The 60948-nt window shown below is 33.6% G+C and overlaps 6 protein-coding genes and 1 pseudogene across 11 annotated transcripts; 5 read left to right on the top strand and 2 right to left on the bottom strand.

Moving 5' to 3' along the window:
- Window positions 1–4443: 4443 nt before the first annotated feature.
- Window positions 4444–5042, bottom strand: LOC145569999 (putative histone H2B.1). Its single transcript, XM_081628977.1, has one exon. It carries the CDS (start codon window positions 5025–5027, stop codon window positions 4581–4583), a length of 447 nt encoding a protein of 148 aa, XP_081485103.1. The 5' UTR covers window positions 5028–5042; the 3' UTR covers window positions 4444–4580.
- Window positions 5043–16624: 11582 nt separating this feature from the next.
- Window positions 16625–18585, top strand: LOC145571563 (small ribosomal subunit protein uS8z/uS8w-like). Its single transcript, XM_081630595.1, has 4 exons — window positions 16625–16779; window positions 17604–17754; window positions 17895–18055; window positions 18294–18585. The coding sequence occupies exons 2-4, from the start codon at window positions 17622–17624 to the stop codon at window positions 18390–18392; spliced, it is 393 nt and encodes a 130-aa protein (XP_081486721.1). The 5' UTR covers window positions 16625–16779; window positions 17604–17621; the 3' UTR covers window positions 18393–18585.
- A 4046-nt stretch (window positions 18586–22631) lies between these two features.
- LOC145571562 (U11/U12 small nuclear ribonucleoprotein 31 kDa protein-like) lies at window positions 22632–26675 on the top strand. 6 transcript variants are annotated; one of them, XR_014096593.1, is made up of 5 exons: window positions 22632–22742; window positions 22958–23078; window positions 24893–25688; window positions 25777–25953; window positions 26055–26668. XR_014096593.1 is itself a non-coding variant. In XM_081630594.1 (3 exons), exon 2 carries the CDS (start codon window positions 24941–24943, stop codon window positions 25670–25672), a length of 732 nt encoding a protein of 243 aa, XP_081486720.1. In that variant the 5' UTR covers window positions 22761–23078; window positions 24893–24940; the 3' UTR covers window positions 25673–25688; window positions 26055–26673. The 6 variants fall into 6 exon arrangements, 1 of the variants encoding a protein (XP_081486720.1); XR_014096594.1 differs by lacking the exon at window positions 22632–22742 and adding an exon at window positions 23764–23892 and having other exon boundaries at window positions 22766–23078; window positions 26055–26669; XR_014096595.1 differs by lacking the exon at window positions 22632–22742 and having other exon boundaries at window positions 22761–23078; window positions 25798–25953; window positions 26055–26675.
- Window positions 26676–32369: 5694 nt separating this feature from the next.
- LOC145571561 (ras-related protein RAB1BV) lies at window positions 32370–35517 on the top strand. The gene is made up of 9 exons (XM_081630593.1): window positions 32370–32555; window positions 32752–32876; window positions 33847–33919; window positions 34021–34121; window positions 34402–34467; window positions 34697–34794; window positions 34923–34985; window positions 35075–35167; window positions 35254–35517. The coding sequence occupies exons 2-9, from the start codon at window positions 32804–32806 to the stop codon at window positions 35332–35334; spliced, it is 648 nt and encodes a 215-aa protein (XP_081486719.1). The 5' UTR covers window positions 32370–32555; window positions 32752–32803; the 3' UTR covers window positions 35335–35517.
- A 2831-nt stretch (window positions 35518–38348) lies between these two features.
- LOC145571560 (pentatricopeptide repeat-containing protein At5g66520 pseudogene) lies at window positions 38349–40958 on the top strand (annotated as a pseudogene).
- Window positions 40959–45020: 4062 nt separating this feature from the next.
- LOC145571559 (uncharacterized) lies at window positions 45021–45924 on the bottom strand. Its single transcript, XM_081630592.1, has one exon. The coding sequence runs from the start codon at window positions 45867–45869 to the stop codon at window positions 45123–45125; it is 747 nt and encodes a 248-aa protein (XP_081486718.1). The 5' UTR covers window positions 45870–45924; the 3' UTR covers window positions 45021–45122.
- Window positions 45925–55645: 9721 nt separating this feature from the next.
- On the top strand, window positions 55646–60236 carry LOC145571557 (methyl-CpG-binding domain-containing protein 7-like). Its single transcript, XM_081630590.1, has 7 exons — window positions 55646–56070; window positions 57740–57871; window positions 57962–58009; window positions 58126–58275; window positions 59258–59377; window positions 59458–59712; window positions 59824–60236. Exons 1-7 carry the CDS (start codon window positions 55876–55878, stop codon window positions 59860–59862), a joined length of 939 nt encoding a protein of 312 aa, XP_081486716.1. The 5' UTR covers window positions 55646–55875; the 3' UTR covers window positions 59863–60236.
- The last annotated feature ends 712 nt before the right edge of the window (window positions 60237–60948 follow it).

Raw genomic sequence — 60948 nt, 5'->3', positions numbered from 1 at the left:
AATAGTTTCTCCATTTATAAGAAAACAAAACAACAGGGTCACAAGTAGTTTCAATCTCAGAGTCAACATCTGAAATATATAGGTAAGTACCTCTCACAAAAAGATATATATAATTATCAACTATACAGAGAAATTGACTCCATCAGCACAACTAACAGCTCTATTCATATTGCAGGGCAAACAAAATGTTGATAACTGATTTGAAACAAACAAAAAGCGGCAGCCATTTAATAGTTCGAGTATCGAGAATATGGAATGTGATCTATAACACAAGTGCAGAACCAACATCGTTGGATATGATCTTCATAGACAGACAGGTTCGAGATTTGATACAAACAATAGTAATGCATGAATTTTAAATTTACAAAACCTAAAAATTTATTTCCATTAAAAAAAATAGGGGACCTCAATCCAGGCAACAATAAGAAAGGCATTGATAAAGGAGTTTAAAGACGATATCATAGAAGGAAAACTGTACACAATCAACAATTATGAAGTTGGTAAACATGACAAGCATTATTGTGTTGTTCGTAGTGATCTCATTATTAGATTCACACCCTACACAACAATAGTTGAAGAACGGGAGAGCGTTGCCGATATTCTAATGCAAAAGTTTAACTTGCTAGCCTTACATCGATTGGAAGAAAGAAACAACAAAAAGGACTACTGCATAGGTAACTTTTTCCTTTTTTTCCCGCGAGGAATACTGCATAGGTAACTTAAGTAAACAAAACCATTTTTTAAGGAAAAAAAAAAGATTATTATTGTTTCCTAAATTCGTATAAACAGATGTCATTGCTTTTATAACGGGCGTGGAAGATAAAGGCACTGTCAAGGTCAAGGGAGAAGACACACCTATAAGGAGACTACACATTGAAGACCTACAGTAAGAAACCATACTAATAAATAACATTAGCTTTTGATTTCGTATTAAGTGAAAAGAAAGCAATGGCATTAACAAATTACCATCAGGTTTAATAAGATCGTTGTGACACTATGGGGATTGGCCACATACCTCATCACTACAGATATTACCAACGACGAAATGAGTTCAACAGTGGCAGTGATCACCTCATTAAAAGTCACACAATACAGAGGTAACTACTAACCAAAACCCACTACACCTACACAATATGCATTAAAATTCGATATAAACTAATAAAAGGCCCAAATCTTATTTTATAGGTAAGTATCAATTGGGATCGTCAAGTGCTACAAAGATATACTTGAACCCGGAAATTCCAGAAGCAAAAGACTTCTATCACAGGTAACAACAATTCACACTACACACTAATATAGAAATAACTTTCAAAATGATAAATCAATAATTAAAAAATATATGCAGGTCAAAAGAAGAAACTACACCTGTACGATACTTGGAGGCAAGGAAACAACAACCAATTGAGGAACAAATGTTCACAAATAGGGAACAAATACAGAGCATCTTGGAAATGGATCCAACTAGGGAGGTACTGTACTAAACAAAAAACATAAAAAAACAACATACATTATACAAGTTCAAACAAAACACAAGAAACACCATTACTGTAAATTTTCAAATCAAACTAATCAATTAATACCTACACACCCAAAAAAGGGAATATTCACTTGCAGGGGAATAATAATGGATCTTCGCACTGATGGACAATGGAAATATTTATCATGTGACACATGCAAGCGAAAGATAAATGACGATCGGTTTTGTAGGGTTTGTCAGCTACGAGTGAAATACCCAAAACCAAGGTAAAAAGAAATTATTTTTTTTAAATAAATTACACTTACAAAAATTTACAAATACATCGCACACATAGGTACTTATTGAAGGTGGAATTAGATGATGGGAGTAAAAGCTGCCAAATGACATTATTTGATAAAGAAGCTGAGAAGATTGTCGGAATTGAAGTAGAAGAAATGGTTGACCTCTACAATAAGGTAAACACAAAACCCACAAAAAAAAAAAAAAAAAAAAAAATGGGCAAGACAAAAGAAATGGCAAATCCATTAATATATTCTACTGCATTCATTTAATACTATCACACAAATAATATGCACATTTTGATACCTAGGGCTAACACATTTACATCACAATCTACAATAACAAATTGCAGGCTAACGGGGAGGACAAAGTTATGAGTCGCCTAAAAGAATGCATCGGAAAACAATTTGTATTCCGTGTGAAAGTGAACACAAGAAGTGACACGGTGGAGTTGAATTGTCACAAGACATTTGACATAAACTATAACTTGGAAACAAAATATTTGCTGCAAAAGATTCATGGCATGATGAAAACATCAAAAAAGAACACCAACCAAGGTACACAAGAAGATCCGCATATGTTGCACAACACAAGTTCTCCAAATGCAAGTGATAACACATCAACTAAATCAGACGAGAATGAACGAAAAAGAAGAAGAACCACAGAGTAAGCATATGTTGATACCCCTACCCCCAAACCCTCTATTTCCCAACAACAAATAACCCAAAGCACTAATATCATCATATGAATTTGTACAGCGAAACTGAACAAACGAAGCTTCTCAACTTTGGAAAGAACCTTATGCAAGGAGAAGACGCAGAAGAAAAACAACTCCCCTTAAATAACCAAGATGCATCACAAAATGAAAAAAATGAGGCAGTGATAGAGTCTATAAATGATTTACTTGAGAAATAATATATAATAGTAAATGTTAAAACTAGCAACCAAGTACGGTATTGTTGATTGTTCTATCTATTACTTATGCATTTACGGGATTCTATTATTGCTATTTAATTCTCAATATATATGATATTTAAAAATGAAAAACTTGCAAATAATACGTACAAAATTCAAGCAATAGAACATAGTGCGTGAAATAAAATACATTAGTCACACACAACAATTGATTTACTAACTTTGTGGAATATGGAGAAATATTCAAACAAAATTAAACGCTTGAAATAACACAACATCTACAAACAACAAAGAAACAAAAAAACGGGGCATCGCCCGGGTCACTAACTAGTTTCATTGTAATCTTCCATAGTTCCGTGGCAAGATGGAGTCTTGAAGAATAGTGGACATCTTCAAGATTCTCCCTAACTTCTCTTCAAACCCTAAACGAAATGTTGTTATAATGAATGCTTTCACCATTTTGAACAATTCTTATTTTATGTTTGTCAATTTATTACAATGATTTAATTTTCCTATCATCAACAAATAAAAAAAATAAAAACATGATATTATTTAAATTCTTATATAATTCGACATTGTGCCTTGAACACAAGCTTTGCCACAATCTAGTCGAAATTATAGGTTAATTAGGCGGTTGAAGTTACAGCTTAGTAAACAACTCGTCTTCAAAATGTCATAATTTCCTCGTCGTTTGTCGATATTTGGCGAATGACCTATCACTAGAAGCCCTACAAGTATAATTTTCAACCCAATTAAAATAACTCCATTATCATTTATAGATTTAAAGTCATGATAAAAATAGTTATCAATAGTCATCATTAATTCATTTCTTTTGATATGGTTATGCTTTATTCTAAGTTGAATTTATACCAAAGAGCTGTTGTGATTGTTAATTTAGCTATTGCGTACCTTCTATATCCTAGCTCACTACACACAACTTAGTCCATCCCTTGGACTCCATCAAAACACGCAAATAAAGAGTAGTAAAGCACAATTTGAGCAAATAATACATATAAGCACCTAACACCTAACTTAAAATATGTATAGATTAGGACTTATCACTTTGCATTTGGCATTCACAAAAAGAATATTTTACGATAAATTTAATGAATTGTTTGTGGATCATTATTATAGAGCAATTATAATCGTTAATGAATGACAAATCAAAATATAAATCAATTTCCAACAATTAAATCTCAATAGTGAAGAACAAGTCAATAATGTAAACTTAAATGTCTATTGATGTATCATGTATCGAAAAAGATAGCATAATATTTCTGTGATCATTCTTTCACTGTGGTAACAAGGGGTCAATTTACTTTGTCCAAAACATAATTCAGGACTGTAGTATGCAGATGGCATAATGAGTTAACAGTGTTCATGTTTGTATAATAATTTCTCCTCTTAAGGATCTTAGTTGCAACAATCCTTAATTGAGAGGTTCAATAAGTCTATATTTAAAGGATTATTGTCCAGACACCAGTCTAATTATAAATGAGAACAGTTAAAATTAAGCACCATTTACATCTTCATCAATTAAGTCAAATACTAAATTTCAATATCAACAGTAAAGCAATTAAACACTTAATCACATATCTTCAAAATGCTGAGATTCTCTGAGTAATTTGCTACTACCTTAACCCAAATAGTAAATTTTACTCAGAATCCAACCAAAATATTGAACATCAAACAGAGCAAAACGTAATAACACAATCGGCAATTGGAATGTAAAATTGAGAAATTATTCAACAATATTGAAAAACAAAACACTTAGATCCATTAACATTTCATACATCTGCAATTTTACAAAAGCAAACCCTAACTAAACAACCAAACTGCAGAAACTAGAAACCCTAATTAAACCAACCTAAATATACAAACAACTCTGTAAATTCATCCCTAAATCAATTTAAGAGCTAGTAAACTTAGTGACAGCCTTAGTCCCCTCAGAAACGGCATGCTTAGCGAGTTCTCCAGGAAGAACAAGCCTCACAGCAGTCTGAATCTCCCGAGAAGTAATCATCGGCTTCTTGTTGTAACGAGCGAGCTTCGCAGATTCCTGCGCAAGCTTCTCGAAGATATCATTGATGAAATTGTTCATGATACTCATCGCTTTGCTGGAGATTCCGATATGGGGATGAACTTGCTTTAGAACCTTGAAGATATAGATCTTGTAGGTTTCGACGTTCTTTTTGTGACGCTTCTTCTTCTTGTCTCCGGCGGCGGCGCCGGCCTCTTTGGGGAGCTTTTTGCCAGCTTTTGGCTTCTTCTCCGCCGGAGTTTTCTCGGCGGCGGCGGCTTTCTTCTCCTCTGCGGGCTTTTTCTCGGCGGGTTTCTTCTCTCCTTTGGGAGGCATTTTGGGGATTTTTTTAGAGAGAGAAAGTGTTGATTTGGGATAAGAGAGAGAAAGTGTGGTGATAAATGACAGCGAGATGTGAATGATAAGATATTAAGGAAATGGAGAAGTTTATTTATAGGGAAAAGAGGATGTTTCTGATTGGATGTTGGGAGTTTACACGGATCGCTGACGTGGATGATTCATGACGTTTTGGTGATTATTCTTTTTCCGCCTTTTTCTTTTGGGAGATTTTTGTAATTTCGCGCCGCTTGATTCAGTTGGCTTTGGCCCATTTCCAAACAATTTAACAATCCAAATCAGGCTAAAGAATTTCAATTTCAATCCAATTGGATGTTGTTTCGGGTATCAAACAATGACCGTACCTCAAGTCCTAAGACCTAAGCAATGAATGTATTTCTTGATTATAAATTAAAAAAACTTAGGGTTGATACCGTAATTGATGTTTTACCAGCATACAAAAGTAGTAAAATTAAGCACAGGGTTTCCAAGAATATCCGCTTTGAAATACCTTAGAAAATTATTATTGTACTATGTAATGCACTAGCCTATATAAAAAGTACAGTATCTACAACTCTATAAGTAGTCTACTAGCCGGTCTACTAACCACCTACATACTGGCATACTGAGTACTGTAACTTTTTTCAAAATAGTAAGCAAATACGTGAATTGAACATGCTATGAATAACTAGAAAACTTTAAAAGATATGATGTAATATTTCTCGATATTATAAGTAAATAAATGAATTAAATGTACTTTGAATTACAAATCTATTATGTACTATTTATAATAGTCATAAATGTCTTGCCAAATGGGTTGACAGTATTAAGACCTTTGAACTACGTAACTCTAAATCCTTGGTGCTCTTGATGCAGGACAATCTATTTTCCCCAAAGATAAAATTGTGAGAGATGTAGAACTTCCCATTTGATCACTTCCCCGAAGTTGTAATTGAAGGATTTATGTCTTCGTCATGTGCAATTACTAGATATATAAATAGATCAAATTATGAAGATAATTAAGTTCGTACATTTGGGTCGTCGTTATATCATTGCTAGAGGTACTAACGATCTTTGGCGCAATAAAATAGGCCAAAACCCACTTGGACGGATCCTATAAGGTCACACAAAGGGCCTAGATCGAGCACGAGAGGACGAGGCCCAAGATGGGCCTCATCCCCTAGTATGGCCGGCCATATAGAGTGATATGGAAGGTTTTGGGCTTCGTGACTTAGTCTAATTATAATAGGGTTATAAATAGACTAAGTGCCTAGGGTTTTCAACAACACAATTCAATGATTAGTTTGATCAAACCCTAATTAGCAAACACGAGACCAAACCCCTCTCAAACTCCCTCTCTCTCTCTCTCTCTCTCTCTCTCTCTCTCTCTCTCACGGCTCTCTCCTCCCCTCGCCGCCAGTTGTGGTGGTTCGTGGTGGTGGAGGTTCGTGGTGGTCTATTAGTCCATTAAAGGTAATGATCGCGGTTTTCCTCTTTCACTCGACCAATCTAGTATTGGTGGACGGCTCGTTCGAATCCCGTGGACTAAGTAGAGGAGCAACACTTAGGGCTCTATTCTCTCCCTGATTTTCCAGTCAAATTGTTTCGTGGAGATCACGCTTCAAATGTATGATTATATGTCTTGTGTGTTATGCATGCGATCTTGGGATTAGGTGCTTTATGTATATGATTTATGTTTTTCCGCTTTATAGTACCTATAAACTCCTATAGTAATCTTTGTAATTTCTTGTTCATGGATAAAGGTTGTAGTTATTAATACTTGATACGTTGACAGTCTCCGATTACATATATGTGAATGTTGATCAATTTAGCAGGCAAGTGTACCTTTTCTACTCCCGTTACTCCTTTCATTGCTGAAATTTTGGTTTACAATGGACTAATTTGTAGTTAACAATTTATCATTGTTATATAATATGAAGTACGGAGTATTACTTAGGGTGTAACACCAAAAAAAAAAAAAAAAAAAATGGGTATTACTTAGGGCCATGTGCTAATGGTAACTATTTTGCTCATTTTTAATTAATAAGAAGTTGAGTGGGTGATGTGGCGTGATGAGTAGTTTATGTGGCACATAAACGTTCGTATATACGGAGGTAAGAACAATTTTTAATTAATAGATTAATGTAGATTATTTATTAACTAATACATCCTTGTTCAAATTTCTTAACATATACAGAGTATTATTTGCACAAAATAAGACAATTACAAAGATATATGTGGCATTGATGTAGTAAGTAGACGTGGATAGGGGGTGAATGAAATGGAAGCAAGTATAAAGGAGCCTTGATTGAGTCGATCCCGATAAAACGTGAATTGTCCTTAGTTTGTAATGTTGGCCGTAAAGTATAATAACTTGCCATCGGGTTTCGCAATTGAATAAAATTGCACTTGTCATAATTGCTAATGTACCAAGATCCTGTTAAATTGCAATTTGCTAGCAATAGTTTCCTAATTTGCTAAACTTTTATTATGTTGATTCCTCATTTATTTTTAACGGTCCTGATTCTAACATTATGGACCAAACACTATGTAAGTGGGTGATACTCATTCCAAAAATGACACAAGGTATTAAGAATCAAGTTTCAATCCCGTACCACTCTTGTTTTTATTCTTGATTTCAAACCCATATGAGGTTGTGAATCAAACGCCCCCTTAGCACAATACCATACTTCATCCAGTTGTTTAAAATTGTTACATTGAATTTTTACTATCTCTTAGGGCCTATTCAAATTTACTGAAAACAATCAAACTGAACTGAACTAAACATATTAGGGTTGAACTGAAATGAATTGTTTATGAGATAATGAAATTAGGAATTAAATTGAATTGATTGGAGTTGAATTGAAATTAAGCTAAATAGAATAGGTCCTTAGCATGTTTTCTAATGAAAATATTTTCATTTATTTGTTGCATGAAAATTATTAGAGAGCGTATTGCGTGCGGATGCTTGCACGCAAATTTTCGTGCGGATGATTTGGCTAATATATATTACTTGTTAGCTGATATGTTTCATGTGTTGGCTGATATGTTTCATTTGTTTGCTGGTATGGTTTTTGCGTTGGCTAATTGTACGGAATAATTTCAAGCATCCCACACTTGAGCCCCACTGTGATCATACACTTAAGTATGGTGGCGTCCAAAGGGAAGGAAGTTAGAGCAAAAGAGTCGCCAACAAGTTTTAGGAACTTGTAAACCGTTCAAAGGGTGAAGGTTACACCCCTTCATGATCCATGAGATCGCTAACTTCATAGTGGTTTGGAACCATGACTGGATATTCGGGGATGAAGGTACAAATCAAACCTAAAAGAGATTGAACCTGCCCTAAAAATAGGTGTAGGGAATATTTCAAGCATTACCCCAAACTTGAACCCCACTGTGATCATACACTTAAGCATGGTGGCGTCCAAAGGGAAGGAAGCTAGAGCAAAAGAGTCGCCAACAAGTTTTAGGAACTTGTAAACCGTTCACAGGGTGAAGGTTACACCTCTTAACGATCCATAAGATCGTCAACTCCAATAGGTCTGGAACCATGACTGGTGTTCGGGGATGAAGGTACGAATCCAATCTAAAAGAGAAAGAACTCGCCCTAAATAAGCCTCTACTTTATTCTTCTCATATTTATGTGCGCTTTCTGACTAACATATAATCAACAGATCAACCCTAAACCTGTTTATCTATGTTGGTTGAATATTAATGCACAAATAAATCTATTATTGGCGATCACTTGAATTATAATCAAATTAACCCTAAACAAGATTATTAATTATCTTATTGAGCGTGATTACAAGTACAAATTCCCTTTAAACATGCATAAAAGGGGTGATCAAGCAATAACAATAAATATATATAAAGCAACATGATAATCATAAATCATAATAACAATCATAATTAAAATAATCATAATCATGTTTAAGCATAATAGCAAGATCCTAGGCATGATACTAACAAGATTAATAACAAATCCTAGCATGTCACTAAGCATTAAAGATCAAAGCTTTAACCCTAACATGATACTAACATGATATTGATATGATATTAGAAAGCATAGGAAGCACCCTAAACATGATACTAGAAAGCAATAATAACATCCTAACATGATGTTAGGAATTAATAAATAATAAACATGCTTTCTACAAGAATAGAGCAATAAGACTACATACTTTGATGTCTCGTGCCTCTTTCTAATAACAAAATACACGCGTTAGTAACTTCAAGGAAAATATAAAATCAAATAATTAAATTAAATAATAGAAATAGAGATTTGGGACCAAACCCTCAGAAATATCAAACCTTCACCTCTAGGGCGAAGGTAACTTCGAATTTGGCTAGGTGTGTCTAGTGCTAATGTATGAGGAATTGTGTTTGAGGGAAGGTTTAGAAAGAGGGAGAGAGAGAATAAGCTTTAGAGATAGAAAAAGAAGGATTAGAGAATTTTGGTTATTAAAAAACGGAGGTCTAGGGACCCTATTTATAAGAAAATAGTCCGAAATTGATAGAAACGAATCAGAGTTCGAAAAGGAATAAAACACGCTTCTGTCGCCAACGACAGGGCTCGTCGCCAAGCGACGAAACTGTCGTTTGGCGATGCAGAAGGTTTTCCACGCGTTTTCAACGCGGAATCTATTTTTTGATAAAATCAAGTCGTAAAATCCGTACGAAGAGTAAAATCGTAATTTCATGATAAACATACCTTCCATATTTAATTATACACAACCACCTTAATATCAAAACCTTCCTTAATTCTTTTACTCACTTCTCCAAGTACTTGCCATAATTCTTCCCACATTCTCTTGCTATAATTCTTGCATGAGCTAGCCTATAAATACCCCTCCACACCTCTCACATTTTTCACACCAATTCTTTTCTTTTCTTCTTCTCTTTTTACACAAATCATCCCGTTTATCTTTGAAGCCAATTTTCGGGCACTTTTGGTCAGTTTTTGGGGTATTGACGTTTCACAGAAAATTGTTCCTCTCAAAAAATCCTTGAGGTTAGGCTTAAGAATCACCCAATTCGGAGTTATATCGAAGGAGTTACAGCCTCTGCAAGTTCTGCCTATTCTTTTCAACGCAAATCCAATTCTTCTCTTTTCCTTGGTTTCTTATCTTTTCTTCTTCTCTTCTCTTATTCAATTATTATTATTATTATGGGGATTTATAAAATTATTATGAGTAGTTTTAATTATATAAAATCAGATTTTTAATGATGTTTATGAAAATTAATTTAAAAGGTTCATGTACATATAGTTGGGGGTTTTTAATTTAATTATTGTGATTATTTATTAACCTTATATTGATTAAGGTTATATTTATTTGTAGGGTGTGTTCGATCAAGATTCTTGAGGTTCTTTTTGTGTGATTTTGCTAAGGATCAAGGTACGTTAGGTGGGTAGATACCTTGAAAGTGATTGGTTTGAATAAGCATGTTTGAATGATTTTATGATGATTGAATTAAATTGAATTGAATTATGATTTATGAAATAAAAGCATGTTTAAATAAATTGGTTTTGATAAATAAATTGGAGTATTGATTTTATATCATGTTTTAAATAATTAAAATTATTATTCATGTTTAAAAGGTTTGATTTTGAAAGCATGTGGAATTAAATAAAGAGGAGTTTGAATTCTTATTATTAAAAGTTGGAATTATTGGATTTAAAGAGGATTTATTAAATAATTATTATTAATGCTTTACAAGCATGTTGGTAATCCCACTATGCGGATTTGGTTTATTGATAAGGCATTGGACTTTGTATGACCGGGTCTTTCCTCAAGAATAACCTTGTAATATAAGGAGACTAGCTTGGGGAGTGTGCACACTTGGGTGAGGAATTGGTTTTAAAGAGGCATTGGTTTATTGAATTGACTATTGATATTGATTATTGAAATTGGTTTTGGAATTTTGAGTTGGAATTATTAGTTAAATCATTGGAAGGGATGGAATTGATTTCAAAAGCATGTTTGTTAATAAATTGAGTTTAATTATCTTGCACTTATCGTACTTAGCATATTTTGCTAATTCGTATTTCTTATTTTGTTTTGGTTCGCCCTGTTTACCTTAATGGTAAGCAGTGTTGACTAATTTCAGGTGGAATCAATAATTGAGCATATGGAGTTCCGGGAATGGTTTCACCTAGATTAGGAAATGTTGGTCTTGTGTTTATTTTTGTGTACTCATGACAATGGTTACTATTTATAGTCTATTATTAATAAGAAAAGAGTATTGAAGTTTTCCGCTGCAAAGTATTGGTTTTGTTTAGTAAGTTTGAGTAGCCTTGCATAATCACGCGGCGGTAATACGCCTAAGTCCATCTCTACGGTATAATTATATGTATTATACTAGTATTTCCGTAGAGGGAGATTTGGGGGTGTTACACTCGTATCTCTTTCTATCAAAACCATACACACGTTAGTAACTTCAAGGAAAAATTAAATCAAACAATTGATTTAAATAATTGAAATAGGGATTTGGGACCAAACCCTCAGAAATTATCAATCTTTCGCGTCTAGGGAGAAGACAACTTCGACCTTGGCTAGGTGTGTCTAGAACTCGTGAATGCGATATTTTTATTTGAAAAGGGAAGGCTAGAAAGAGGGAGAAAGAATAAGCTTCTAGCTTAAGAGATAAGAGAAAGAGAATTAGATGATTGTTGGTGATTGTTTGTTGGTGATTTAAAAACGGAGAATATCGACCCTATTTATAGAGAAAATAGTCCGAAAATGATAGAAAAAAGTCAGAATTCGAATTGGAATGAAATTTGTTTTGTCACAGAGCGACAGGGCCCAGCGCGGCGCGACGAGACAGTTTTTTACGGATTTTGTTTTTATCATAACTTTTGATACAAAATTCGAAATAAGTCATATAATATGTCTTTGAAAAGCTCTCGAAGTCTACTTTCCAACCCAATAGGAATCAGATTAAAATCTATTGTAGAATAAAAGATATGGCCGAAATAGTGGAAGGGTGTTAGTTTTGGATAGAGTTTCGTATTTCTTTCATATCTTTTTCGTTATAGCTCAGAATTAATATTATAACATATTACTGGTAAGATAATTTCGAGATATATCCAACCATATAAGATTTGGATAAAAATTATGAGGCACTAAAATAATATCTGATCATCTTTGAACGTCTTTTATTTCGAATAGAATTAGGACTTAAAAAAGGAAAGTTTTATTCAATTTCAAACTCTTTGATCTTATCTTTTCAAAAAGGATAATTAAGATTTTTAAAAACTTATCGAAGCGTCTAATAAATCCTAATTAGTCTTGGAATGGGATTAAACCTTTGGACCCTCCACATAATCATTGGGTCGTAGGTAAAATCCGGTTTGGGCCCAGTTTAATATTTTGGCCATAACTTCCTCATTATTCGTTGGAATTGGGCTTATAATATATCGTTGGAAAGGTCTTTTCAACCCCATCCAACTACACTATTATTGGACCCATGTTGTGGACCAAACTAAACTGGACTGGACATTTTTCATAAATAGAGTACATTTTCGAAAACAGAAAGAAAGATATTTTTTATTTAAAACAACCGCATCACAAGACTTTTCACACTTTCACTTCGTTCGATAATCAATGACGTGAAAGGTATTCATCACTGGGTTTGGTTTTTGGAGAGACACAATCAGGTGTTTACACTAATATATTCCTTTTGTTGGTTGATATGTTTTTTTCCCCCTTTTGTTGGCTAATGTCAGTCATCATTTGGCTTATATGTTTCTATAGTTGACTTATATATTTATTTTGTTGGAGGATATGTATATTTTAATTGTTAGCTTATATGTTTCATTTTGTTAGCTGATAAGTTTATTTTGTTGGCTTACCTGTTGTTTTTGTTTGCTGATTTCATCGTCTTGTTAACTGATATGCTTTATTTGTTGGCTGATATATTCATTATGTTGGCTGATAAGTACAATTTGTTGGCTAATACTGTAACACCCCCAAATCTTCCTCTACGGAAATACTAAGGGATACTAGCAATTAGGGTAAACCTAATTCAATAAAGATGTGATCTTTTCGACTAAAACAAGAAGAAACGCAACGTAAATTTTGATCTTTTCGAAGAAAGCAACGTTTTGAAATCAATTCGATTAACTCGAACTAACTCACAATTTTCATATTTTCATAAACTCAATCAATCTCCCTATTCTCATTAATAAAACAAATATTTATAGGCATACAATCCCATGCCTTATAGGATAAACAAATCTAAAAGATAAAATTAAATCCTAACACTCTAACAATATCTTCTAAAAAGATAAATATTATCCTAAGTAAATCATAAGACTACGAAAAAGATAAAATAACAAACTACTATCATCTAGACTAGAATTTTGATGCTTGATCCGCATCAAGTATAATACATATAATTATACCGTAGAGATAGACTTAGGAGTGTTATCGCCGCGTGATTACGCAAGGCTACTCAAAATACTTAACTCGATAACAAAACTTGCAGCAGAAAACTCAACTTTCTTTTATTAATGCTTATAAAAATAGTAACATTGTTATGAGTACTCAAAATAAAGATAAAATCAACATTCTTAAACTAGGTGAAGTAAATCCCGGGACTTCCATATGCTCATTCATAACTCCACCTGAAAACAGTCAACACTGCTTACCATTACAGTAAACAGGGCGAACCAAAACAAATAGGCAATATGGATTAGAAAAATATGCTAGGTACGATAAGTGCAAGATAATGTAAACTCAATTTATTTGCAAACATGCTTTTAAAACCAATTTCAATAATTAATCCAATAAATTTCAAACTCATGATTCAAAACCGATTCTCAAATATTCTCAAAACGATTCCAATAACTCAATAATAATGATTAATAAAATCAATTATTTTCAAAAACTCAATCTCCTCTCTAAGTGTGCACACTCCCCAAGCTAGTCTCCTACTATTTCAGGGCTATTCTTGGAGAAAGAATAGGTCATACAAAGTCCATAATCTTCAACGAATCCGCGTAGTGGGATTAATATAATAAACATGCTTGTAAAGCTTTTTGAATAATAATAAATCCTCATAAAATTCCTATTTGAATAAAATCAACCTTTATAATAGGTTAAGTCAAAACTCCTTTTTATTTAATTCAATATGCTTTCAAAGTGAACCTTTTAATAGATATAAATACTCGAGAATTAAATCTCATATAAATAACTTTTCAAAATCAATAACTCTTCCTTTGAAAAACCTTTTATTTAATTCATCAAACTTTTCAAATCAATCCCTTTAATTCAAGTCATTCAAAACATGATATGAAAATCAATCCTTCAAAAATACATTTATTAAAACAATATTAAAATCAATACCTCCAAACATAATTTATTTCATAAATCATAATTCAAGTCAATTTAATTCAAGCATCAATAAAATCATGTAAAACATGTTATTCAAATCAATCACTTTCAAAGGTATCTATCCACCCAAACGCACCTTGATTTTGAATATCAATCAACACTTCACACTTTCAAAGTTTAATCACAAATACACCTTGCAAATAACATAACCATAACGTTATCACAACATAAACTCAAATCTAATGTGCATGAACTATAAAACTCTTTTAAAATAATACTTTAATATAAAATTATAGCTTTTAAATAGGTATTTGTATTTTAGAAAACTAACCGTGAAGAAAATAAAGGAATAGGATTAAAGAGAATTGAATTTTCATCGGAAAGAATAGGCAGAACTTGCAGAGGCCATAACTCCTTCAGTATAACTCCGAATTGGGTGATTTTTGAGCCTAGCCTCAAGGATTTTTCGAGAGGAACAATATTTTGTGAAACATCAATACCCCAAAAACTGACCAGAAGTGCACGAAATTGGCTTCCAATGTGTACGGGCTGATTATGTATGAAAAGAGTAGAAAAAAAGTATGAAAAGGTTTAGGGAAAAGAAGAATAAGAGAGAAGAGAATTGTGTTTTGGTGTGAAGAATATGAGAGGTATGAAGGGAGTACTTATAGGCTCATGAATGAGAGAATTATGGTAGGAGAATGTAGAAAGAATTAGGGTAAAAAGAATTAAGGAAATTACTTGGAGAAGAGAGTTAAAGAATTATGGAAAGTTTAATATTAAGGTGACTAGGAATAATTAATTTAAGGAAGGTGTGTTGTCATGAAATATAATATGGCAAAAGAGATTACTTGGAAAATAATCAAGGAAGATATAAGGTAGGAAAATAAGATGATCAAATATTTAGGAGATGGAAAAATAAAATTAAGGAAAATAATAAATTTAAGGAGATAATTAAAATACAAATATTACCAAAATAATTTTGCTCAAAATATAATATGGTGGCCGAAAATTTGAGCTTTCCTAAGCTCATATTTTCGGACCTCCCTTTAGATATTTAGGAAAATATTTTGCAAGTTTTAAGGAATAAAAATGATTGTGTAAATAATATATTTTGTAGAAAATAATTAATTACAAAATACCAAATAAAACTAACTTAATTAACCAAGAAAAATTATATTTTCTAGAAAATCCGAAATTACTAGCTAATTAAATAGGATTTTCGTCCCTTTTAAATAAATAGGAAAATATAAAATTTTGCTTAATTAAAATATCTGAAATATATATAAATAATCCGGTTTTAAAAATAAAATAAATGGATAATAAATCTTATCCAAAATCCAATAATAATTGATTTTTAAAATACTTTTGGCGCCAAAATTCAAATATCATTTTGGCTCCAAATTCAAATAGTAAAATAAATTACTAAAATACCCTTTTAAGATAATACTAATTAATTAACTAATTAGAAAATACATTTCAAAAATACGGGGTATTACAAATACATTCTTTTTGTTGGATGATATTTATTATTTGTTGGCTGATATGTTTTTTTTTTATTAATGTCTAATATGTTCCCGATGTTGACTGATACCAAACATCAATTGACTGATATGTTCATTTAAATGACTGATATGAATAATTTATAAGCCAACAACCCAAAATATATAAGCCTAATATTTCATTCTCTCCTCTTTCCCCTCTTTCTCTTTCACGTGAAATTGGGAGGAACAAACACCACAAATCCCCTCACTCCTCCTTCAATTAGTTCTTCACTTCCCGTAATTTCCTCCTCCACCACACCCACCAACCCACCGCACCCACCACCACCGAACCCACAATCCACAAGTCGCCAACTACCCTTCACCGATAACCCACCACCGTACCCGCAATCAGCGAACCCACCACTGTACCCACAATCAGCGAATCGCACCACCAGAAGACGCTTGCCGTTGCCGGAGAATTTTAGAATATTACCGTATATTTGTAAAATAAATAATGAAAATTCATGGTCAAAATCTTAAAAGTTAATTCCAAAAATTACAATTAGGGAATAGTTCAAAAACAAGATAGTAAAACCCCCTTCCCCCCCCCCCCCCCCCCCCAAACAAAAAAAAGTACCCCAAAAAAAAAAAAAAACCTAAAATGTTAAATTGAAGGCCATAGACCAACACCAATACCAAGTTGAGTCCACCAAATTATAAAAGTTCAACCCATTAATCGAAGCTGAAGAGAATTCGGCCCATTACATCGGTCCAACACTTTTTACTCACTCACACACTGACTTCGCCTCATTCGTGAAGAGTGAAAGCTTCTTAACAAAAACAAAGCACAAGACTTTGAGCTACCAAAACCCTAATTCATCTTGTGTTTGCCTCCCTGAGTTCTCCCGCAGTAACCTCGCTTTTTTCGTCCAGGTTTAATCTCTCTCTTCCTCGTACTTCTTCTGCTACTAATTTAATCTGGTTTTAATTTAATCAAACTATTATTGTTTAGATCCTCTTGATTTTTTTGTTAATTCAGTTTTCTGGGGTTGTTTTATTTTTTCTTCATCAAATCATAGATAATATGCTTCTGTTCATCCATTATTATAATCTAAGTTTTTGGAATTTCAATTTGTTTTCTTTACCAGCTTGTATTTTTGACTGTTGTGTTGATTTTTCTGAGGATGATGTATATATATTTTGGTGATACTATGATTGTATGATTTCAGTAGAAAGGCTGGTAATGGTTTTGATCTGGAAAATTCGTTGAATTTAAATTGTATTTGTCTCCTTAAAACTGCTGATTTTTTTGATTATCTTTTTCTGGGTTATAAATGATGGTGATTTATCGAATATTGTTTGACTTTACATCTTTAATTTCCTCTGAATAGCAAATGAATGAGAGTAGCTGCACATGTTATTAATTATTTATAAATGCTTGAGTATATACTGTTTTGACATGGGTTTTCCCCTGTATCGGATTATGTTGAGTTTCACTATTGAATGTACATTTGAACTGGTTAAATGTTTATGATTAATGGAGATGTAATTCTCGTGAAGATTATTGTATAACGTTAATTTTATTGACTTTTGGAGACTTAGCTGAGTGTAAAAAGTACCTGTATGTGTGAGCATTGACAGTGATGAGCATTTGTTTTTATTTCATTTTTTAAAATTAATCCTGAGTATTTCATAATTGCATTGTAATGGGTTCTAATTTTTTGTACATAACTTAATTGTTTCACATCATGTATCAGTAATTTAAGCTTGCAAGGATGGTGAGGACAAGTGTTTTGAACGATGCTCTCAAAACTATGTACAATGCTGAGAAGAGAGGCAAGAGGCAGGTGCTCATTAGGCCTTCCTCAAAAGTGATTATCAAGTTTCTCATTGTCATGCAAAAGCACGGTATGATCTCTTCATAAACTTGTTATTAGTAGTTTGGTCTTATCTAGGGGATATACATTAATTAGGTTGTCAGTCCTTACATTTTTGCTGTATGTAATATGTAACGTTGATTGGCTGTTGTTGCGTGTTGCTTTCTACAGGTTACATTGGAGAATTTGAGTATGTCGATGACCACAGATCCGGAAAGATTGTAATTGAACTGAATGGAAGATTAAACAAATGTGGTGTTATCAGCCCTCGTTTTGATGTCGGAGTCAAAGAGATTGAGTCCTGGACAGCAAGGTTGCTTCCCTCTAGACAGGTTAGATGTAGAAACTTTATCATTAGTTGCTTAAATTGTTTCAGCTAATATTATTTGAGTTGTTTAACAATATTTTTTTTCTTTTGTTCTTGTGTGGTATCTTGACATTTGATTATTAATGGTTTGTGCTAGTTTTTGTCCTTAGAATAAGGCTCCGAATTTGTTGTTGTGGCTTTTATTTGAGTTATTTTATTGTCATTTTGAGGCGCTTTATCATTATCTGTTCATTTTTCTTCAGTTTGGATATATTGTCCTAACAACTTCGGCTGGCATCATGGACCACGAGGAGGCTAGAAGAAAGAATGTTGGAGGCAAGGTGCTTGGCTTCTTTTACTGATGAGAAGAGGTTTCATGGATTGACTTCAAATTTTGGATCAGTACTACAACTTTGAATATTTTTGCCTACTCCTATTGTCTTTATGTTTTGAATGTAGTGCCCCGTTTTAATATATTTAGTTTTTTCTGTGTACTCTGGTGTGCTTTTTCCTATCAAATTTAATGAGAATTGAGAACTAAAATTTTACTTGCGAGTTGATGAACTTCATGCGTCTCTCAATGAAGTGTTACACATTTTGTTACTATCTCTCAGTGCTGTTATGCTGAATGAGGAACCAATTTCAAATTCTGGCATCATCTGTTTTAGTAAAGTAGACAGCAGGCTCAAGTTACTGCTGGATCTATTTTAGTTCTGGAATTGGCAGTATGTGACATCAGTAACGTCCCTGTTCTGTATGTGATCGTATGTGTAACCTTTGTCTACTTGTGTAGTTTGTAACCCCTGTTCTCTGGAGTAGCTTGTGATAATATATATTTGGCTATTGTGGTATTAATAGTCTTAAATACAATGTAGTTATGTAGGTGATAGGGAGTGTAGCCCATATGAGCTGGCTACATAGCATACTGGCGGTGGGATGTCAACTATTTTCTCTAAGGAAATAGAGTTAAGCTAGATTATACCCAGTGTCTGACTCAATGCTGGTCATTCACACTGGATTAGGTTCTTGCAATTGAGGAGTCTTGGAGTGTATAAGTTCATGGCCCTCAACTCTCACTGTCACTTGGACTGGCCTTTCCGTAGTCTGTGGTAGATGCTTTCAGAATAAGAAAGGTCTTTGCCCTCTTCATTGACCTCTAGTTTGTATTTAAATAGCTTGATGCTATAATTGAGAAAGGTCTTTCCGGATCTAGCAGAAGTGAAGTATGATGTATGAACAGTAAACATCTCTGTATCCGAATCTCAATCATTGAAGTATTACAAGTTTAGATGTTGCAGATATTGAGATATTTATTCACTCTTCAGTGTAGATAAAGAGAGACGCAACTTTCATCTTTTGATGCCAAATTGTCACCTGTTTGTATTCTTTGTAACTGTAAGCAACAACACATCACAGCTTGATCCACTTTCAACCCTGGTAATAGACTAATAGCAGTGTGTGATGTTACTGTATTGTTCATGACATGATTTTGTGTGATTCTTGGCCTTTTGGACTAGCCTATAACATAATCTAGGCAGTTGTACCTTTTTCTGTCTCTCTATTTTTGTTAATGCCCGTATTAGGCAATAGAGTGTGGAGTCTGGAGGCCGTATGTTTGCCAAACTAGATTTAATAGTATCAGGCTGTTTTTAGTACAAAAAATTTGAGTTAAGGTAGATTATGTGACATGTACTAGGCTTGAAAGTTGATACCAGTCATTGCTGAAAAAAATTGCTCTGAAGTATAGACCTGTTATGAAATGTTGAAGAGTTAGATCTGTAGCAGCAGAAATGGAATTGTGGGATTAATGGAAATTAGATGAAAAATACTCGGAGGCTAAGAGCTGGATTGCATGACTTGCTTTAAAGTTGTTTGCTGGCTGCTGGTGGAGTAAATAGTTTAGTTACCCAGTTGAATAATGAATAGGGTTATGTAACATTGTACCCCTATTAATTGTTTTACCCTATTCAGAAATTACAGTAAGGTTATGGTGTGCAGATACTCGAGTCAAGACAAATCTGTGTGATAGCGTTTCTTAGCACTAGTTCATAAACACTTCGGAATTACTCCGTATCACTTATGAATTTACATGTTTAGGTGTTAAGACATGGACTATAGTCATTCTTGTAAGAACTTGACAGTGGGACTTTGCTAAACTCATGTCTCCTGGTGCCATTTTCCTCTAGTCATATTGATTGCCAAGAGAAGTTCCCAATGGGGCACCATTCATGCAGGCAGTGGTCAAGTTACACAAGGTTACAACACGACTAAAGTTGTACAATGGTGTGCCAATGTTGATGAGAGGGAATAACAATGGCGTAGTATCAGATAGGGCACCAGGCACTCTTTGAGTAGTTGTAGATTGATTGAGGACCTTGATTAATTTTAGAGTGAAGTATATTTAGGTTGCTAAATGGCTTTCAAGATTATAGTTGGCAGTGCAGCTAAAATTGATTAGTCATAGCAAATGTTGCTTGTTTAGCTTGTGGGGAAAACTCACAAGAGTAAAATACGACTTGTATGTGCCTACTTGACTCCTCCTTTGTTCATTTTGCTCTTGGTTATATTGATTCAGCAAATCGATGATTGGTTAGTACGAGCCTCATTTACAAGTTATAGAAGTAGATAGAGACGGGAAATAATGGAAATCTTTTCAAGTTACTCCTGGTCTAATTCATCATCGAGAAATAGCTATAGATTCAGACTTAATTTTCAACCATTTTCGGCTGCCCAAAACATCCTTCACCAGAAAATCCCCAATTAAAACGTGCAATATAGTGTCATCATACAACATTAGTGGTCAATGTTAAGGTTAATTGCTTAAAATACTTTAAAATGAAAAAAGGCCTTTTACTGTAAAGAAGAGAGGAGTTCATGAGTACATCATAAGCAAAATTTGTACTGTTGTACAAACTGTAAAGGTAAAGAGCACTTACTTTCTCTTCACCTGCAAATCTGAACGCCGCATCACAACAATCTGACTCCGACGGTAGTGTGATTAGTTATAAACTTGTTCTATGGCTTGAGCTCATGTGCCATTGTTTAGAATTAATCTTTTTTCCTTCGAAAAATCGTCGACAAAACATAGAATGTTTCACTAGCTGATACAATTTGGTCTTACGATCAAAGTTTGTTTATACGCTTAAAAAAATAAGTAAATTCATACTGTCGGTTTTGATTGAAGTATCATATGTTTAAGAAACACAGAAAAGTTGATGATGAACAAATGCAAGTAAGGAAAGCTATAAAAATCATAAGCTCGTAGTAATATGAAATATTATTCTTTCGTTACAGAATAAGAGGAATCTAAACTTCTTCTTTACTCCTTTAATTTAACACAGGATGATTAGGAGTATTACCTAATATCATAACCACCTCTCTCATTCTAACAACCAAAAAAAAAAAAAAAAAAAAAATATAGAACTTTGCCAAAGGATAGACAGTTGCCCCATCTTTGATAACCCCAACCATAGTCTCAATGATCTTGATGATCATCAACCGAAAGCTCGAAGCTTTCGGTATTCATCCTCACCATTGCTCCAACTCCTGCGCCGGCCTTCTACTTCCATCGAATTCGATCATATTCATGGCTTTGGAGTTTGGAGGGATACATAATGAGAATGATAAAATGGATGGGTTTAAGAGGGTTAAGAAATTGTAGAATGGTAATCAATGCTTGAATTTAAAGGAGATGAATGAATGAAATAAAGGATTGTAATGTTTGGTAAAAGGATCAAAGCAAGAGGTATCTACTTGAGCATATTCTTCAAACTTTAAGTTACTATGCTTTCTTTTTTGATGATATAATTTCATTTCATAATTTATGCCACGTCAGTTATTTGATATTATGTGGAAATTGGAATCTACCTAACGTTTTTCTCCACTCAAGAAGGGAAAAGGAAGGAGGGGGTAATGGGGTATGGAGTATACAACTATGCATGCATGTATAAAGTGTCTTTTTTCAATTTGTGGCATGTTCAATAGGATTGTGCCTATCAGTTGCCCTTACTACTTTGTCTAACATCCTTGAGACAAAATTATGATTTGATTAGTACAACTAGTAGTCTTCGTTTTAAGTCATCTGGATTAATAATGCATGCTAAGAGCGTTAATATATACCTACTTATAAGTAAACTTATAGTAATTTCCTTTGCGACAATTGTGAATATTTCAAATGAGTTTTTTTTAACACCTACTAAACTCATTGATCTTGGTAATTATTTTTAAATGTTGTTTTATTCAAAATACGTTCATTTTAGACGTGTGATTCGATTTCTATTCATAAAATTTTCAGCTCTACTTTTATGACCTAGCCCTTGTGTCTTTACTAGAGAACTAGCGTGGTAGTACATTTTTTATTAGGAATTTTATACGGAGTATTTATATAGAGCGACAATACATTCATACACGATAAATTCAAGTAGCTTTAGCCTTATGATTTTTTATAAACTAATCATAATAAGATTAATACATCATTAATAAGAATTTGTGAAACACGTTTCCAAAAAAAAAAAAAAAAAAAAAAAAAAAAAAATCTAAAACAAATCACTGGCATGCTAAATCTGATGTTGTAATTTTCCTAATTCCGTTATTGTGAACTTCGTTTTTTTTCTTTCTCCTTTATTTCGCTCCGTAGCAAATCGCGTATTCGATAACCCAGGATAGTCCAAGTTTTGGTCATCTTCCGAAAATTTTAATCTCATTTTCAATTGGTAATTCATCTAACTTTTTTTTTTTTTTGGGTAAATTTCTCTCTCTAGAATAACTTCTCTCTTTTAATTAACCACAATTATTTCATAGCCGATTCATGCTTTATCATCTCACATTTTCTCTCTGCTCTAATTAATTCGACTTTTTCTTGCTTTTGAAGATTTTAATTTTTTATGATTCGGTTTTGATTTTGTTGTTTGTTGGATTTCAATTGCAGGATAATATTTGTTTGAAGCTTTTTCTAGGGTTTCTGGAGGTGCTTAATTAGGCTGCTCGACCTGCGAGAGCTCGCGCTGATTATGATTATCTCGTCAAACTCCTTTTAATCGGAAACAGTGGTAATGTATTTATAGTTTGATTGAAAATGCGGTTCTTTTCAGATTATTGACTGCTTCTCAGTTGTAATCGAATTGATTGACTCGTGATATTTGTCGCATTGAATCTGGTATGTGAAGAATATGAGTGAAAAAGAGTGTCAAATTATGTTGCCATAATCTTGTAAATTTTTGCATGATTTTTGATGATTGTGGAATGAATGATAATTTGAGGATAGTTGTTGAAATAGGAGAAATTTCAATTAGTAGATGAATAAATTGATAAAATCATATGGCCTTAGTTGTATTTGAAGATGACTTATTACCTATTTCGTGTATTTTGTTTGAGAAACTCATAGTCATCTACGTAGTATATGTTTATCGTGTTCACTGTATAGTTCGAAAAGGATACTTGTTTTGTTACCTATGGAAATTGTTTGCTATGTGTAAATAGCTGTTTTAAGAAATGATGATAAATTTATAAAATTTTGCTCATTGCTTAGTGCTATATCTATGATTAACTCTGTGTAGCATGTTAAAAGCAACTCTAGTAAAAATGACATGATACCTTGAATAAATTGATAAAATCATGTGGCCTTAGTTGCATTTGAAGATGACTTATTACCTGTTTCGTGTATTTTGTTTGAGAAACTCATAGTCATCTATGTTTATTGTGTTTTGTAATTGTGCTCATTGCTCACTGCTTCAGTTGGTTTTTGGATCCTGCATTTCATCTATGAAGCAACCTCCAATATGTATATTGTGGTGCTATGTTGTTTCATTGGCTCTATTTGATTGGGAGATATAGAAGAGAAAGAGAAAATTGACTGTCTTCCAAGTAGGTGTCACTCTGTTAGCAGCTATTCTAAATCTTTGCTGTGATTTGTTATATCTATGATTAACTCTGTGTAGCATGTTAAAATCGAGAACTCTGGGTTCTTGGCACCTTGAGCCGTAAGGTTTACATTTTTTAAAAGCAACACTAGTAAAAATGGCATGATACCTTGGTCTCTGCAGCCTTCATTGTGCAATGATATGCCTTAAGTATCTATTAGTGGGTGATAGTAATCATTTTAAGAGTTACGAAGTATATGATAGTCGTATTGGCGTGACTTGAAATCATTATTCTTCTCTGCTCGACATCATTTACTGTGAAATGCTTAAAACTCTTTGCTTTGTTATTCTGTGTTATAACTGTTGAAATGTTGTCAAATTTGTGAGGGCATTCAAATAGTTGGTGTCATAAAGGGAGCATTCCAATGGAAGTGAAGCTCCAATATATGAAATTGTATTAGTTGGTGTCTTATTTGCAGTTTATTTACTACCTCCGTTTCATATTTTTTGCAACTTTGGAATATTTATATCTCACAAATAATACCCCAAAGTTGTAAAATATATGAAACGGAAGGTAGTACTATGCTACTACATCTAGTTAAGCAACTGGTGATGCTCTCTTTCCAGATTGGTTCATATGGTGGCCAGAAAAGACTAATTTATTGCGGTTATTCCTAACTCATGATTCACTTTTGTGTCGTGTTGTGTGTTGTGAAATCTTGCTCTGTGTATTAGGCGCTGGTGTAATCTTATTATGAGTTCTACGCAGATGGTTAAGTCTTGTGAATCATAATTCTGGCTTCCATTGCTAGAATTGTCTTTTATCATACAGCTTTGAAATCTTTATGCTGTGTTTATATGCTGTATCACAATAAGCTTATGAAATTCTTACAGTATGGCCTAAATAATTATAAATATAGTTGAAACTGAGTCGGGGATGGAGATTGGAGATTACCAAATGATATTAATTATGCTAAACTAAACTATTTCATCAAAATTTGTAGGTATTTGCTGAATTTGTTAAGAACCGGCAATTTCCAAGAACAAAGGGAATGGCTGACAGTGATGAAGATGATACCTTCTACTATCGGTACTCCACCCCAACAGCTGCTCATTCTACTGCTTCTGCCTCGACCACCACCAAGCACAGCAGCGGCAGCGGTGGCTTGGCTCCCTCTAAGTCAACTGTTTATGTTAGCAACATTGATTACAACCTCACTAACTCTGACCTCTTCACCATCTTCTCCACCTTTGGAAAAGTCGCTCGTGTCACCATCCTTAAGGACCAAGCCACGCGCCGTAGCCGTGGCGTTGCCTTTGTCCTCTTCGTCTCCCGTGATGACGCTGTTTCTGCTGCCCGCCAGATGAACGAAAAAATCCTCAACGGCCGAACCCTAAGAGCTTCGATTGCCTCAGACAACGGTCGTGCAGCTGAATTTATTCGTCGTCGTGTTTACAAGGACAAGTCTAGATGTTATGAGTGTGGGGAGGAAGGCCATCTGAGCTATGAGTGTCCCAAAAATCAGCTAGGTCCCAGAGAGCGTCCTGTTCCTAAGAAGGGGAGGAGAGAGAAGGAGCAGAGGAGGAAGGAGGATGATGAAGAGGAGGAGAGAGAAGGGGATGAGGAAGAGGTTGCGTTTGAGGAGGATAATTGGGCTTCTGTGGTTGATAGTAATGCTGATCAAAGGTTGTTAATGGGGCATGATGAACAACAGAGATTGGCGAAAGGGAAGAAGGTGAAGAAAGCTAGCTATTTCAGCGACGAAAGTGGGGAAGAGGATTGAACATATTGTATATAGGGTAATTGTCAAAATGATCAACCACCTTTTTTACTTTAAATTTCCCTTCAATTATATGAAATCCAAATTATTTTCTTGTCCTGATATAGTTGTCACATATCTACTTCAAGTCACACTATTAGCATTACAATTGATTGGGAGGTGCTGAGAAGAAGGCAAAAGGCAGTTGCTCATTAGGCCTTCCTCAAAAGTGATTATCAAGTTTATCGTTGTCATGCAAGAAAGCATGGGAATAGTATGATCTCTTCATACAGTTGTCATTACTGGTTCGGTTTTCTTTGGGGGAATTATATCTAATAGGTTGTCAGTCCTTAACTTTTTTTGCTGTATGTATCATTAATTGGCTGTTGTGTGTTGCTTTCTACAGGTTACATTGGAGAATTTGAGTATGCCGATGACCACAGATCCGGAAAGATAGTGATTGAACTGAATGGCAGATTAAACAACTGTGGTGTTATCAGCACTCGTTTTGATGTTGGTTAGTCCACACCGGTTTAGACTCTTGAGAAACTGAGTCTTGAGGTTATGACCCCCCAGCTTTCACCGGCACTTGGACTGGCCTTTCTGTAGTATGCTAGTATATGCTTTAAGAAAAAGAAATGGCCTTACCCTCCTCCTTGTCCTCTTGTTTTAGATTTGAATTGTTTGATGCTAAAATGATACCCCCATTTGTGGTATGTGGGGCAATCAAATGTGGCTCATTTTGTGATCTGCAACTTTTAGCAGAAATGAAGGCTGATTTTGGTATTGGGAATTAGATGAAAAATACTAGGAGCTATGACCTAAAGCTCACCAAATCTGGATTGTAGGACTTACTTAATAGTTGTTTACTGGCAGCTGTTTGGACCCTAATTTGGTTATGTAACGTTGTTACCCCATTATTTGTTTCACCCTATTCTGAAATTACAGTAAGGATGTTTAATCATGTAATACTTCTAGCAGGATATGTTGTGCAGATACTCAAGACAGTTTAATTTGTGCTACTGTTTCTTAGCCCTCCATAAACACATTGTAATTACGCCCCATAAACACCTTAGAATTACTCCACATCACGTAAGAATTTACATGTTTAGGTGTCCGACTATATAGATAAAAGCCTAATCCTGGAGACAAAATTATTTACATGGAATATACTCATTCTTGCAAGAACTTGACAGTGGGACTTGCTAGACTCCTGTCTCCTGGTGCCAATTTCTCGCGTTGATTGACGAGAGAAGTCCCCAGGGGCGCACCATTCATGCACATGCCAAGGGCAATTGATAGGCACAATCCTATTGAACAAGCCCCAAGTTGAAAAAAGACACTTTATACATGCATGCATAGATGTATACACCATACAACCATTACCATACCCCCTCCTTCCTTTCTCCACTTGGAGAAAAACTTTAGGTAGATTCCAATTTCCACATAATGGGCGTGTTTGGCACTAGCGTTTGAGTAGCTTTTAATGGTTTGATTTGGTCAAACCACTACTTAACAAAAAATGTGAGTGTTTGGCAAAATAGTGATTAGGGTAGCTTTTAATGGTGGAGGTAGCTTTTATGAAAAGTTAAAAATATTAGCTTTTGAAAGTAGAGGTAACTTTTGAGACAGCTATTGAAAATTTAATTTATAGTTTTAAATACAAAATATTGATTTTTATATGTAATAGGTAGTCAACTGCTATTTTACCGAACACTCATACTTAAATTATCTATCTTCGAAACCGGGTTCCCTCTAGGTTTTCTCTTTGGGAGGGTTTTTTTGGTTCCCTCTAGGGTTTCTCCCTTGGGAGGGTTTTTCTAGCCTCCATTGCTAGATTTTTCTTCTTTTCTTGAAGGTTTTCCTTCGATCTTCTCCTTCTCTCTCTTTCTCTTCCATCTCTTTTCTTCTGATCTCAATTGTAAATTTTTGTAGGGGCTTCCATCGGTATTTTTACTGGTGGTAAGCCCCAAAAAAAACTTTTTATTTGCTTTCAATAAAAGATCACATCTTTATGATGGAGTTTGATCTACTATTAGGTTTAATTTATTTGTTTGTTCGCCTGTCAAAGTTTGAAGATTTAGGGTTTCACAATCTCTAAAAGTGTCTAGAAGGCCATATGAGTTTTTTCACCCAAACAGCTATTCATATGTGGATCTCAAGCCGAATTAGTGCTACCTCACAGATTGTATTGCTTCAGATGAAGATTTTTATAAAGGCGATCGTTGATCAAATCTGCAATGTAACTAGTTCTAAGGTGAATTGTATTTGTATTGGAATTTTAGATTTCCTCGGAATTGTTTGTAAGTGCCGTTTGGCTATCTTTCATTAATGAAATCCTTTCTCTTCTTGTCAAAAAAAAAAAATTATCTATCTTCACAGCTACAGCTTGTTGACAGCTAAAAGCTACCTATACAGCCAACAGCTACCTTCACAGCTAACAGCTACCTTCACAGCTATATTTTGCCGAACATGCCCATATCAAATTATTGACGCGGCATAAATTATAAAATGAAATTAAATCATCAGAAAAGAAGCATATAAGGAGACTAGGAAATTCATTTGTGAAAACAGTAAATATCTCGATTTATACAGTAATACATTTCATGTATTTCAATCCATTGATCTTCGTAATAATTTTACATGTTGCTTTAATTTGACATACATTCATTTTCGACGTATAATTTGATTCCGAGTCATAAAATTTTTAGCTCTACTTTTGTGATTTCTTGTCCTTGTATCTTTACTTGAGAACAAATGGTATTACATTTTTTGTAAGATATTTTTTTTCTTTTATGGAGCAGTCATACAATCATATTACAATAATTCAAGTAGCTTGCTTTGTGACAACTAACTCACTCATCATAATAAGATAAACAACTTGATTAACTAAACAATAAATGATAAAGCGATAGATGTTGAATATCTTTATTCATACATCATACTAATACCACCTTGTTTAATGTATATAGATTACCAATTGTTGTCAAAAAGGATAAAATTGCATTATTTTGACCTTTTCAGGCCTTGTCATTGATGTTGTCCATGTTACAACTTTAATGTACACCCACCAAAACGACAATGCATAGAAGAATGAATGAATTTGAGTATTTTTAAATACGGCAGACGTCAACATTAGAGGCCATACCAATAGCTGTATATTGTAGCTACATGAAGTGAATTTATAGCAACTTCTTTAAGAGTTTGTACTGTATGAGTTGTATTCTCACCCTTTTAATTTCTTTCTTCATTATAAAGCACTTTGTAAAGCCGGTGCTCTCCGATCGAATCTCTTTGCATATCCTATTTGGGAAAAAAAGAGGAGTGTACAAATATTGAATGCATCGAAAAATCTAGAATTTGAATGACGAGGAGGATCCAAAGATGATCATGGGGTATGCCTTATGATGAGCTAATGTGTTTCAGGGTTAATTAGGCCGCCCCATGGCCCAACCCACGTACTTTGTACAATGCCTAAATTTTCAAAAGGTCGTGCTTGCACAGCCCAAGCCCGTGTGCCACCATGTTGGGTCATATTGTGCTTGCGTGTCTAAATTAAATTTGACAGCGTTTAACATGCTATACTTTGTCATGCTGAACTGTTGTGTAGCTTGTCGTCCTTTTCTTAAATAAAGGCAGCTCATGTCTAAGTATGTATAGTAGCCATGCCATGTCATGCCTTGCATTTTTTTTTTTTATGATGGGCCATATCATCTTCTGATCGGCCTAATCTAATGTCATCTTTAAGAGGATCAACTCAATCAAAGTAATTGAAAGAGTGGAAACTACAGGCTGTTTTTCGGAGGGAAGTAGGACTTCTTAGGTTTAAGAATAATTTTGTAATTTACTTGTTTTTTTGCCTTAACAAACAATGCAATTAAAAACATTATTGTTACTTTCCAACCTATAATCATCCAATCATGTTTTAGAAAAAGAGCATTAATATGTGTCAAAAACACTGGCATATGACAAATGAAAAAAAAAAAAAAAAAAAAAAAAAAAAAAACAAGAAAAGACCATCAAAATTCGACCAAAAATTGTGATTTGCATAAGCTGGACAACTTTTTGAACATCAAATAGATAGGAAGATGAGCACAAATGCAATAGCAGACAAAGTAAGGGTTGATGGGGGGTTTTAGGCAATAATTGTTCTTGACATGTTTCCTCTTGAACAGGAAGAACATGTGCATATCTCTTGTATAATTCTCTCACATGGAAGCCTCCAATTTTGTGCCTCTAGTAATTAAACTAATTATAGCTTCCACAATTTAATCTTGGAAACCATGTTTTAATGCTAGTATCATTACTTAATTTAGTGCATTGAGTTTTGAGTTTGGACTATTTTTTATTAATTTTTGAAGCAATAAGCTCAAGTGTCTCTTCGTGTTTACAAATTAGGAGAACATAGAGTTGAATGTTAACGGATGAACGACCGTAATTGCTATTCCCGTCTTTTCAATAGTATCACTCAACTCTCATGAATAGTGCTGAGACTAGTATAAAAGAGTTTGTTACACTTATTTTTCTTGATATAATTTGTTTTTGTCTCTATTTACATTACAAATTTATAATAGGATCACAATTATTATTATTATTTTTTTTCACTCAGTTCATCTTTTGGGCTAATTTTGATTCAAAGATTAGTTTTAGGTGATTAGGTTCCAAACCCCACCTATTTGTTATTGCGGGGGATCGCATATGCGGTTCTCCCTACCAATTATACAGTCCCAATCACCACTGCACTAACAGTTAATTGGTTACACTCTAAATTTTCTCTATACTTTTTATTTTCTTATTATACTCTGCCTTAAGGGTAGCAATTATGTCTACATTGTCAATAACTTAATAGTCGTATCCTTTAATAACGAAGAATAGTTTATTTGATTTACAAAATATTCAAACGTTGTGCAACAATTTTCAATTAGTTGTTCACCATGCATAGAATGATTCTTCACTCTTCACCGTGTACGGAGTAGCAAATCACCAATTGGTTGACTGGGTGGAAGCATTTGGTCTTGTGAGATAGATATGAATTTCGCAAATGGAGATGGTATAGAGCCATAAATAATGATATCTTCATGTAGTTTTCTTGAATTTTTGATATAAATAAGAACAAAACATAGAAATATTCTCTTTGTTATCTTTTAATTGCAAAATTATTAGACGATGCATAATATCTTAGTATAGAGAAGCAATGCATGCGGTAAAGAGAGAGAAAAACACAAGCAAAACTTAACTAATGTTGTAACTAATCAAAAAGTATATGTCAGTATATCACGATTAAAATTATCAAAGGGATTGATTGAAAGGATATATATATATATATATATTATATTGAACCTTTGATATGACAAATCGATATATAGCATATTGGACTAATATCAAAGCAATGCATCTTACATATCCATTAAAAACATGACAAATAAATCAACTTTAAATTAAAAAGAATTATTGTACACTATTGGTAAAAATGAGTATAACAGCTACTGTAACAACTTGTTGACGGTTAACATTTGCTCCCACAACTAACGGTCACTTCCACGATTTTACCAAACACGAACACGTCCTTATTTTAATATACAAGTATATCAACATATCATCAACTATAAATTCAATATACATAAGTTGTCTCCTTTGCATGCCCCCAGGCCCCAACCTAATATGGTCCCTAAGGTCCAACCACTTGAATTAAAAGTTTCTATAAATGCTTCTCCATCTTCATTTTCATGATTTCACATTAGTGCTATTGTGAAAATGCCAGTTATCCCCAAGGCCCCAAACATCATACCAGTCAGACCATAATAGGTGTTGAAAAAAAATTCAAAACAATACTACAATTAATTCGTCCTAAATTCCTAAATTTGTAATTATCAATGACTAATTGAATATTAACAGATGATGAAATGTCAACAATATTTTTTCTCTTTAGTCGAACATAATTACAAATTGCCCATGAAATAACTCCACATTAAAAAATTTAGTAATATTATTAACATGTATTTTATGATGGTTAGTAGAGGCAAATAGACAAATTTACTTGAACATCACTAAGAGAAAAAATGTAGTGCAGTTGATAGCTAATTTATTCATTTACCTTATCTATTTTCGTTCTCAAAATACATGTTAAGCCTTGTTCTTTTGAGTTGCCATGGTTTGATCTGCTCTGCGCTGCTTTGTTGAGTATGATAAACTGCTTTGCTTGGCTCTACTTGCTCAGAATTTTAAAAGAACAAAGTCTTATAAAATAATACTTCGTATGAGTAAACAAAACATACTACAATATTATAACTAGCAAATTGAATCACAATTTTATCCACTTGTCTACTCATAATGTCATACCTTGGAGTTCCTCAAAAAAAAAAAATGTCATACCTTGGAGTAATATTTTTTAAAAATAATTGATCTCAATAATTTTTATATGGAAAATGATAAACATAGCCTTAGGGCTATGTATAAAAAGTTCAAAAAGGAAAGATTGAGGAAAGATTAACATTAATTACATCGATTTACGTGTGATTTTGTCATAAATTTCCAATTTAATTTCATTGTAGAAAGTATGTTTAATGCTACATAACCCTAATACCTACATATCATTATCCCTTTTATATTCATCCTAATTTTGATACCGAAAAAAAAAAAAAAAAAAACCCAATTACCCGAAGTGCCACCTAATCGGTTAGCAATGCTCTATTCGTTGATTCAATTGAGGAGCACCAAAAAATAAACTTTCCTAATAATAAAAGAGGGCCGGTTCGTATCAACTTCCTTCTTTTCTCTCTCCTCTCTTTTCTCTCCGAACCAAATCGCCGATTTCGACAAACCAGGAATTAAAGAGAGGATCATCTTCAGAAATTTTTAAGCTCATTTTTTCAACGGTTATTAATTCATCTAAGTTTTTTTTCTTTTGGTAATTTTCTCTCTCCAAATTAACTTCTCTCTTCAATCAACCACATTTTCATGGCCGATCCATGCTTTATCTCTCACATTTTCTCTTTGATCTAGTTAATTTTCTTCGACTTTTTATTGTTTTTGTCGATTAAATTTAATTTTCTCGATTTGATTTTGATTTTGAATTTGTTGTTTTTTTTGGATTTCAATTGCAGGAGAGAATATTTGATTGAAAGTTTTTCTAGGGTTTCTGGAGGTGTTTAATTAATGGCTGCTCCACCTGCGAGAGCTCGCGCTGATTATGATTATCTCATCAAACTCCTTTTAATCGGCGACAGTGGTAATGTATTCATTGTTTGATTGAAAATGTGTTTTTTTTTAGATCTTTGACTGTTTCTCAGTTTGTTGTTGAATTCGTTGATTCGTGGTATTTGTGGCATTGTGTGTGTTTGGATGGATCTGGTGAGCGATTGTGAAAAAAATGTGTGAAAATGAGTGCCAAATTATGTTGCCATATTCTAGTAGATATTTGCATGTTTTTTTGACGATTGTGGAATGAATGATAATTCGAGGTTTGTTGTAGTTGAAATAGGAGAAATTTATATTAGAATATGAATAAATTGATAAAATCACTTGGCCTTGGTTCAATTTGAACATGACTAATTACCTGTTTCGTGTTTATTTTGGCGAATTCTTAAATTCCTGCTCATTGCTCGAGTTAGTCTTTGGATCCTGCATATCATGTGTGAAAGGAACATCTAGTGACCAATATGTATACCTGTAGTGCTTTGTTTCAGGCGCCATTTGATTGTGAGATATGGAAGAGAAAGAGGAAATAGACTGTCTTTCAAGTAGGGTTCACGTTGTTAGCAATTATTCTAAACCTTTGCTGTGATTTGTTATATCTGCATGATTAACCTTGTGTAGCATGTTTAAAGTGAGAACTCTGGGTTCTTGGCACCTTGAGCCATAAGGTTCACATTTCTGATAGTGACTTATAAAGCAACACTAGTAGAAATGGCATGATACCTTGATCTCTGTAGCCTTTATTGTGCGTCGATATGCTTTAGATATCTATTAGTGTATAGTAATTATATTAAGAGTTCTGAAGCATATGATAGTCTTATTGGCATGGCTTTGAGATCATTATTTTTCTCTGCCCGACATCATTTACAGTGAAATGCTTAAAAGTTGTATTCCTTGCTTAGTTATTCTGCTTTATAACTATCGAAATGCTGTCAAATATGTGATAAGTTTTATACCTTTTTAGTGTCGTGGATGTGTTTTCACCATGCCAATCACATATGCAGGTGTGGGTAAGAGTTGCCTCCTCCTGCGGTTCTCTGATGGTTCCTTCACAACAAGTTTTATCACAACCATTGGGTATTTTATTACTTAGGTTCATGGGGTTAATTATTACTGATTTGACAGATAAGAATTTGTACAGACTCTTCAGTTTCTATAATGTGCATTTCTTTGTGCAGTATTGATTTCAAGATTCGGACCATAGAGCTTGATGGCAAGCGAATCAAACTTCAGATATGGGATACTGCTGGTCAGGAGCGGTTCAGGACTATCACAACGGGTAATTGTTCAGTTTTGCATGTGGTTAAATATACATTTGTATGCGTAGCAAGTGAATACTATTGTGTTGGCCATTTTAAGTAAATTGCTAGAATGCTAGTATTTTAGCATATATCTCGATTACAACTGTAGGTTTGTATAGGATTTATTTAGGATTTGTTATATTGGTCTTCTGCGCATACATGTAAATTTAAATGTTTTTCGGATAATAGTAGTATATTATAGATCTAAAAAATACTTGTGTTAATCAGTGACTTGACCTCTGTGTTTGCCAATTTCAGCTTATTATCGTGGAGCCATGGGTATCCTGTTGGTTTATGATGTAACTGACGAATCGTCATTTAACAGTAATATTCTCTCCTTTATTTATTTATTTATTTATTTATAGCAATAGACCTTGGTTCTCTGTGATCATTGCATTCTGTTAGAAGGCCTTCTCTTATGTTGTTGATAATCTGTGGCTTGAGAAATCTGTCCGTGTTACTAGCCGGTGCTATTATTGGCTGGGTCATTGTTTATTCATTTTACTAGAGATGGAACTTTTTCCCATTGAAATTAAGCTGTTTCTTTTTTCAGATATTAGAAACTGGATACGCAACATTGAGCAGCATGCTTCTGATAATGTGAACAAGATTCTGGTAGGGAATAAGGCTGACATGGATGAGAGTAAAAGGGTAAGGAATTTGTTAGGCTTTTGGAGCTCAACTTGCAAGATTTGCATTTTAGTTATGATTGCTTGGCCTACAAAACAAGCCTTTCAGGTTTTTCTGTGTCAATTATATTTCCTTTTACATTTCTTCAGGCTGTGCCGACAGCCAAGGGACAGGCTTTAGCTGATGAGTATGGGATTAAGTTCTTCGAAACTGTGAGTAAATGGCTTGGGATGTGCTTTACGTAGCTTTGTATCTTGGTATAATTAGTTGGTTTTTTAAACGAGTATTATAATCCTTGCAGAGTGCAAAGACGAATTTAAATGTGGAGGAAGTTTTCTTTTCCATAGCAAGAGACATTAAGCAAAGGCTTGCAGATTCTGATACAAGGCAAGAGGTAGGATTCTGCATCTTACAGAAATTTTCATTTTTTCTTGGTTTCATTGCTGGTTGCTTTATGTATGTATGCAATGTTAATTGTAGGCTCAACCGTCAATTACGATTAAACCAGCCGACCAATCAGGCAGCCAAGCAGCTGCTAAATCAGCCTGCTGCGGTTCTTAAGGTGCTGGCAGTTGATTGGACAAGGCAACATGTTCAGTGGAATTATGTGTGCAAAACAGATGAATCTGATTGTTATGACAATGTGATGGATGCTTGTAATATTTGTTACCATCATTCTTTCCTTAAACCTGTTTTAGTGTGCGAAAGATAGTTTTTAATCAACTAGTATAGTTGTTCCTGTGAGGCTGTGACACTTTTTTTTTCCCCTTTTCTTTTTTCTTTTGCTTGTCTAATTAAACTCTGTTTTAGCCAACATTGATACAAAGCCTCTATTCAATGATAGCTTTGCAAATTACCCTGTCATTCTTACCATTTTTTTTTCCTTTGAGACTAGCTTTGCAAATGATTAGTGTTTTGAGTTGGGGATGATGTTTCTACAAAAGGTTTTCCATATTCGAAGTTGAAATTGATTTAAGGACTAATTAACCAAGCAATTGCCATCACTAGGTTGGAGGGATTGTTGATGCAAGAGAAAAAGTAATAAAAATAGTTGATCATACACTAGTCGAGTAGAGGATTAGATCTGTGAAAAAACCAAGCAAAACTTGGTGGAATTAGTGGGGAACTCACCTTGTGATTTTTTAAGGTCATAAGTTCGTGCTCCACTAACTACAAAATGTTTGGGAGTAGGGGGATTCCCTTACTTCCCCTCTCTATTCTCAAGCATCGACCTGTGGAGCTGGGCTGGTTAAATTTGTGAGAGGTGCTGGTTTAGTAGGGTCTTTCATCTTATCTTTAAAAAAAAATGGTGGTTAAAAAAGCCCACTTTGTCTTCAACCGGTCTACTTAAAGCCATTTTGGGCTGTTATGTGTCTAACTACTTGTCGTTTATGGTTTTAAAAAACATTATATGACCTCTGATACATCTAGTTAAAGCCATTTTGGGTTATGTGGCTAACTACTGGTCGTTTATGGTTTTAAAAAACATTATATTGTGTATATGACCTTGGACCTTTATTTTTGGACAATTTTCTACTCTTTTAGATCTGAAAATGAAAGAGGTAAGGTGTTTTCAATGGACCACACACTAGTAACCCATTGAGGCCTTGTTGAGGGTTCATAAGGGTGGCTAACTTCTCGTTTTCTATCGTTACAATAAGTTCAACCCCTAAGTTGGCAAATGTGGTTAATATTTGTGGTTCGTGTCGTAGATTCTTCCCTTTGTTAGCCCAAAAGTCATTAGGGATAAAACCGTTATTGGCGGGGGTAAGTTGTTACGATGTTACCTACTTGTCCGTGGTTTATTCCTAGAGACTTCACTGATGCTGAAACAGTGAACAATTAACAATAAACAATTTATTGATTATTACGTGAAATACATACATACCATAGAGACAAATAAAGTAGGGAAATAAAATTACCTAAAATTGACAAAGATAGGAGATAGACAAGAGTGATATTTAGGGCCTGTTCTCTTCCGTTGAAATTCAATTCAGTTCAGCTCAGCTCAGCTCAGCTCAGTTTAGTTCAGTTCAGTTCAGCTCTTAATTTATGTCTAATGATATTGCTAATGATATAAAGCCAAATTTCATTCTTTTAAGCTCTTATTACAACAACGACGACGACGACAACAACAACAACAACAATAATAATAATAATAATAATCAATAAGTAATAAATAATAATAATTATAATAATCATCAATAAATAATAATAATAATAATAATAATAATAATCATCAATAAATAATAATAATAATAATAATCATCAATAATTAATTATAATAATAATAATATTAATTATATTAATAATAATAATAATTAATAATCAAAGATCACTAATCCGTAGTTAAAAATCACTAATTAATAAGTTCAGTTCAGTTCAGTTGAGCTGAATTCAGTCAATCAGAACATGCCCTTATTGTATAACCAAATAACTTCATATAACTTCATCTTAGTAACAAAAATCAAGTTAAATAAAATGAAATAGAGAAAGATAGATAGGTGGTGTTTGGGGGTAAAGAAGTGCGGGAAGAAAGGGAGTAAAATAGAGGGGGATGTGGAGTATACATAATAACTATGTTAATCTCGTGCGATGCAAGACTATATTATATAAAAAAAAAAAATCACTTATATCGTTGTATGGGTGTAATATAAATATTTTAAGCAAAATATAATTAATCGTGATCAATTCCTCTCGTTAAATTAATTAAGCTAAAAAAATTCTAAAATTCCATAGTTATAATAAAATTTTAAAAATGTTAGCATTCATTTAGTTTTCATTATAGAAAAATTAAAGAATTAATAAGAGAGAAAATCCAAACGCTACTACTACTAATAAAATGCATGAGATTCTTTAAATGAATAAATAAAATGCATGAGATATATATATTTTTTTTAAAAATATAAGTATGAGAAAAAAAAAGAATGTGAGAGAGACCAATTGTCAATTATTTATATTCCATAAAAAATTGTGTAATTAGTCAATTTAGTCCTAAAAACTTTTAAAAAAACGTATACTTAATCAATTATTTTTAAACATTAGTTTTACCTTGAACAGAAAAGGGAAAAAAAAATGATGTCACAAATAGTTTAGGGGGGAATTTAGTTATTTCTTTTTTTAAGAAGGTGGCATATAAACAGCGGTGATGCAAGTGATTTTTGTTTTAGTTATACTTATAGGGGTAATGAATTATTTTCTTTGCTAATTTGCTTCTTCTAAAACTTTGGATGTAAGAATATAAAAAAGGTTACACAAGAATCTTGGAGTTTATCACTCCTTAGCTAGCTTGCCTTGACAATTTTGGTTTCAGCCATTTGTACTTGTACTTCTTCCGTTTTACTGTACATTAGTTAATCCATTTATTTAGACGTTGGGCCTGTTCTGATTTACTGAACTGAACTGAACTGAACTGAATTAATTGTAAAACTGAATAGAGTTGAAATTAATTGTTTATAAAGGAAGGAAATTATGAGCTGAATTGAACTAAACTGATTAGATTTGAAGTGAACTGATATTAAATTAAAGAGAACAGACCCATACTTATCAAGTGTCAATGCATAACTTCAAATTAACGTACTTGTGTCTTTTTATTTATTTTTATTTTTTTGGTGCAAAGGTTTTAGGATATACTGGTACTTGTATTGTTTGATTATGTTATCAAACTTCATTGAGTTGTTAGTTGTTACTATTGTAAGCACATTTTATTAAATTGTACAATTTCAATTTTAATGCATAAATAAAGAAAATCAAGCCATGATATCTGTTGCCATGTCTTCCACACTTGTTGCTGCTGCTCCGCCCAGTAACCCAAATCCAGTTAAACGCTTAGATAAATGCTCGTCCATGGCAGAATTGAAGCAACTTCACTCCCAAATCATCCGTCTTGGCCTTTCATCTGACAACGATGTAATGGGTAGAGCTATCAAGTTTTGTGCTTTGTCGAAATCTGGTCATTTGGTTTATGCCCACCAACTGTTTGATAAAATGCCCCAACCAGATGCTTTTATATACAACACCTTAATCAGGGGTTATTTGCAATGCTATTTGGCTAGGGAATGCTTGATTTTGTACTTACAAATGTTGCAGGACTCTGTTTTGCCTAACAATTTCACGTTTCCCTCTCTTGTTAGAGCTTGTTGCATTGATAATTGGGTTGTAGAAGGCAAGCAAATTCATGCCCATGTTGTCAAGTTTGGGTTTTTGAATGATGGGTTTTCACAGAACAATTTGCTTTACATGTATGTGAGTTTTGGGTTATTGGAGGAAGCTTGTCGGGTTTTTGATAACATGCCACGAAGAGATGTTGTCTCATGGACTACCTTGATTAGTGGGTACTCACAATTGGGTCTTGTAAATGATGCTTATGATGTGTTTAGGTCAATGCCTGATAGAAATTCAGCTACTTGGAATGCAATGATAGCTGCATATGTGCAGCATAATCGTTTCCACGAGGCGTTTGCTTTATTCAATGAAATGAGGACCGAAAATGTAGAATTGGATAGGTATGTAATAGCTAGTATGTTGTCTGCTTGTACAAAGTTGGGAGCTCTGGAGCAAGGAGAGTGGATTCATGGATATATCAATAAGAATGAAATAAAGATGGATACAAAACTTGCAACGACAATTATCGACATGTACTGCAAGTGTGGGTGCTTGGAAAAGGCTTTTGAAGTTTTCAATGAGCTTCCTTCAAAGGGGATTTCTACATGGAACTGTATGATTGGTGGTTTTGCAATGCATGGAAGAGGAGAAGTAGCTATAGAGATTTTCAAGGCTATGGAGAGGGAAGCAGCTGCTCCTGATAACATCACTTTCTTGAACGTTCTTAGTGCTTGTGCTCATTCGGGGTTGGTTGAAACAGGACGCCATTACTTCAAGCATATGACTGAAGTTCATGGACTCGAACCAAGAATGGAGCATTACGGGTGCATGGTTGATTTATTGGGTAGAGCAGGTTTGTTGGAAGAGGCCAGAAAGCTTGTTGAAGAAGAGATGCCCATGGAAGCTGATGCTGGGGTGTTGGGTGCCCTTGTTGGAGCTTGTAAGATCCATGGAAACATCGAGCTAGGAGAGAAATTTGGGAAGAGATTAATTGAACTAGATCCTGATAACAGTGGTCGATATGTTCTACTAGCCAACCTCTATGCAACTGCAGGCAAATGGGATGATGTTGCTAAGATCAGGAGGTTAATGAATGATAGGGGGGTGAAAAAGGCTCCAGGTTTTTCAGTGATCGAAATGGAAGGCATTGTCAGCGAATTTATTGCAGGGGGAAGGGCTCACCCTGAAAGCAGGGAGATATACTCCAAACTTGATGAAGTGCTTGAGAGAATAAGAAGCCTAGGGTATGTGCCTGACACGGATGGGGTGTTGCAAGATATTAACGAGGAGGAAAAGGAGAACCCTTTGAATCATCATAGTGAAAAGCTTGCCATAGCATTTGGGCTACTGAAGACTAAACCAGGGCAAACCATTCGCATCACAAAGAACTTGAGAGTTTGTAGAGATTGTCACCAAGCAAGTAAACTCATTTCCAAGGCTTTTGATCGCGAAATTATTGTGAGGGATAGGAATCGTTTTCACCATTTCAAGAATGGTGAATGTTCTTGCAATGAATTCTGGTAAGATATGGCTTTTATTGTCTTTTAGATGCACATGGATTTTGCTTAGCTCACGTATGTACATCTGTTGGTGTTGGTAAGACTTGCCTTGTCCCGTGATTCTCTAATGGTTCCCTCACTGCAAGTTCCATCACAGCTATTGGGTAGGCTAAGTACTTTATATGGAACGACTGGTCAGTGGGCGAGGAAAGCCTCAACTGCGCCAAAGAATCCTACTTCTTTCAGTCAGGCAGGTAAACTACCTCATCAGAAAAGGAAGTTCCTGCAGTAGCCTTTTTTTCTCGAGTTTACCATCACTATTAGGAGAGTTGTGTAGAAGCCTATATGATTGATACTTGTGTGGATTGGAGGATTGGGAACAGAAGGTGGTCTTAAGAATTCATTGTAGACATCTAATATATCTAACAGTTGTGCTGTATCGATATTAAAATTCAGAACACAGAATTGGAGTGCTAGCAGATTAAGCTTCAGATATGTGATAACGCTGGTCAAGAATCCATCACAAGTTCATAACAGGTTGTAATTTTTCTTTATGCCTGTATTCACAACTGATTAGTATGATACTATATTTATTTGGGATATCTTTAGTTTGCATTTATGTACACTGCTCTAATGCTAATGCTAATGCTGTACAGGTTCATGTAGAACATTATTGTACATATTTCTTTTAAATACGGACTGTTGTCGTATAAGATCATGTAGAACCGATAGGACACTGATGTATAATACATTTAGTACTCCGCAGAATGAGTGAACAATATGAACTTGAATTCACTTTAAGTCTTTAACCCGACTAAACACACTTCCAGCCCAACTTATTTCTACCCAACCCAAATACAACCCAGCCCATTCACAACTTGATGTCTTGATCCAATCATCCACCCGATTTGGAACCGAAACAGTGAATTGTCAATCCAATTTGACGTTGCAAGTAACTATAACTTGTTACTCCCTCTGTCCCTTATTTACATATCTATTTCTAACATTTATTACTCATATAGTAAAGAGAAATAGGCATGTTAAATAAGGGATGGAGGGAGTATGATTTATTGTAAAATTTTAGTAAGTGATAAAAGTAGTAGAAGATTTGTGAAATTAATTTATCCAAAAAAAAAAAAAAATTGAAGTATAATTGAACTCCATAGTTCATATACCATGGTAATGTACAAAATTTATTATATATCCACCTAATTTAAAAGTTTTTTTTTTTTTTTCGGTAATTGACGAACAATGTAAAATACTAACAATTTCTCACATATTTCCTTACACAATTCTCTCAACTTGTCTTTTATTTTTTACTTGTATAATTGTGTTGACTACTTGACTGACTTGTGACTTTGTGTGAAGTGTCAATTTAGTAGAATTTACCGTGTTTGAGCCTTACCAATCACCATCACATGACAATGTGACTAGTAAGAAGTGTGGATTCAGAAGGAATGTAAATTTCTACTTACCAAATTAAATATTATAGAGTATCTCCTTGCCTGATGTTTTTTGGATTTAAGTAATATTTTGGTAAAGCTCTAAGATTTGTATACATATGAGATATGCATGAACTTTTCATTAAGTTATTCTAATTGATAATAATATGATGAATATGTTAATTAAATATTTTGTAGAAATTATATCTTAATTGGAAGAAGAGGAAGATAAAATCTATATAGTAGTACTAACCAATTAACATAAATATAATATATATATATATATATATATATATATATATATATATATATATATATATATATATATATATATATCCTATAAAAGGTTTTAATTTTATAAGCCAAATTCTTCGATGAATTTTACAATGGAAAGACAAAAGATGCAACAACAAAGAGAGATGGAGGGAGAACAAGCCAGGTTCCTTGAAATACGACGTCGGTTGCAGGAGATAATACCTCAAAATTCTAATAATTCTTCGTTCTTCTCCTACAATGTAAGACCATTATGTAGTTTTTTTTTTTTTTTTTTAAAAAAAAAAATAAAATTTGTTTTTAATCTATCAATGATATTAATATGGAACCATGTTTTTATGTGTTTCCTTCTTAGATACTCAATAAAGAAGAATTCTACGACGTCTTTGGTTCAAACCCTAAAGAGCCTAAATCGGTCCGAAACGAGTCCAATAATGTAGTTATGGTCAATCGAGTGGGTGACAGGAATAATAATCAGCAGGTGGGCATGCGTCCATATCCATATGATCTCTTTTCTCCTCGACCATTTTTAATTCATACTTCAGTCTATAAATTAGTTTCAAGCTAATTCATAGTATATGAGAGGTTTAATTTGCATGGTTATTTACAATACAAATTATAATGCACTAGTGATTTAGTTCAGTCATTAGCTGCAAATTTACTGATTGTTTTTTTTAAAAAAAAAAAAAAATGCCTAATGTAATTACTTGAGCATTGTTGTAGTTCTTCATATTGTTTTTGTTTTGAGACAATTCCATCATTTAGTGAATTTGAGGTACTCGTAATTCTCATCAAATAATGTACCATCATGATTCTTATGTAATTCATGTTTAACTTATGGTATAATTTAATTCATATATATCTTATATTATAATTGTACCCTGAAACTTAATAATTTTTAAAGGTATCAAACCTATCAAACATGTGGTATATTTTCTTTTATGTCCGATAATTCATATATATCCTAAAAAACTCCAACTAATCCAAATTTGAGACGGACTAACTAGTGTTCATACGTGTTTCCAAGTCTTAGAATCTACTCTATACTTGAGAAATTCTTAAGATTTCGATTGACTTGTTGGAGTTATGGAATATACTTTATTTTATTGCAATTTTTTTTTTTAGGCATAGAAAATGAACTTGTTGCCCGTATTTTTCGCAGCAATTACGGAGTATATCTCCCAAAATTACCCCGGCCAATATTTAACACTGGCTGCCTTGCAAATTATGTGCAGCTTAACGCCTAAGCTTTATAATAATAATAATAATAATAATAATAATAATAATAATAATAATAATAATAATAATAATAATAATAATAATAATAATAATAATAATAATAATAATAATAATAATAAAGAAAAAAAATTTGCCAAAAATTTGAAGAAAAGGAATTAATTAACATAACTATGTATTTATGTAGTTATGTGATTATATGCAATACACTTAGTATTCCAAATTCAGAATTAAGAGGAATGACAAATGGACTTAAATCTACCAATTCAGAATTCTAAAACCATGGACGTGTTGATAGTATGAATATAATGAGGTTGGCTATTTTATTTTTAGACTAATTTGTTTGACCACTACGGCGTTGAAAATAAGTTCAGTTCAGCAAAAATAAGGTGAAGGGCCTGTTCACATTTACTTAATTTCAGTTTAGCTCCAATCAGTTCAGCTCCAATCAGTTCAATTCAGCTCCTAATTTCCCTCTCTCATAAAATATTCATTTCAGCTCAGTTCACTTCAGTTCAGTAAATGTGAACAGGTCCGAAGTGAACGAGGTCGTACATATTACAATCTAAATCCTCCTTGATTAGAACATTCAACATACAAACGAATGAACTCCGTAGCATACGATGGTAATTGGTACTCAGATTTTATTATTGAATATTGGATAAAACATAGTTTTTGACCAAGTTATATGACTTACTCCGTATTTCCGTAATTTGTAACCTGTGGAAACAATTTGGCGCTGCCTAAAATTTTCTAGCTTAAGAATTTTGGAAAATTTTTCTATCAAATTTGCCATTTATCTCCTGTAAAACTTTATGAATTTTATTTTTTAACATAGCAAGATATTGTACAATCTTTCAAACGTGTCAAATAGCAAAAAAAAACTACTAATTGAGAGTACTTCATACGTATAATGAATCTAAAATAAAAAATACTAACCTAGTCATGTATGTGTACTCAAATTTTCAATTTTTTAACATATGAGTAACAGAACATGTACTCCGTATGTATTTTAATTTGGACTTTTATGTTTGAACAAGTATATATTTCTTTCTAGTCCAATTATACAATATGCATTGATCCATTCATTAATTTAATTTTCTATACATAATGATCGAGCGAATTGAAGAATACATAACATACCACTTAATCGAATATGTACTCACGTATCCTCACTGATTGAATCAGATACTCATTTAATCCGATATGTACTCACGTATCCTTACTGATTGAATAAGATACCTAATCAAGTATGTACTCATGTACCCTCACTGATTGAATCACATACTCACTTAATCGAATATTATGTACTCACGTATCCTTACTAATCAAATCAGATACTCACTTAATTGCGTATGTACTCACGTATCTTTATTGATTGATTAATCGAATCAGATACAGGCTAAAAATTAGTCTAATTAAGCAAAGGTGTCGTTAGCTTGCAAATTTCATACACCAGCCTATACTACTATACTATAGTACTATACAACTAATCAATTGCATTCAACAAGTAATTAAATTAATTAATGAATCAAATTTTGACAAAATAAACATCTCATAGAATAAAAGAATAACCCAAGAATTAAAATATAAAATAATAATTGCCTAACTGTACTGTGTACGTAAACATATAACGAAATCGAAAACTCTAATTTTCACCATACTATACTCTAAATATTGTAATATTTTCTCCTAATTAAAACTGCTCTAATATTATGATCTGTACACCAGAAAAATTAATCTAATAATAACGAATTAAGCACTAATTAATCAAAGAATTCATAATCAAACTCAATCACCAGCAGTTAATTGGCTGTCTTAATTCCAGCTTCAGAAAATCTCTCTCTTCTTCAACGTTTTTCTTCAAATCACCAGATTTTCCGTCATGTTGTTCAACAATCTCACCTTCTTCAATTTCATAATCATCGTTGTTAATAACAGCAGCAACATTATCTTCTTTTTTCTTCCATAAATTCAAATCCAATTCCAAGCAAACTCTCTTACAACTACCTGATTTCATCATCACTGGAAACTCCGATACGACGTCGTTTTTAATAATCTTCCTCTTCTTCTCACCGCCATTGTTAACGTCACTATTTCCAATACTACCCTCGGTAGTCACACTACTCAACGCCGCCGCCGCCGCAGAACCACCGCCGACGGCAGCTAGGGTTTCTCTGTGACGTCTCATGTGACCGCCGAGAGCTTGACCAGTAGGAAACTCAACACCACAAATCTTACACGAGTGAGCCTTCGGTTTCGCCGGAAAAGTCGACATATCATCGGAAAAATCACCGGAATTCGGCGATTTAATCTTCTTGTGACTCGCACGGTGACCTCCTAACGCTTGAAACGACGAAAACTTACGATCACACGTCTTACAAGCGAACATACGTCCAACGCCGTTTTCGTTCTCGGAATTTCCACCTCCGACGGAGTTGACGGTGGCGGAATGAGCAGAAAGAAGCATGAGACAGTTAGCCATGGCAGAAGTCTCAATTTCTCCGGCACCGCCTCTGTTAACCATTGTTATCGTGTTCATCACGTTTTAGGTTTAGGAATTTTAGAGAGAGAAAATAAGGTTTTAGAATGATAGAGAGAGAAAAAGACTTTAAAAATTTTTAGAGAGAGAATATGAGTAGTAGTGATTGTGAAGAAGCAAAGTAATGAAGTAAATTGGTGGGTAAGGATGCTGGTATATATATAGTGCGGCTGTGAGGTGCCAGCTGAATTAACCGACTTTGTGGTGTGTGGAGTGTTGAAGGAAGGAAAGAGTGTTTTTGTTTGAGGTGTGAAATTACGGGTATACCCTTTTTGACTTGGACGTTAAGTTAATATTCTAGGAAGTTTTGGGGAAGTAGACTTTTGTTAGATTTTGGATTTGGATTATCATGTGACTAATCTCCTAGTCGGTACTAAATTTGATTGCTAATTTAAAATTTCACTCGTTTTTTTCCTAGTCATTACTATTTATTTCTTTATTATTATTATTATTAATTATACGAAAATTATGGATAAGATATACAGATAGCTTAATCGTTAGTAGCTTTACTTGCACATTTATTTAAATAAAAAAATTTCAAGATTATCACTGACTTTAATTTGATCAAGATAAAATTAGTAGACACAAGCATATACTCCGTACTTCGTAGTAGATTTAAAATGTTATGGAGTACATGAAAGACGAAATATAAATAATTTAATTTAAATTTTTTATTTTTTTATTTAAGTAGATAGATTTATAAGTCGAAAAATATCTAAAGGTGAATAAGGTCATAGAATTGGACTAGTATTATCTTATCTAGCTCATCTAGAACTGATCAACTAAAGCAAGCAGTTTAGAAAAGATTAATTACTTGGTAATAGTGAGATATGTGATTACATAAGATAATCCGTGATTGTACGGCAAATTGCAAATATTAGGTGGCGTTGATTGTATGACCAATTACAACACAGAGTCATCAGCGGCAGCCCAATCGGGATCAAGTCGTACGTCTTACTTACTACTACTACTACTTCATTTATTATTTAAATTAAATATTACGGAGTATAATTATCCACATATTAAATTTTTAATTGAATAATATTATTAATTACTCCTTAATTAGTTAATTAACTACTGTATTCCAGAAGCTATTGGATTTTACACGGTTTGTAGCCTACTATGACGTCATCCATTCACATTACATTACATACATTCGCCACGAAGTTTACGTGCCCCACGTAGAAGCTAAGCGCGTAGTCACTAGTCAACTCCCACTTACCTTAGCCCCCGCCCTTGATTTGTACTATGTTCTCTCTCCGTCACTTTCTTGTGTTTCCTTTTACTCCGTATATTATTAGCCCCTTAATTAAGAAGATTATTATGTGTGTCAATTTTGATGAGACATATCATGACATCATTACCACGCTAATCTAGATCTTATATTAATTATTATGTCATTTATGTGACTAAAGATTATAGATTAATCTAACCATAAAAGGCATTTCTTATGTAATTGATCAATCGCTTGTGTTATAATCTCATGCCCGCTTTATCTTATTTCTGTGTGTACTGTACTACTGTGTATATAATCTGGCGATGTATGTATTGTGTTTACGACATTTGTGATGTGTATGACAATTGTCATGTTCATTTTGCACTCATAATCTCATGAGACATGCACGCAAGTGTCGTATGTCATGTGTATAACAGTTGTTTCGTGCAAATCTCATGATTTACACCTGATACAATACACATGAGAATGCATGTAAATGGTTGTTGCTGATATGATTTATTGATCATCCTTTAAGTACACACTTAAGTGTATAAACTTGTGTATATTTATTTGCATTCACTTATTAGTTGTATAATTACATGTGTCAAATAACTCAAATGTATATATGTTGCGTACTGTTTTCGTAATTATTATTTTACTTTGCTAAATGTATCAATACATTTACAAATTTTGCAGCCTTATTGTATGTGTTTTTCTCCTTTATTGTTGGGCATGCATATCCAATTGATTTATTACGAACTATATATTTGTTTATGATGATAGCATGACAAACTTGTATCACTAATTCACTATTATATTAAACAAAAACTTTTGCGTGCCCCCGGTTTACAATAATTTTATTGTACATCGAACATTTTTGCAAAAAGTGACCCTTTTTATTTATAAAAGTTACCCTTTTTCTTTATAAAAGTGACCCTTTTTATTACAAAAGTAACCCATATTTTCACAAAAGTGACCCTTTTTTTTTACAACTGTGACCCTTTTTTTAACATAAGTAACCCTTTTTTATACAAAAGTGACCCCTTTTTTTCACAAACGTGACCCTTTTTATCACAAAAGTAACTAAGATACATATGCAAATTTCAAAACAAAGTATCAACATCTCACTAGTTTTTTTGTTTTTTTCAAAAGTAAACCATACAAGTATTATTTTACTTTGATTCCAAAATTTCTGCTGCTGCTTCCAATTACCATACAAGCATCATCACCATCATTACCTTCGGAAGCAAGGAACGAAGAGCTTGATGCCGCGATCGAAGGAATGAACGGCCAAACACTCAACAACCGTCAGATCACTGTTGACGAGGCTCAAGCTCGCGACAGTGGTGGCGGCTCCCGTAGTGGGTGAAAAATAAGTGAGGAGAGAGAGAGGCTCAAGCTTGTGGCGGTGGTGGCGGCGACGGTGGCTTCCGTAGTGAGTGAAATAAGCGAGGAGAGAGAGAGAAACTGATAAAAAAAAGTGATGAAGAGGCTCACGTTCTATTATTGATTTACAATAACACTATTGTACATCCGATTTTTTTAAACATTTGTGTATATTATACTATAGCTGACCAAGGTTTACCATATCTCTAAAAGCTAGATGTGTAAAAATAAAACATGTTTCAAATCTAGGTTGCATAGCAAGTAAGTCAAAGTTTTAAATTTTCATTATATTTAAAATCTCAAATTAGAACTATTGATGTTGATTTTCCTCGAAATTTCATTAGCCCCACGAAACCGAACTATATACCTTGACAATTTGATGATTGTAAGAAACTGCGGATTGGCCGGCAAGTTATTGTCAAGAAACTTCTCATATTTGTCTTTCTTTAAATTCACACTTATGCTCTCCAAATAAATATAACAAAGCTAAATTTTGTGTATGATAGTCTTATATTATTCAACTAAGTATAGTTTTGAAAAGTTATTCTTTGAAGTTAAAGAGAATTTATGTATTTTTATAAAACACCTTGGTTTGTTAGAATCTTACTTTCACAATTATACTTGAACTATGTGAATTTATATATTCTGACTTATTTTAACCCTTATCAAAATTTATATGAACTTGTATTTTAGAATTTATTAACCCTTATCTAATTAAACTTATTTTGTCTCAAGAAATGGAAATAATGTGACCAAATTTAATTAATACCAAGTAAGATAAAACAAAAACTTAATTATTATGTACCTAAATGAAAATAACTAGCTCCTCTTGTAATTCAATTAGCTAACCAACATTAGACGGATTTCAATTCCCCTCCCAAAAAATTTGTATATACGAGTATTAAGTTAATGCATTTGTTAAGCATAAGAAAACTAGTTGAGTTACATTGGTTCTTGCTTCTAGTCAATCATACCCATCTACTGCCTTAGGTAAAGGGGGTTCATTCAAATCTCACAACTTACAATTTTGTTTTTTTTTTTTTCTTTTCCAAATCAAATAATTCTTGTTACCTTATATTTCTTTTGTTCTTTTTTTTTTTACCTGACTCGCTTTGACTTTTACATTATTCTCCACTCTTCCTTTGACTATCTTTTGTGAATAATATGTAAGGAAAAACATATTCATGTGAGATATTTTTTAATTCGTCTCAATAAATACTATTATAATATAACTTTTATAATTTTTACTTTTAAAGATTTAAAGTTATTGATCGTTAAAATTTTCCATTGGCAAGCGTGATAAAAGAAACAGCTAGGATAAAAAAACATAGAAAGTGATTAATACGACCCACCCTATACAAAGTTTCCGGATCCATCTTTGCCAACAACTTTAAGTAAGTTTCAATGGCACACAATATTAAAAAGTTAGTTCATTGTACTTTAAGGAAACTTGATAAAATTTAGCCTAAAGTAGAAAGAGTTGGAGAATAAAACAAGAGGTGCATGGTACGTAGTACTATGTATGGTAGATTGGCAGGGCATATTATTTGCAACATAGAAACTTCCTTGTTGAATAATTTTATTACAATTGGAATATTAAAGAAAATAATTAATAATCTAAGTTGAAAGTTGAAAAATCACGCGCTGAAAAGCTAGGATTGTATTCGAGACTTCGAGCCAAGTCAGCTAAAACTAAAAGGTAATGCAAAAGAAGTAAAAGCTGAGATTTCGTGGGTGCCACGTTTGAAGCCGTCGCCAAATTAGAGTGGAATCTCACCAGTGTATCTACTGATTCTACACCGATTCTACGCGGTGCAGCACCAAGTCGTAGCCATTAAGTTGTCTTTAATTTTGCATTCATGTTCACATTTATTCACCTTTTAATTTATCTGGATGGGACAAACTTTTTTTTTTTTTTTTTTTTTTTTTTTACGAGTTGGATGGGACAAACTTATTCACATTATCATTAGTCAATAATTACGGAGTATTTTAATCCAATGACACAAATTATTTGTGCATGGCTTATTTGGAACCTTAAAAAAAAAAAAAAAAAAAAAAAAAAAAGTAAGTTTATCGATTTATTCGATTTGTATAAAATATGTTTCTTTGGTGTTTAGAGAGCCACAAGGGCGGATGATGATCAGAATCAATCCTAGAATACCCTAAAATTAGGAGGGAAACTCTAACCACTTAAGCTATCGTTCACTCTCACTTTTATATAAAAAAATATGTTCTAACAAATTTACGGATTTGACTTAAAGCTAATTTAGCTAATCCATAGGTAATTTATATCAAATTGTTAAATTTTTGAGATAATATAAAATGGACATAGGCATCCCAAATAGGAAGGGGGGAGTTTGGTCCACAAGGTCTAAAGAGGTTCACCACTAAAATTAATTGGTGATAGTAAGAGTAACCCCTCTACGTTATAAAGTAGAACTAACTCTCTTATTTCCCCGATCAATATGGACCACTCACTAGTAGATTTACAATGGATTCCAACACAAATAATGTACTCCGTATTACTTATGTTAGAATATGCGCCTTGAATCGGTTTAATATATTGTCCCTTCGCATAATTTGATAAGGTCATTATAAATTTATATCAAATACATAATTATCTTGTAAAATAAACATCAAATACATTATTTATTATATTGGACTATAGTTTTTGTTCTGGCCTAATTCAGGCGGCCATACTCAATAGTAGTATACAAAATAAATTACTTATATTATTGTGTAAAGTAAAAATTAGGATAAACTAGATGAAGCCCGTGCGATGCACGGTTTGTTTGAATTTTTAAAAATATATTTTTTTATTTATGTGCTAAAATTTGTTATATATTTAGATAAAATTCCTAATATCAAAAAATAATATTTTATATTTAATTAATTTAAACTTAAAAATATCATTCGCCAATTTTGCTTGCGTGACATTTGAATTAATTAATTCTAAAAGAAATTAATAATCTCTTATTTAATTGGCTACAACTAAAATTTATAATCTTACGTGGCGCGCTAAGAAAATTAAATCCTGGCTCTCTTAAAACATCGGGAAAAAACTCCCCTATATATATATATATATATATATATATATATATATATATATATATATATTTAAAATATCTCCCGCCATTGGAGAATTTTTCGAAGAAAAATGATGAGAGGGAAAGTAGAGAGAGAAAAGGAGAGATTTCAAAGCATACAAAGAGAGCAACTTCGAAACCCCCAAAGAAGGAGAAGGAGAGACGTGGTAATTGAATTATAAAAGAAATAAATAAAATTAACTAAATCTCGTGCGATGCACGGTTTGTTTGAATTTTTAAATTTTTTTTTTATATATATGCTAAAATTTGTTATATATTTAGATAAAATTCCTAATATCAAAAGATAATATTTTATATTTAATTAATTTAAACTGAAAAATCTCATTCGTCAATTTTGCTTACGTGTCATTTAAATTATTTAATTCTAAAAGAAATTAATAATCTCATATTTAATTGGCTACCACTAAAATTTATTATTCTACATGGCACGCTGAAAAAATTAAATTCTACGTGGCTCTCTAAAAACTTGGGAAAAAACTCCCCTTTATATATATATATTAAATTAGATTAGGGTGATACAATTATATTGTAATGTATGACATGAAACTTGATTAGTTCAAAGTCAATCAAATGGGGAGTTTCATGTAATCACGTGGAACAAATGACCTTTAATACAGACGTTTATCAGATATTAGAGTGGGTGAGTAGTGACCCTCTTTCACTTGTCAATTGTTATTCAGTATTTTTAATCAATCTAATACTCTAACTCTAGATAAAAATAAAAAGTTCGTTAATTACTTTTTAAGAGTCATAATTGATAATTATAAGCTCAAGGTTCTTACTTCTGAAAACGATGAGAATCAAAGTTCTAGTTATTCATCTTTCAAAAAAAAAATGTTCTAGTTATTCAAAAAAAGTACACCCTCATTTTCTTTTGTTATACTTAATAATTATACTCCGTAGCAAATAAAGTCTTGAGTTTCCAGAATTCCACTAATCTGATTTCCAATTCTAGATAAAATCAATTTTAATTATTTTTTTTTTTTAAAAAAAAAGAAATTACGCATGGGATGACGCCGGTGAGAATCAAGAATCAATATTAATGACGGCTTTGCTTGACCTTATTGTGCATGTATTAATTAAGTGACCAACTTTTTTATGTTTGATTAACTATTATGTATTCTTCTTGACCAGTTTCATATCTTCTAGTCAGTACATCTATGTGACTATGTGGGTTCTAATCAAAACAAATTAATTTGTTAATTTAGTGTGTTAATTAGTTGTTTTAAGGCAAAAGGCAATACATTGCATTGTTGATAATGTTAGAATATACCTCTACTCATGGATGTAGCTAACACTAACCCTCTAAACACATCACTATTGAATCACATGTCTGTTACGAACTTACGATTATACTTAGAAATTGCTATTACTTCCGTTTTTATTTAGTTGACACATTTCTATTTTCATGCTTACCAACGCACTATTTTAATGATTAATATCTTTAATTTTCGACATTGTAAAATTATAAAAGTGGATATTAATTAAATATACATTGAGACGATTCAAACAAGATCCTACTTGACTATGTTTTGCCGTATCTATAAATCACAAATGCTAATCAAAATGTAGTTTGTGAATATTATAAAAGTCAAACGGTGTGAACTAAAAAAAAAAAGGAGGTAGTATAAGATTTCGCCGAAAAGGCGAAAAGTGTGGATATAGTTGATTTAGGCATGGCCCTTAGAAGGCCAAATCAATGTGCGTGGTTGATGGCCGGTACGGTATACTTAGGACGGTAAAGTCGTTGTTGACAAATTTGTTTTATGGATTCGACAAGATCATTTATATTTAGTTGAATCAATTAGATTTTCATTTATGAATTTTAGAGGTTTATATTAATCTACTGTGTAGTGTGTATACTTTGTATGTAGTAGTTGTAGACTAAGCAATCTAAGATGAAATGCATGTCCAACACGTGCATTATGATTAGACCTTCTAGATTAAGGACATACGAGTAGTATCTTCTTTTAAATTTCAAAGATTGCAAGAAGTTGATTAGAATAGTAAAGAAAGAGGAAGGCATGAGTTAGTACATAGGGAAATGCCAAAGAATGTTCCACTTTAGGTCTTGACCGATGTTTAGTTTATGTATGCCACATTACCACTAACAATCTAGTATAAACTAGCTAGTTTACATAGTTACAGTAATACTAGCTACGTATTAGGCTAGCTAATATACTTGTCAAATATAACAAATATGCTTGCATTGTTAAATATAACATACAAAAATTTGAAAATGATAAACTAGTTGAAATAAAAGCTAATTGTGTGTGACGAGCAAGATGAAAGGTAGCTAAACTTTGAATTTGCCAAATAATTAAATATGTTTAAAACACAAATTCTATAGCAATATCTATCGATATTTCCATTTCCATATACCGGCTAATAGCCACCAGGCCATTGAGCTTCAATTCCATGATTCGTCCCTATAATAGGTTTACGACTCTATTAAAGAAAGTCATAGAACCATATATGAGTCAAACTGCCATGCATCTTCCCAATTTTGCAACACAAGCTTCCTAACTCCCAATAAACTTCTTAGTTCTCGATTCAAGGCACTATTATTATATACCGAGCACATGAGAAAAGAAAACATAAAAGAAAAAAGATAAAGTAAATCAGTTAATCCATGGAGCTTAAAGTGATCCATCATGTCATATTTGTCGAGAAAATAATAGTTGTTGTAATCGTGAAAAAAGATACTCAATTATAGATTTCATATAGGTAAAGATGCATTATTTTACGGTTGGAGGCCTAGAAACTTAATTTGCCACCATCGGTATGAGGTTATCAGTAATGATTGTTGCTCCGCCAACACGGTAACACAATTACGTTCCAACTTGATACTAGAGGTGGGCATGGGCCATGCCGGCACGCGGGTGACACGAGCCCAGCACGAGCCCGCCAGAGGCATGGTCCGGCACGATGGCCCACTTGTGGGCCGTACCGTGAACAAATTTTTGAAAAACAGGCACGGCATGAACCTAGCGGGCGGCACGATCACTCGGCCCGAGCCACGACCCATAGCATGGCACACGGCCCGCCAGGCACGACCTGTGCAAAGTTATTGTACAATTTTTGTATTATCGAACCTCGTATTCCGTATGATAGAATAGACTATAAAATTAAGTTATTCATCAATTATTGTACGATTTTTAATTATTATTATAAATTATTGTATTATCGATTTATCGTACCGGCATACAAGTTATTCATCAACTTTTGAGTTATTGATTTATCGCATTCGTAAATTTTTTAATTATATGCATTGTTGCTTTTTGCTAAATAATACGGAGTAATATAATAATAAAAAATATAAACATAAATTAATAAAATTATTTAAATATACTCATTTTTAAAGTTGTTCAAAAAAAAATATATATTGATTTTTTTAAAATTTAAAAAAAATGGAAAAACCGAAAAACCCGCTGCCCGGCACGTGGGTCGTGCCGTGCCAAAAGGTTGCACGACACAGCACGACATGCCATAAAGTAGGCACGGGACGAGTCACCCCAGGCACGGCCAGTGGTGGCCCGATATGGCACGATGCCCACCTTTACTTGATACCCACATAGATCTCTAAGATTTGGGAGAACATATATGTTTAGGATTTTTCATGTTTTTGTGTTTCTATGTGATATGACTCAATATTTACCTCGAATATATATAATCGAAAAATAAAAGTCGTATTTATAGAAGATAGGAGATAAGAAAAAAAAATAAAATAAAAGGTCAACCGATATGCCATTTTGCGTGCAACACCTGAAGTCGTGGGCAAACTTTAGAGTCACGTGCGATCTTACATGCAAGATGACCTTGAGTTATACGAGCGAGCTGTATCTGATACTTGATCAAGCGTGAGAGTAACATTCTCAACATCAATCGTACCATGGCTCTAATTCTCTAAGTCACCATCATGGCCTCACGGGTTGAAATTGAAAAAAGAACGGACTCCAAAACCGTACGAACTTGTATTGATGAATTATCAAATTCCGGAATTAAAATAACCAAAAAGCCCAAAAATGAAGTAGATCATATACAAGTAGTTCAGAACTTGAGATTTTAGTGTGGGTTGAGAATTATGATGTCTACATTATTGTATGTTAACTAATTCGAGTAAAATGGCTTTTCTCACTCTCAAAGTCAGGTCAAACCAATTAACTATGGTTACTCTCATGGAGTCAGTCAGTGTATAACTAAAACCCTCTTTCTCTCTCCTCTTTCCACCCCCTTCTCTGTCTTTCTCTCTCTACTTCACTGAGTTCCGAGTTGAAACCGCCGCCGATCGAAGAATATGAGATCACCGCCCAAATATCCGGCGACAATGTCGGCGCAACCGAAGCCGATCGAGGTGGTTCGCGCCGGAAAGCGGCCGGAAATGCGATTGGTTCCATTTCTTCCGAACATTCCAGAATTCGAGCTTCCTGATGGCTGGGTTGTTGAAGTCCGCCCTCGTGGTCCCACTTCCTCCATTAAGATGTCTGACAAGGTCTATTTTCTTCTTTGTTTTTACTAATTTTGTTCAATTTTGTTTTTAATTTGCTGTTCTTGGTTTGTTGATATTGTGTTTTAGAACTGATGATTGATTTTTTGATTGAGTTTTGTGGTTGTTTACTTGTTTGTAGTGCTTTAGGGTTTTTGTACTGTTTGATTGTTTGTTAGAATTAAAGTGCTGTCAAGTATTGTTTTTAAGTGGATTTTTTTGTGATTTTTTTTTTTTTAATTTGGTTGACGTTTAGCGTAGTTTGATATTGTCTAGGTAAAGGGGGTGTTGAATTAATTACTTTCTAGAGTTTTATGTGAATTTCCTCTGTATTTAAAGGATTTGTTGCTGTTGGTTTGGACCCAATTTAGATGTTTTTGCGGCACGTGTAACACGGGCGCGTAGGATTTACGCGCCCTCCACGCTCGCAAGGCACGTATGTAGTTTTATTGATACGACTGCGTGGATAGCACGTTCCAATCACTTAGTAACAAGTCGGTCAAAGCAATGTAGAGTCGCGATTACAACGTGATTGGACCATGTATCGCACACAGTCAATATATAAGTATTATTAATTTTGTTAAGTACATGTGATACATGGTCCAATCACGTTGTAATCACGATACGTCTCTACATTGCTCCGACCGACTTGTTACTCTTTTGCATGCATACACAAAGTACCATTCAATTACAATTCTGCGAAATTACATGGAAATTATTGATTGATTGTTGTAAAGCAAATGTGAAACACATACTTTGTATAGTATATTTTAGCTAGCTTTACATACTTATTAACATGCTATGGAGTGAATATGAAAACATGGACTCACTAGCTACCATTTGATACAAGAGGTATTTAAGCTAAAGGTGGTTCAGACTTTGTGCATAACCTATGTGATTCAGTTTGATGTGAAGAATATATAAGTTTTACGCTTGTGCCTACCAATATTTTGCGTATCCGTTGTATAAGTCTCTATGATCATTCAGTATAGTGTACTCTTACACCAGACATTGTGCCATGTGCCCTATAGCCCCTATTGCAAACAACCTGAGATTATTTCCCTATAGTACTATTTCCTAAGACAAACTCCTGGCTCTTTCATTCTTGAAACAAGTATTCTCCTTGTATCTTTACATAAAACAGTGGTAGCAAATATCTATTCCCAGGATCTGATTATTTGATAACAACATAGTACTTTCATTCCATGCTTAACCAAGCCTGTATCTATTCCTTATGGTCTCCAATCAGTTTCTGATTTCTGCCAACTTAATCATTCCATATCTCTGGAGACAAACTTGTCTACAAATTTCAGGATCACTCACCAGTCACCAGCATCGACAAGGAATTGTATGGTTCTTGAATAATGCTACCTTAATAATTTTCTATACGGAAGATATGACCAAACTGAGTGATAAATTCGTTAAATAATTGTATCTCAAAACTTGGTGAATTGAAAGAACATTTGGAGATGCTGGCAAAGTATACTGCGTATGATTTCTTCACTAGTCTACTGCATCATTTTTTATTAATACAAAGTTTTCTTTCTTGCTATGTTAATCTTCACAAGTATATTCCATTTCTACTTCAGCCTTCAGTTTGTTATTAGCTATTGAATCTGTTGTTCCTGTTCTTGTATTAATCAAAATGGGATATTTATGATTACCTTTTTTTCAGTATTATTATGAGCCTGGAACTGGACGTAAGTTCCGTTCTCTGATATCTGTCCAGCGGTACTTATCTGGAGAGGAAGATGTTGTTGTGCCCAGGAGTAAGCCATCCAATAAGCAGCCATCCAATAGTCTGGTGGTGAGTTACTCTAGAGAAATATTAATTGGTTTATTTGTACTTCACTTCTTATCTTGCTAACTATGGTTGCTGTTGTATATATTTTTTCAGCCTTATCAACATTCTGGTACCGTCAGGAGAATCGTCTATGGCGGGAAGGTAAATATGAATTTATGAATTTGCATTTTGTGGTCAATAGTAGTCAGAAGGATAATTCTCGATTTCCAGAACAAAGGTGTCTTATCATTCTCAATTACCGTTGCAAATGGCTCCAGGTCTTGAGGCCAGATGAATTAGAGGAGGCACGCCTGGCAAAATTGGATGACATTGTTCCTGAAACTTTTCAACCTAAATCATCTTCCATTCTTCCTGATGGCTGGATAGTGGAGGAAATTCCACGAAAATGTGGTACTAGATGTGACAGGGTACTTTCTTTATCCATCTTTGCCTCAATGTTGTAAAAATGCTGTTATCCTCCAAAACTCATCCTTACTAGTTATATGAAATCAAGCTTGTATATCGTCTATAAGTGAAGTTTTGATTGAGTATTCCAGTGTTTGGGTTCAGATAATTGCTTTTGTCTTGTTTACATTCACAAAACCTTGATGCTGCGGAAAATGTTTAGAGGTTTTTGGGTTAGAGTGAGATGCTTTGCTTAAAGAAATTCAAGATCCTTTTTTTGAGTGATTTAATTATGGCTATTTTGCCAGTTTCTTACATGGCTCTGCTTTTGTTCATTTTACGTATCAGTAGTCTTGCTTGTAAAGACCTGTCTATATACTGAAAAATGATCATAAATTCTTTCCTTCTAGGTGCATTGTCTTCATGCTTGAATATTAAAAATTGTGGTACAACATTTAGAGGTCATACATTCTGTCATGGGCCCTCATGGCCACTTGAGTTTGTATACTTTTGTATCTATAAATATTATTTTCTGCAGCATTAATGTGGTAGCAGAAGGCAACATTTACTTTTATTGGGGAGTTAGGGATAGATAAGAGACAAGTTACAACATTTACAGCTGATTGCAACGCAAAATTTATCTTTGCAGTGTTAATATGGAAGCAGAAGGTAAGGCTTATTTTAATTGGGGAGAGTGAATGTAGACCACAATCTCTTTCATGGTGACAATTGGAATGACTGAAGAATAGTAAACATTTTTTCAGTTAAAGGGTTTGGTGGGAATTAAACATGATTTTGTTGGTATTGCTTTTTATTTGTTGAAATTGTGGGGCACTGTTAATTTCTGATGAGTCTTGCCTGACCTTTATCTTGCATTCTAGTTTCTTGTAAAGATCTTCCCATGCAGTGTCTTTCCCTGCTGTATTTTGTGATTCTGGTTTATTTGGATGATTAGAAATGATAGCTTTAATCGTGAACTGGAGACTTGACATCTTTATATTGCAGTATTATATTGAGCCAAGAAATGGTCAGAGATTTCGATCAGTACCAGAAGTTCAGAAATATCTGGCATCACATAAATATAGCTCTAAAAGCAAGGCATTAACTTTGAAAAATCATTCAACTGTAAGTACTACAATTGACTCTATGTATTTGCTGTTGTGTCTACCAGTATTTTGATTATTGATAAAATACCATCTTTACAGGCTCCACGAAGTCCTGCTCCAAGGAAGAAGAACACTTCACTTAAGACGTTCAAGACGTCAATGTTCAGGACATTCAGGACGTCAATTATTGATCTTACAAATCCCCCAGAAAAGATTAATTGGGTATATAGCGGTGATGGGACAGATAACTGGAGCCCACTAGTAGAAGAATGCATGCTTCCAGATTATATAAAAGAACAATGGGAAGAAACTTTCTTGCTTGGTATGAATGGATGGAAGCATCGAGTCCCACAGGTACTTTTATTTCCCTGTCATTAGTCATTAATAATCCTTGTCATATTACCATTTCCAAAAATATGTATCGTATCATTTATTAATTGCCGGGCAAATTTCTGAATTATGCAGCTGACCATGGGTGAGAGCCTTCAGGCAACAAATGCATAGAGTGGAGATCCATTCTCCTGCTGTAAATTTTATCCGTCGTTGATCTATCTTGAACTGAACTGATGTGTACATTATAAGAATTGTTGAGGATTTGGATCTCTGTTAAAATGTTTTCCCTTAGCGGCTTAGGTGCCGATGTTGAACAAATATTGGGTTTACCTCCCTTTCACGTAGTTGCCTATACAGCAGCTTCATGATTGTGTCCGAGGAAGCTTCCCGTACCCAATAGGTACCAGAAATAAGAGTGTTGGTGTTTCAGTTGCATTATGGATTTGTGAAACACTGAAACTATTTATAAAGCCTTGTTTTTTTTAACGGTGCCAAAATCATTTCCTCTGTTTTTTATATGTGATACTGATGTTGAAAGAAGAATATAGATTAGTTGTGATTTTACTTGTAAACATAAAAAATTAAATTGTGTTATAAGAAATTAATAGGCCAAAAAGAACTAGATTAACAAGGGCCAGCTAATTGCGACAGTGTTTTAAATACGCAAAGGAACGCAGAAATGTAAGCGGCCGTGCAGGATTTAGAAGCATTAACATATTGCTCTTTTGAGCGAGCTAATCAGGTGACATTTGAAGCAAAAACTACATGACCCAGGCAAGCCTATCATATTGAGCATAAAAAAATGTCTGAAAAGGCCAAAATTAATTAACCAATACGAAATTATCTCATCTGGGATTTTTCCTGTTATGGCATACAATGGTCCAGTTGCCAGTGTGCAACATAGTATCGAAGAAATCTTACTTGTATTTACAAGCTCAAATCGAATGTTAGAAGAAAGAAAAAGTATAAAATGATCCCTCAGTAACTAAACTGCAATGTACTGTTGAGCAAAGCATTGAACTCCGGTGAAATTTTGTTACTACGGCAAGCTTCCAGACAAGTAGAGGGAGAGTTTCTCTCTCATGTCGGAAGCAGTCAAGTCGGCAGATTCACATGTTTGTTGTCGATAATTCTCATCATGGCAATGCGACAATGAGATCTCATCCTGTACTTCATCTTCTAAGTCAATTACAATGTTGTGAAGGAGGCAGCAAACAAGTATGATCCTTGGCAACCTATGCTTGTCAGGTCTCCACA

This window comes from Chenopodium album, chromosome 12 (genome assembly GCF_948465745.1).
Source record: "Chenopodium album chromosome 12, dcCheAlbu1.1, whole genome shotgun sequence".
In the NCBI taxonomy this organism is placed as follows: Eukaryota; Viridiplantae; Streptophyta; class Magnoliopsida; order Caryophyllales; family Amaranthaceae; genus Chenopodium; species Chenopodium album.
Note: the sequence above shows the minus strand (reverse complement) of the source record. Positions and strands in the feature narration are given on the sequence as shown.

Bases quoted from the DNA above. Each gene is read 5' to 3' on its own strand.
- LOC145569999 (XM_081628977.1), bottom strand. From the start codon at position 5,027: ATGCCTCCCAAAGGAGAGAAGAAACCCGCCGAGAAAAAGCCCGCAGAG.
- LOC145571563 (XM_081630595.1), top strand. From the start codon at position 17,622: ATGGTGAGGACAAGTGTTTTGAACGATGCTCTCAAAACTATGTACAAT. The intron at 17,755-17,894 runs GTATGATCTCTT...TGCTTTCTACAG, and splicing joins CATTGTCATGCAAAAGCACG to GTTACATTGGAGAATTTGAG. The intron at 18,056-18,293 runs GTTAGATGTAGA...ATTTTTCTTCAG, and splicing joins GGTTGCTTCCCTCTAGACAG to TTTGGATATATTGTCCTAAC.
- LOC145571562 (XM_081630594.1), top strand. From the start codon at position 24,941: ATGGCTGACAGTGATGAAGATGATACCTTCTACTATCGGTACTCCACC.
- LOC145571561 (XM_081630593.1), top strand. From the start codon at position 32,804: ATGGCTGCTCCACCTGCGAGAGCTCGCGCTGATTATGATTATCTCATC. The intron at 34,468-34,696 runs GTAATATTCTCT...TTCTTTTTTCAG, and splicing joins TGACGAATCGTCATTTAACA to ATATTAGAAACTGGATACGC. The intron at 34,795-34,922 runs GTAAGGAATTTG...ACATTTCTTCAG, and splicing joins ACATGGATGAGAGTAAAAGG to GCTGTGCCGACAGCCAAGGG.
- LOC145571559 (XM_081630592.1), bottom strand. From the start codon at position 45,869: ATGAACACGATAACAATGGTTAACAGAGGCGGTGCCGGAGAAATTGAG.
- LOC145571557 (XM_081630590.1), top strand. From the start codon at position 55,876: ATGAGATCACCGCCCAAATATCCGGCGACAATGTCGGCGCAACCGAAG. The intron at 58,010-58,125 runs GTAAATATGAAT...AAATGGCTCCAG, and splicing joins GAATCGTCTATGGCGGGAAG to GTCTTGAGGCCAGATGAATT. The intron at 59,713-59,823 runs GTACTTTTATTT...TGAATTATGCAG, and splicing joins GGAAGCATCGAGTCCCACAG to CTGACCATGGGTGAGAGCCT.